The sequence below is a fragment of the Panicum virgatum genome, chromosome 2K (genome assembly GCF_016808335.1).
Source record: "Panicum virgatum strain AP13 chromosome 2K, P.virgatum_v5, whole genome shotgun sequence".
NCBI classification, from domain to species: Eukaryota; Viridiplantae; Streptophyta; class Magnoliopsida; order Poales; family Poaceae; genus Panicum; species Panicum virgatum.
Window position 1 is genome coordinate 44,896,295 of NC_053137.1, and position 71,471 is coordinate 44,967,765.

Consider the following 71,471-nt stretch of genomic DNA (forward strand, 5'->3'; position numbering starts at 1 on the left):
CTTTAGAGGCCGTATCACCCACCAAAATTGACATCCGACACCTTCCGTAAATTTCATGATAATTCGAACTCGATTTCCAAATCCTTCTGCAAATATATCACAATAAATCTTCGGACGCTGGAGGAATTTTATGCAATTCAATAGGCTTTGTTGGCCAAACACAGAATCCTGTCGCCCCCCCCCCCCACGGGCGACAGGAGCTTGTCGCCCGTTGGGGGGGCGACAGGCCCCCCTCTTTTTTTTCCAGGGACTTCGTTGCAAATTTGAAGAAAAAAAATTACATTTGAGCCCTGTCGCCCCCCCATAGGGCGACCGAGGTATATTTTTGAAATTTTCCAAAACCGACATATATTTTTGAAATTTTAATTTTTTTAAATATATAAAAAAGAAAAAATCCCGTGATATCCAGCCGCACCCTTGCACTACTCTCCTAGCCAGGCTTGGGCTAGCCCAACTTACCGATGATCCAGCTCCCGCCGTCAAGCGGGGGTTTCTATATAATTTGTGGAAGACGGATAAGTTAAGTATTTATAAAGCTCATTAAGTCCAATTAGATTTAATATTTTTTTAAAAAAAATTAGTTCAACATTTAAAAATAACAAATTCAACATGTCAAGAGAATACATTCAACATTTGCCAATACCTAATCCAACATTTTCTTATAAATCAATCTTTCACAATTTCTTCTCCGGCACCGGCGGCGGCGGGTGGCGGCAACGCGCGGCGGGTGCGGCGGCAGGCAGCCTAGCAGCAGCACGCGGCAAGGGCAGCTGGGCAGCAGCGCGCGGGGTCAGCTAGACAGCAGCTCACGACGGGGGCGGCTTGGCGCAGCCTAAGCAGCAGGCTCACGGCGGGGGTTGCTGGGCAGTGCGGCGGGGGCAGCTAGCTAGGGGGCACGCAGTCGCAGAAAAGCAGCGCATGGGGGCACGAGCTCCGGCGACGGCATGCGGCCAGCAGCTCGCGGCGGCGGCTTTGGAACTGAGCACCAACAGTAGCAATGGCGGCGGCGGGCGTGAGGCTGGTGGAATTGGACGACGGAGGTAACAAATCGAATGGAGGGAAATCATCTGCACGAATCTCTAACATTGGAAGATCCGTAATAAAAAAAATTTGTGAAAGATATATATAGGATCCACCCCGTCAAGCGGGCCGGCCGCATTATTTGATGCGTGCAGCGTTGCAGCGTTGCCAAAGGCTGGCATTCTGGCACGCAAATCAAATTGCAAGCGGGGCGGGAATGGGAAGATGTTGGGCCGAGCCACAGGGCCGGCAGGAGTTGGGCCACGCAAAGAAAAATGTGTTGATCTTGCGCTGGGCCAATAGATCTGCCAAGAGGCCAGGTGGATCGTCTCGAGTGCACATTGGGCCTCCAGCCCCGCGCTCTCGTCGCGCTGTGCAATTGCCTTGTGACTTGTGAGTTGTGAACGCCGCGGAGGAGCAGTAGTAGACTCTTTTTTTTTTTGAAACAAAACAGTAGTACTGTAGTAGTATGGTAGACTTGGGTAGTTGGGGGGTGGCGCTGACTTGTGAGGTTGCCAGACTCGCGTCCGGCGAGTCCGAGGATTTTCCGTCGGGACGGGTCACATCGTCGCGAGGCCGCGGCTGCTGCTTCCCACCGCTCGCTCCAAACGCACCATCGCCTCGCGCCCGCGTCCGCGTGGATCCCGCACGACCCGAGACAAGCCACGACTCTCGGCGCTTGGATGGAGGACGCCAGGCCGCCGGCCTCCTCTGGCTCGACGTCAACACGGCGCGGAGCTCTGCTTCGGGACAGCGGCCGCGCACCTGCAGCAGGTGGCTAGCTAGGACGGGCGGTGCACGGGAGAGTAGGAGACGGTGGACGGTGGTGGCCGGCGTTTCTGGCGGTGTCGTCGCCGCCACACGCTCGGCTCAGGTGGCGGGGGTCACTTCCCGCGACCGCCGAGGACTGAAAAGTTTTCCTGGGCGGCGCGGACGGGAAGCACAAGTCCAGGACGTGTAGAGCGGTGCGGACCATAAACGCGGGGGCTAGTACGACGACAGCGGCACGAGCAAACGGGCATGTATGTGCAGACCTGCGCAGTGGCGGATCTAGCCAAGAGACATAGGGGGGCTGATGTCTTCTTTCACTTCTTCCCCACCCTCTCCTCTCTATTTTCTTCTTCTGTCATCTTCTTCTTACCTAGTCCCCCCTTATTCTAATGGAGGCTCCAACCAATGGTGGGGGGGGGGGGGGTGGAGCCCCCTCAGCCCCCCTACTGGATTCGCCCCACCTGCGCGCGTCCGATCACAAATTCCAGGTAGCGCGTTCGTCGCGCTGCGTCCAATCCGTTCATTTCAAGTCTATTATTTTTGTCCTGCCTCGCTCTAACCAGCATGTCATGCGTGGTGTGGTCATATCTCTCGATCGATCTCTTTAATTATAGTGAATGGTTATATTTGTTATGTTATTCGAGCCTCTGTTTAGGGCATGCATGCACTCGATTGTCTGTTACTACAGTTTCATCAGCTCATATGGCGGTGGTAGAGATACAAGCAAAACAACTAAAATAATGCCAACAAATAAACAGAGAGCTATGTTCCGAGCAACTATAGGCGAAGCGGAGGCCCGTCGTCGAAGGCTTGGGCCGATTAGGCGTGTAAACACACACCTGATATAACGAAGATTTACTGGCTGGCGCTCATAGTTTTTCCCTTCCGCATTGGGAGGGTTTTCCACATTAAATTCTCGTGTCTTCTGCGGTTTGGTCTTGTTGTTCTTCATCATTTATTCGCCGTTGCTTCTAACAGGCTGGGTTAATTCTTTATCTAAAAAATATTTCCGACATTAGCAAACAAATAGAGGTTACAGGCTACAGAGCAAATAGCCAATGCTATTCAGATAGGCGAAAAGAAATCACAGCCGGTGGCCTGCACACTGTTCGTCCTGCATACGCATGCGGTGCATATTGCGGGCTGACTGGACTCGCTTTGGCATGGAGCTAGGGTTCCTAGCCCTAGTGCATGCCGAGCCATAGCTACGGCTAAGAAATTGCCTAATTGGTCGGGCTATACTAGTAGCTAACTACTAGGTTTGACATTGACTGTCATATCATCTCCTAAACAAATCTAGTTCCAAATAAACAAGCCATGCCGGCCAAATAAAGTTGGACGCACAAGATTACAATCCAAGTCAAGATTGACTTCGCTTGTTATGCAATAATTAAATGAGTAATCGAGCAGCCGGCCGGCCGGTCGGTCGTCGATGCTGATGTTAGGTTGATCTCACGCATCTTTCCCCAATTAATCTGATCGATCTCCAGCCGAGCGCCCACAGGGAGCAGAAAATAAAACCACTGTGTGAAAACCCAAACCACTGGCCCCATCTCACCAACCTCGTGCAGCTCGCTCTCGCCCTGCTGCTGAAGTGCCTGAGTGGTGAGTGCCACTCGTGGTTCAGGTGTTGGCACGCCGGCGCCGCGGCAGATCTCTCGCGCGTGATCGAGAGAGAGATTCGGCGTGGCGGGGTAGGAAAAGGATTAGCCCAACGGGGGCAGAAATGGGGGCTAGCTGATGAGCTGAGAGAGCCTGCTGAAAGCTGTCGCACAGACAGCTAGAGAAGACGTCGTCCTCGCCGGCCGTCGCCATCATCATTTCATTTCTCGCGGCCGAAAAAGCCTTTCGCAGGCCTGCACCTGCGACTGCGATCGCGCCGGTAGCGACGGCGACCAAAGCTGATCCGATCCGATCCATCACTCCCGCCCCGGCTGCATTATTAGGCTATCAATCGCGGCCGGTCGCCGTCCTCGCTTGTTGATCTCCCGGATCGGTGAAAACATTTTGTTTAACGGCTGATTAGAATAAGATAGATCAGCAAATGCATGCGCATTACCGGCGGCGAATCGATCTGGTAATTATCTGGTTGACTCCGGCCGGGCACTCGAGATCTTTTGGTCCCCGCGCCGGCTGGGTCCTCCCTGCTGTCTTGCTCTTGCTTGCATCATCGGCGAAGCTTTAATTGGAAATTACTAGTAGAACAGAAATGCACGTCGACGTCACTGTCCGCGAGTTAACACTTGCCTAGTACTTGCTTGGTTGGGTACACAACACACTCCGTGGGTCTGCGATTAGGACGGAAGATCTAGCGGAGTTAATCCCGGCACTAATCAATCGTTTTCTGGCGTTTGTCGCGCGAGATTAAGGTGCACTAATACAGTATGGAGCATCATCGACAGCGTGCTGAGGCTGAGCAGCACGAGTTACGCAAACCCCACTATCTAGCGGAGCCGACTGACGACTGACTTTCTCCGCACTCCATATACATGGTGTCATATGATTGCAGCCTTTGACAACGGCGGCAGCCTTGGCCGGTGATCTTCTGTGGTTGCTTCTAAATGGGTTGGTCAAATTTCTTCAAAAAAAAAAGGGTTGGTCAACGGCCGGGGACAGCCGGACAAGGGGCACTCCAAACTGAGAGAACTTCGCGGCGGGGAGAAGGGGACTTCTCCTTGTCGACGGGGAAAATATCTAGTAGTGCTCGGTGCTTCCATGCTTTTTTTAGAGTATGGAAAAAGTTCTGACCTTGATCATTTCCTTGCTTCCATGCTGTAGCTCACTGTACAAAACTACAAAAGTGGATGTACAAATTTTCTTTTGCTGAAGTAGATATGTTACCATCAAGAATTCTATGAAAAAACACCGTTAGTGTGTTCTGGTGAAGTCGTAAGTAGTGCATGCATGATTCCACCCACTAGGAGTTTAATGGCCGTTTACTCTCTGGTTGGTGCGTGCGAAGCCTGCAAGTAACACTCCACTCTACTCATTACGTTACCAAAAGAAGAGATCAAGCATTCTACAAAATTTCAATCCGAACAGCGACTTGAGCATGAAAAGAAGGAGAGAAGAGGCATTTGAGGAAATCTCAACAGCGACTTGACGATGATGCTGCACAGGAAGAACATAGGATTTCTAAGACACAAAAGAGAAAAATGTGAGGTTGGACCTCATTGCTTATATATTTTCCTCCAAAACTCACATCGGAATTTCAAAGGAATTCACAATATTCAGTCATTTGTTCCAAAGATTCTCAAAGAGAAAATTCTCTACAGTATCTACACTCCAGAATTCCTAAATTTTTTCTCCGTTCCAAAGGACGCCATGGTTTGGAGTGGGGATCGCAATACTGCAAAAATGAATTCTCTGAATCCTTGCCTTCTTTCCCACATCGCACCCGGTCGACGCACACCGAAATGGGACGTACGTGCAGGCGTGGCATTCATGTAGTTATTGGCTCTCCGGCGCAGCGGAGCGATCGACCACACGTCCCAGTCGGTAGCTTTTATCAGCTGCCTGTACTAGCCGTGCGTTAGTGCGCTGATGGTGTCGTGTGAGCCTTCAACCACGTAGAAAGCTGGCGGATCGGAGCATGTGAATCTAGCTCCTCCCCGAGGTCAACGTGCCGGATATTGTTTAATTTGCCGGGGACAAAAACGTCAACGGATTAAGTTCGTGCTGCAATCTCGTCAACACTAATCATGCGCCGATCTAGGTAGCGTGATATCTATGGTTTCTCGTCAGGACACGTGATGCTGCATCTGACCTTGAAAATGATCCGGGGTGGATCGAGGAGCGTGCTGAGCATTTGGGTTCGGCCACTTTCTCGCGGTCGGGCCACTTTCTCCTGCGTATCCAAAGAAAGTTTTAGCTATATATGAGTGTGTATGTACGCATCATTTATAGAAACTAAAGTTGTATTCTCGAATGATATATGTAACTGTAAGTTGTCATGGATAGGACGGAAGAGATGTTTCGTGAATTAGTCCCGCTAACTGTAATGCGTTAATAACCTTTGGGGAATTTTGATCGCCATGTTCCCACTTGAATCCAAAGACGCCAATAGCAACTAAGTATAATGCGCTATTAATCTTTTTTTTATTGAATCAGTAACGACACCATCACCAACTAAAAGGTTCGAAGTATACAGTATTAGGGTTGCAAAGAAAACAGAAATAAAAAAAAGAAAAAACATAAATGGTAAATTATGGTGATAATGACGAGTGAAAGGGTAATCGGCAGAAATATTCCCCTCTGCTATCTTTAAGGCTACTACTCCCCCACCTGGATTGAAAACAGCATCAAGAGTACATCACTTATTTTGGAGGAAGGAGATAGAATTTGAATTTCTTGATCGAGCAAGTGGTTGAGTGGTTCAAGCCATTTTTTTTTCTTGAATACCCAGAAGAGATGCTTACCTTTTATATTAATAGGTATTAAAAAGAATTTTCACAATGCACAGTGCCGAGTCACGTGCAGCCTGGTTGTGCCGCTTCTATTACATGAAGGCTAGTGGTTCAGGCCGTAGTAGGTAGGCGAACTATAAGTCACCACTGGTGTGCGACTTTGAGTCGGCAAATATCTCAGCAGTCAGTAGTTGCAAAATCCTCTCTCCCGGCCGGTTCATCGATTCCTTGCTGCCCTTTCCAGAACGTTCCGAGTCCAGCTGACTTTTTGGGATTAAGCAAACAATTAACGATCACTTAAACAAACAATTAATCCCCAACCAAAGATTCCAAGCATCGCTCTTGATACATCCATCCACCCATCCAAGTCCCTACCAGGCTAGAACACCAGCATATTTTGTTCTTCGCTGGTGGGGCCAGAGAACTACCCCGAGATGGAAGCCGTGTTTAGTTCCAACGCAAAAAAAATTTTGCGATGAAATTTTACTAATTTAAAGTACTAAATGAAGTCTATTTATAAATTTTTTTGCATAGATGGATTGTAAATCGCGAGACGAATCTAATGATGATAATTAATCCATGATTAATTCATAATTAGCGGATGGTTACTGTAGCATCACTGTTGCGAATCGTGGATTAAGTAGGCTCATTAAATTCGTCTCGCGATTTACAGCCCATCCATGCAAATTTTTTTGTAAATAGACTTCATTTAGTACTTCATGCATGTGTCAAAATATTTGATGTGATGTTTTTTTTTGCGTTTATGAGGTTTATGAGTAAAGATCTAAACAGGACCGGAGTAGTACAGAGAAAATATATCAAGATACACTTGTGAGAATAGAAAAAAACGCAAAAAAATTCGGAAAAGAATGGGTTTAGTAGCCAAAGCTGGGAGACCAAATTCCCCGTCCAATCGCAAAGGACAAACTTGTGCGTAAATTAAACAGAGAGTGGGGCCACGCAAAGCTAGGGCAGGAAACAGAAAAGGAGGGGGGCGAAAGTTGATGCGGATGGCGGGAAAGGAAAGGGGTAAAGCTGGCGCAAAGCCAGCAGCAGGAGAACCAGCCCTGGATTAATTAATTACTGATATTTACTGGAAAAAAAACAGCAGCATACAGGGATTAATATTAAACAGAAAAGAAAATAATGGTGAGGCTAGGGAGAAATTAAAAGAAAAAGGAAAAGAAAAGAAAAGAAAAAGAAAAAGAAAAAGAAAAAGGTGACTGAGTCTGGGGGCTGCTGCGCTGCGCGGCTGTGCCGTGCTGAGAGCCCGTGGGCCCGCAGGGGTGCAGATGGGCCCGTCAGGGAGCCCACGGTTCCCAGCCGAGCGAGACCCGCGGCGGATAGGGGGGCAGTCTCGTAACTGGAGGGCGACGCCGTCAGGTCAGGAGTGTCAGGGTCTCGCCGCTAGCGAAACGGCGGCCGTTGTCTTGTCGAGGCCGGGATCACGGCTTGGACACGGACGCGGCGTCCTTGGGCGGCGGCTGCTGCTGCTGCTGCTGGTGGTGGTGCGAGTGCGAGCCCTCGCCATCGGCCCCGCCGGCGCCGTTGGCCCCGCCGGCGCCGTTGGCCATGGCCGACTGCGCCGTGAGCACGGACATGCTCGGGGAGGCCGGCACGGCCGCCGCCGCGTCGGCGGCGCCGCCGTTGATGCCGGGCGGCGGCAGGCGCATGGCGGCCATGTGGTGCGCGGCGGCGGCGACCCCGAGCCCGCCCACCGGCGGGCGCATGTGGCACGTCGCGGAGGAGATGGCGGAGGCGAGGGAGACGGGCATGAGGCAGAGGCCCTTCCCCTGCAGGTACTGCATGGCCGTGCCTATGTCCTCCTCCATGAGCTTGGCCACCTGCTGCTCCGTCACCGCCAGGCCGTCGCTCCCCGCCGCGGCCGGCGGCGCGCCGCCGCCGCCTCGACCCTGCACGCACAACACATGGCCCCGGGCATTCAGGCACGCCTGTACGACGAAAATACGGAGCGGTGGGTGGTGCTCGCCGTTCGCTCGCGCCTCGATCGCGCGGGGCCGGGGCAGGCGCGTCATTTCGCGCGGCGGCACGCGAGGCACTGTGGCGATGGCAGCAGCCATCAGCCGTGGCGCTGAAAAGTTTGTTCACATCCCGCTGATTCTTTCGAGTGCGGGAAAAGTTAGAGAGAGAGGGAGGCGAAGCTAGGCAGCAGCAGGAGAAAGCTAGAGAGAGAAGCTGCACGCCACTCGACTGGACTCGACTCGACTGCAAGTGGGAGAGAGAAAGCTAGAGAGAGAGAGAGAGAGTCACCTCCGAGGACATGTCGGCCACGAGCGGCGCGACGGCAGCGGCGCCACCTAGCCGGCTCATGCTCAGCACCTGCGTGCAGTGGGTTGGTAAACGCGGATTGCATTGCATACATGTCATCAGCACCTCCATCAACGGCATCATTGTATTGGTGCTACACCTACTGCTAGTAGTAGTACAGTAATTCATGCTTGCCTTGACTTGGAGCTGCAGGAACTTGACGTAGTCGATGATCTCGTCCAGCATCGACGCCTTGTCCGTCTGCACGCACGCAGGGTAGACATCCACAACATTTTCAGAAGAGAAAACTCGCAAGCGGCGGTGAGTATGCAAGCCAAGCGCAAAGAACAAAAAGGCGGGTGGACAGACAGCTGAAAAGAGCGCGCGCGCGCTAAAGCTAGAGCAGCCAGCCTCTCCCCCTCCCCTCTTCGGAAGCGGCGCCGCGCGCGACATGGGCAGGAATTCTAGGCGGGGAAAAAGCCATTGCCTTCGTCCCCGGCCGCGTGGTCGCCGAGGGAGCACGGTGCTGGTAAGTGTGCCCCGCACGCGCGCCGACCACCGCCCACGCCTCCGCTCCGCACAGGCACAGCAGCCGCTGCTGGCTGACGACTCCGTCCGGCCAACAGGCAACAGCTATCCACCGCGCCCGGGCATGCGGCGTTGAACTCTAGCAAAGCTAGCTGCTGTCCTCTCCGTTGTTTCGTCCCCCCGTTTTCCTCGGCACAAAAACCCGCCACGAGTGAGTGATTGGGGGGAGCCTTTTATTGCCAGCATCATCTCATCTCCCAACAACCAAAACCCTAGGCCTCTCTCTCGGCTGATCGTCTCTCAAAGCGTGTACAGTATATGCAATTGGGTTTTCTGTTCACCGTACCTTGTTGGCGTTGGGCACCAGCTCCTGCAGGGCCTTCATCCTCTCCGCGATCCTCTCCCTCCGGAGCTGCAAAATGAATTTGAGAACATGTGTTCAGCATGGCCAAGACGAATACGAGAACGAGGAAAGGGACAAAGGAGTGGCAGCGGTTGGGTTCGGCAGCCGGAGCGGAGGGAGCAACAGTCCAAACCCAGGAAGCAACAACAGACAGCCGGGCACGGGGGCTGATTAGCAACCGCCGCCGCGGATTTATTCGCCCAATTGAGGATTAAATACTGCCTGGCCGACGTGATTATTGGGAAACGCAGAGCGGCAATTAGGGAGGGGGGCAGGGAGGAGGAGGAGCGTCGTCGCGTAGCTCACCCGCTCCGCGATGCTGTGGGGGTCGGTGGCCTGGCCGCGCCGCGCCCGCACGCGCTGCCTGGGCGGAGCCGCCGCCGCGGCCCCGCCTGAAGCCCCGGCCTGGGGCTGCGACGCGCCGCCGCCACCACCGAAGCCCTGGCCTGGCAACGGCGCCGTTTGCTGGGACTGCGAGCAAGAATCAAAGAACCGTGAGGTCAAGTAGGTGACCATGTGTTGCTTCAAGCATTAAGCCATGTACGCATGTGGCTCGTTGATCTTGCGAACCTGTGGATGCGGCTGGAAATGTTGCTGCTGCTGCTGCTGCTGCTGGAGCGATCCGGCGAAGGCGCCGCCGAAGACGCCGGCGGCCTCTCCTCCCTGGAACGAGCACCGAATAAAAACGCGAACTTTTTGCAAAAGATTCTAGTTTCTTGACGGGGCGAAAAAAAGGCAGCAAGTGGATTTGAGGGGAGCGATGGATGAGTACGGCGGAATTGGCGGCGGCTTTGAGTAGCGCCTGCACGTCGCCGGCCGATCCGCCGCTGCCGAGGGAGAGCGGGAGGAGCATGCCGCCGGCGCCGCCGCCCGTCGAGCGGCCCATGCCCTGGAGCAGCATGTGGTGGCCGTGCCTCAGATCGGCCAGCTGCTGCAGCACCATCTGCTTCGTCGCCGCCTCTGCGGACTCCGCGCCGCCGCCGCTGATCTGGTGCTGCCGGAGCCGCGACGCCAGCAGCGCGGACTCGTCGTACAAGCCCCCACCGAACTGTTGCTGCTGATGGTGATGGTGATGGTGCTGGTGCATCCCCTCCGCCTCCGCTCCGCCACCCGGCGCCTTCGCTCCCGCCGCGGATGCCAGTTCCGGCGGCCAGGCCGACGGCTGCAGGCCTCCCAGCATCTGGTCGAGGAAGTCGTCGTGCACGCCGCCGGCCGCGCGGAGGTCATCGAGGGAGATCTGGCCGGCGGCGGCCATGGCCTGCATTTCCCGCGTCGTGGGCTGCATCCCTTGCTGGTCGATAGAGTTTACGAGCCGGGCGGGCGGCTAGGGTTACAGGGAAGCTGCGGCTGGCCAAGCGGAGGAAAGGTTGGTGGCTCCAAGCAAGGGAGAAGAGAAAGAGAACCAGGAGCACGCGGGGTTGGTGTCGCCGGCTATTTATAACGGGGGCGGCGGCTATTTGTTTTACGACTCCACTGGATGGATGGAACAGAATGGAATGGAATGGATGATGATCAGCTGCTCCAGGCTGCGAGACGGCTATGACTAATTGACTAGTGTGCGACACTGTGACTAATCATCTTCAATTCTTTTAGAAGAATGCTAATCAAGTGTCTGATTCAGCGGGTTGTGTGAGTAAAATGATTGCAACTTGTGCCGTGTCATGTGGTTGACGGTAGTCTACTCCTGGTGGATCTTCTGTGCAGACTAGCTAATTGCAACCCTGTTAAAACCAAGCCAAAGTTTCAAGCAGATCAAGAGAACCAGGCTCAGGCCCGGGCCCGGGCCCAGCCAAGATTCCGCCTACCCAAATGGCTGCTAATTGCAGTAGATGGGACTTGACAGCATATTTTGGGTTGAATGAAATGAATCCAGTGCCTCGCAACTTGAAATATATGTAAATGTATAAATAGAGGTGATGGACCGACTTTTGGCTCAAATATTTTTAGTATGGAGGGAAAGTATTTTGCAAGATGAGGTTATAAGGGTCTAGTGTTGGTAGCTGAGGCATGGGCTTGCTCATGCCCAAGCCAAATTGGGGCATCATTAAATGCCATCTAAGATGGAAACTTGGAATAGAGTATAATGATTCGATTTAGAAAATTTCAAATTGTATATGGAAATTTTCAAGTTGATTATAGAAAACTTGGTTTCAAGAGAGTTTGAACTTGATTTCAGGATTTTATACAAAAGACGTGGATGTGGTTATGACAGAGGAAGCATGAGGAAAGAGATTAATTATTAGTGTTTTTCATGGGTTCAGATATTGGAGTGGGTAGATCAGTGCTGCCTACTAATTTTCTATTTTTCACTTCAAGACTCCTATAGTGATGAGTTCGAAGTCCATTTTTGTGAGCCGGAATGCATACAGTGCTATGGCGACCCAACGAATTATTATATTCCTATACTATTGTGGTGCATGTTCAGGCCTTGGGCACTAGGGTTTTAGGGGTACGACACAACAGCTTCTCTTGATACTAATGGTTGGCTATTTTACAGGCTGATTATGCAAGGAAACATAAGAAGAGAGGCAAAGGAAAAGTACTAAAAGATATGATGGCTTATTCCCATATTTTTGTAACTAGCTAAGCTAACTAAAGTTAATTACCCTATAACACTCTGAAGCACAACCCCTGTGTTTAATAGTACAATCGTCTTTGTAGTCCTAATTACATACAAATAAGCTACACAAACTACACTAACATCTAACACCATCATACTAGTGTCAAAAATCCGATGTGGATAGATATATGTCTTCACAATTTTGTTACTTAGCATTCTTAATGTTAATATATTTTCTATAAACTTAATCAAAGTTGGAGATGTTTATCTTGGGACAAAACAAAACATGCTTGGAATGGAGGAAGTATATCTCTTTATTCTATATAGAAGAATAATATATGGCGAGGTGACCAAGACAACATTTGAATAAATTGAATTAAAGTACATATATATGTTGAAGATATAATCTAGCTTATGGTCCAATAACAATGTGATAAAATGCCACTTTGGACTGCAAAAATAATTTGAAATAAGTTACACAATTTATTTCACCTTTTTTATGGTCGGGAGTGTGCATTTACCGCTTTGACCATGACAAAAGATCATTCTAGATTATTAAAATAATCTAAAATAAGCTAATCCGAGTCAGATTTTTTTTGAATATTAGATAACATTTTACCATTTTATTCTTGGAGCTAAAGCTAGATTACATAACGAGGCTAGAGAGCAACCGGTTGAAAAGCTGCTTCTCTCACCCCTAGCTACGCCAATGTTGCAATGTCCCTCTTTACGCTGTCAGCTTCGGCGCAGGCAGCTGGTGGTACGTCTGTTTCTTCAGTCTTGTGAACGAGGGGCCTCCCCCCCCCCCCCCCCCCCCCCGCTCTTTTGATTGATTGAAAATTTAAAAGAAGCTGAGTCCTCGTCTTCTTTACTTAGAGATCCTGTTTGGATCCATCCAGCTAATTAAATAATTATTATTTAGCTAGTGACAAAGGCTTTAGCTACGTGTATAAATTAGCTGGCCCCGTTTGGATCTGTCCTGGCTAAAATGAGCTACTCCCTCCATCCGATAATATAAGCATTTCTAAATTTGATCAAAGTCAAATTTATTCAATTTTAACTGTAAATAATAATAATTTATCTATAAGATAAAAATAATATTACTAGATTCATTATGAAAGTAATTATCATAATATATAAGTGTTTATATTAATATAATTCATTTATAAGAATATTGATGATCAAAGTTGAATAAATTTGACTTTGACAAAATCTAGAAATTCTTATATTTTTGGACAGAGGTAGTACCTACCAATTAGTTGGTGGATCCAAACAGATTCTTACTATATAGTTAAGCACAATCATGATGCATGATATCGACGAGAGACCTGGTCAGCGTTGACCGTCCGTCGAGGTTTGCCCGGAAAGAAGCCCCACCCCCCCACACACACCCCCACACCCACGCACACCAAGGTCCAGCTCTCGATGGGGTTGCAGCCAGACATTTTCATGCGGTATTGATGCTTAATACAGTTTAAGTTTCAGAGCATCAGGCCCGGCTCTGGGCCTAGGCGGGAGGGGCGACCGCCTAGGGCCCACAACCGAGGGGGACCCAGGATCAAATATGTATATACTAGTACACATACACATCAGAAGAGGCCCAACAGGCTACAGGGGGCTCGATCGCTCGGCTTCGGCAGTCGAAACGTCGCGGCGTCCATCCATTCGCATTGCAGACCTCGCTGCCTTTTGTGGCCGCGGCCTCTCGGCCGCCCGCTCGGCGTCCGGCGGCCGCCGTCTGGTGATCGGCTGATTGTCTTCTACTGACCTGCCTCTGCACTCGTGACTCGTCCCCTCTACGGTAGCAAGCCAGCAACGTTTTGCAATCAGCTAAGCAAATCGGTGAGTAACTATTAACTTCTACTAGTAATCTGCTACTTCATGACTACGTTGGATACTTAGATTTCTAGGTTTAAACTTCTAATTTCTCTATTTATTTTCCTTCATAATTTAGGTGTTAGAATGTTACCTAAGAAGCATTTGTCGGGATCTCAGAAAAGGAAAAAAAAGAAGAAAACAAGATGAACGGCTCGTTGAATCACAAAGGGGTGCTTTGCACAAGTTCTTTCAACCGTAAGTAATGCTGATTTAAATGAAGATCAAGAGCAAGAGCAAGAGCAAGAACCTGATGAAATGTAGGAAAATGATCACAATTTAAATGCAGAAGTTCAGGCTAATGCAGAACCTAATGAAAATGTTGGAGGAAAAAAATATTTAGTCTAAGGGGGCCCATAGCATCCGGTTCGCTCTAGGCCCTCGAAATTATAGAGCCGGCCCTGAGAGCATGTATGCCAATGCAGTTAGGCTGATAGATGGGTCGACCCTGTCAAATTATATTGCCCAACATGGTAGTGGTAGGGCCGACCCGAGCAGGCCGGTACAAACAAAGGCCGGCATCGATCATCTTTCTTCTCAATTCGTTCGTTCCTGCGGTCGACATCCTCTCGTACTACCAACGTGGAAAAATATGCGCGGCCGCGCGCAACTAGGTTTGACCGTGTCTTGCCACCGCGCACTGCATCTCAGCATCTGTATCATCATTGGCTGACTTGAGCTACTCTTAGGCTGCTGTGCTGAGTGACAGGTCAACGGTGCAGCTTTTGGCAGGGAGCGAGAGGAGAACATGTCAACTTGCCAGCATGGTCGGTCGCCGAATGCATGGATGCAACAACGGAAATACAGCAAGAAACAGAGAGCGAAGAAGGTCGGCCTTGTCCTCTTATGATTTGTCCCCAGCACGGCACTAATTAAACACAGGATGCTTATATAGTCCATCTCGTGACCTATAGCTATAGATTAGAGCGAGGAGCATCTGACTGTATGAAGGATCCGCTGACGAACCCCTCCCGAGGACTGAGCGCCCTGTACCTGCGCCGAACTTGGCCGGGTATCGATCGAGCTGCTGCGGTGCGCAGTCGTCCGAGCGGACAGCGGACCGAGTTTGGATGTGTTTAGATTCTCTAAAAATTTAGATGAAATTCACTATAGTAATTTTCAATTGAAGATTAGATGGACTAAACATGATCTAATTATAAAACTAATTACACGAATGGATAGAAAATCACGAAACGAATCTATTAAGTCTAATTAATCCATCATTATAAGTTGTTTATTGTAGAACGATATTATCTAATTTTGATCCAATTAGACTTAAAAGGTTCGTCTCGCAATTACACCCGAAGGTTGTCGAATGACTTTTGTCAGTTATCCACATTTAATACTTCTAATTAGTGGTCAAACGTTCGAAGTTACTGTAGTACTGATTTTTTAAAAAATCTAAATACAAATTAGGCGTAAAAGGGGAGGGGAAATAAAGTGAGCAAGTGGTAGATGGTACGTGATCGAGCGAGCCCGTCCAATCCGAATCCAACGCACACAAAACTAAAGGCCTGGTTTAGATGCAAAATTCAAAATTTCAAAACTATCACATCGAATGTGTGCGGTACCTGCATAGAGTATTAAATCTAGACGAAATAGAAAGACTAATTGCATAGTTTGTTTGTAAAATTACGAGATGAATTTAATGAGGCTAATTATGCCATGATTAGACAATAAATTGCTACAGTAAACTACAGTAACATGTGATAATGATGAATTAATTAGTTTTAATAAATTCATCTTGTAGTTTGTAGACGAGTTATGTAATTAGTTTTGTGATTAATTTATATTTAATATTTTAAATATACAAAAGTTCTATTTAAAAATTTTGCGTGGTGCATCTAAACAAACAAGACCTAAAGGTGGAAACGCGCTGGCGAGCAGACTTGATGCCGACAGGCACCGTGCCAAGATAGGCGTACGCTAGGGGGGCCGTAGGGTTGGCGGGTATTTCTGTTTGCAGCAGATGGGATGGCCGGATGCAGCAGGACGACGGGACGGGAAAGCAAGCGATCGATATGCTTCTTGTCCGGGCGTGGGGTGGTATCTCCACACCCACACTGCATGTGTACGTGCTGCATGCTCGAGTGTGCGTACAGCTCTGCATGCATGCCTCACCCCCTACTGGGCGCAAGCAAGCCCAACATTGGACACCACACCACGCTCAAGTGCGCGTACAGCCCAACGACTGATGATCAGAGAGTTCCTTTTTCTTGCGTGCAGACGTCGCGCTGCGAATTCCAGCTCATCTGATCTTGCAACGCCTCCCTCTGTTGGCGTTTGCCGTGTAGCACCAGCACCTTCGCAGCAAATGGGCCGCTGAAGTGGGCCCGATTGACGAAATTAACTTACCGTGTGGGCTGGGTTGAGTCTGGGCCTCATTACGTGGGCTGCATCGACCACATAAAGAACAAAACAAACTTTAGGAACCGCTTCCAGCGTTGGAGATGCGTGCAATAAAGTCGGAGCGGGAAAGCTGGTTCACCGTGCACCGGTTCGAGGAGAGGAGCTGGACACGTGTCAACATGTGGTTCTTCATGATGGATGACAAGTTGGATGGATTTCTTTTATTTGAAACTTGTATTTCAACTTTTTTTTCAGACCGTAAATGTTATTTGAACCTTCGTGCTACTTAGAATTTATGCAAAAAAAGATCCAATATAAATATATTTTTTTCAATTTTATTTAGAAAAATGAACATTGGAAATATAGCGTTTCAACATCTTGAATATACATGTTCAGCAATTTCGATTTACAACTGCAACATTTATAACTGTTTAATTAATTTATTTGAATTGTTGCACTAAGTTTGAATAAATATCGACTCTAGTAGTTTAAAATGTTGACTATACCAGTTTGATACCTTTAACATATTTGTTCACAAATATTTACCAAAAAATAATCATAAATACATACTAGGAAAATAAAAAGAGAAAGAAACCTAACACCGGCCAGTATGTTGGGTGTTCTATTTGAGATCAAGTATGCTTAGTTTATAAGCAGAAAAAGCAAATTAATCTGCCAAACTAGTCGCGTTGCACGCGCGTCGGCGGACCGCCCGCAATAGTAAAATTCCGAAAATGAACTAGGCGCTGCAAAATCACAGAAGCGATCTTGGAGCTGTGTTGTGCTTATACACCACGCGATTTTTTTAGCTCGCGGCCCCAAACATGCCCTATGTCTTGGCCTTTCATTTTAATAATGCAGTCATTTGCAGGCGTGCAGTTACTCTGTTTTGTAACTAGCAGCAGTATTTTCTCTCACATGAAATCAATACTAGTCACTAGCCAGCTAAACAGTACTTTTCTCTCATAGTAAATCAGCATTAGCCACCAGGCACAGCCATCCGAACGGAATAGCTAGTATCATCCGCTACGGCTGCATGCGATTGTGTGCTGGGCCTGGGGCAGTGTCGTTGATGAGCTATTGGTGGGCTGTGCGATTCTAGTGCTTCCCACGGAAGATATATAGGAGCCTCTACGCTAATTCTATACAATATCTAGTTTTAAATTTGGATTAAAAGAACGGAGTAAGTTTTGAGAAAAAAATAAGACCCGTGTGAGCTAACAGACTTGTCACACTAAGCCTCCCCTACTCTAAATTTTATGTTTTGGATCTCAACTAGTTCAACAAATCGGCTCACATGTGTAATCCAGTCCAATTTATTCTGAAATATTTTTTTCTGGAACAATTTTATAATTATTCCAGCAATACAAAAAAATTATTCTGGAAAAAAAAATTCATGAATAAAAAATAAATTATTAAACTTTGTGTTATAATTTAACTGCTAGTTACACGTGTAACTCTTGATATTTGCACTAGTTTCTCCGGTCCATCCCACTCGATGGGGAGGCCTAAAATCCATTGCCGGATTTATAGGAAAATTGGGCCTTAACAAGGCTGACTATGTCTGGGCTAACAAGTTGATGGGGATTGTCCCGAGGGACTAATAATATGTCTTTGATGTTTGGGGTAACAGGGTTGACAGTCACGTGCAGCCCAATTCCCCCTTTGTAGGCTGTAGCACACAGAAACCTCAGATATCATTTTTCAGTAGTTACCACTTACTAGTCCAAGGCAGGTAATAATTTTGAAATTCCTCGAGAAATTTCAACTCAAAAGATGGACAGTACTACTGAGACAGGTCAAATTCAGATAAACAACAAAAACAACAGCTAGAGGAAACTCTCAACTCTCAGCTGTCCTGGGAGGACGGTCCTTATTTTAAATTCATGATCAAACAATGGGCTTGTAAAATGCACAATATTATTTGGGATTGAAATTGAAACTGATACACTACTGCTACCAATTTTTTTTTCTGAAAGAATAGCTGTTGCAGTCTCGCAGACGGAAACTCTGAGCTACGACACCGGACACCGGACTCTAGTAATCCGGCAGCTGCTTCAGGATCGCGGCGGCGAGCGCGTCGGTGAACTTGGAATCCCTTGTCAGCGAGCTCGCCATCTGCTCCACCAGCGCCGTCCGGAACTCCACCGACGCGACCTCCTGGCACAGCTTCTTGAGGTCGGGCGCCCCGGTGGCGTCGAGCACCCGCACGCCGTCCGCCCCGTTCTTGGTGAGGTCCAGCGTGATGGTCGGGCCGGAGGAGTTGATGGAGATGGAGCACGGCACGGGCCCGCCCCGCGCCGCGCAGCTCGGGAGCTCGCCGGCGCGCGTAGGGCACTGGTGGTTGTGCTCGCCCTCGTACGTGGCCACCAGCACCGAGCTGTCCTCCGCGCTCCTCTGCACCTGCTCCGAAGAAACAGAGTAGCCATTAGCCACGGATCAAACGAGGCGATCCAACTTTTCAAAAAAAAAAAAAACGAGGCGATCCGCCGTGATCAGGTGATTAAAATGCGCGAAATTTACCTTCTTCTTGACGGGGCAGGAGGGCGCGAAGGCGCAGCGGAAGTAGGCTCTCGGAGAGGGGTTGTCGCGGGTGACCTTCTGCCCGTACTTGCGCCATTGGTAGCCGTCCTTGACGGTGAGGGAGGTGTCGGAGGGGTCGATCCGGGTGCAGACCCTGCTGACCTTGATGCGCCTGCACGAGCCCTCGAACTCGAAGGCGTCGCTGGGGCGGGGGCTCTCGACGGCCTCGGCCCTGCCGCTGGCGTCGGCGTCGGCGTCGGCGTCGCCCGAACTCGGCGGGTCGTCCACGCTGTCCCTGTTCCTCTTCCTGCTCTCAGCCAGCTGCCAGCGGCGGCGGCGACGCTGCTTGCGAGGCGCGCGTCGAGTCCGCGGAGTCCGGACTCGTCCTGGCGATCTGGCTGGCGTACAGGTGGGCGATCCTCTCGCTGAGCCGCCGGTTCTCCTCGCTGACCTGGGTGAACTTGGCCTCCAGGGTCCTGGCCTGCGTCACACAGCAGAGCATGCTCAGCGGCGTCGTTCCAGGCGGCGCAGACCGCAGAGGAAGCAGCGAGGGAGTGATGGATGGATCGATCGGTTACCTGCTCATCTGTCATGGACGACGCCATCCTGCAGCCGCCGGCGGGAGGGTCGGCTGCCATTCCCGCGCCCGTCTTCGGTGGCGACGGCGAGAGGCCGACGCTGAGGTCCAGGCAGACTGGGGAGCAGCCGGCGCGGCGCGCCGAGTCCATGAGCAGCATCGTTGCCTGCGCGCGTCCTTCTCCGCGAACTAAACGATCGTGCAGCCGCCGCCGGTCGCCGCCGAGGTGTCAGTACTCGCGTTGGAGGAACAGGACGCTTGGATGTTCGCCGCCTGGAGGGCGTCGTGGTACATATAGAGGGGGAGGGGGGGATCAGCGGATCGACCGGGCCGGGGCGGGGCGGGCGCGGCGCCGTGAAAATTGTGACGCAGCTGAGTGGAAAAAAGCGGAGCGCGCCGAGCACGACGCCGCTGACCGGTCGGGATCTGAGAGGCCAGGCCACGGACGGACGCGCGCGTGCGGTCGTAGAGGCCGTCGCGTCGCGTCCCGGTCATCCAGAGGGGGCGGCCCCGACGTCACGGGCAGGGCGTCACCCCCTCCGCCGTCACTGCGCGCGTCATCCTCCTCCGTCGTGCCCCGAGGCTGACCTCGTCGCGGAGCGGAGGGGCGCGTGCGCGTCCGGGCCAATCGGTGTGTAAGCACGCGCACGGTTGCGTTCGCATTTTGCTCGTGTCAGAGGGGAGCGGCTTTGGCTTCGCATCCCTTTGCCACGTGGGCTGGGATAGGTCTTTAACGTTTGGGGTAATCTTCGCTAAAAAGCAGAGCAACATATCAGTTGCAAACTAATCTATTCGTGCAAACCATAGAAATTTCAATATAACCATCAAATTAACATCCAAGGAGAATAGAAGGATTGAGTAATTTTACAATTAATCGCCCATCTCTAATCACACTTTTGCAAATCTCCTCCCACTCCCTCTATGTACCCTCTTGGATGTTGATTCGGTGGTCCAGATTAAAGTTTGCATGGTTTGCACAAAAAGACTGGTTTGCACATGATATGTTCCCAAAAGCAATGAGTATTTTGGTCCTTTTACAATCCACAAGCTGGTAAAAACATGGGGGACTTGTAAGTCGTTACATTCTGGATTGGTGAATTGTAAAAATGTAAACTATAGCCGTGGTGTTTGGATGGATCCAGTTCCTCTGAAGTTGTTCCATCTACCTCAGAGGCACGTCGAAGCTGTGGCACCATTCAACCAGCATCCAACGGCAGCACAGTGGAAGGAGCGCTGTGCTGGTTTGGCCCAGAAGCATGACGTCCCGCCTGTTTGCTTTGGACCATTTCTTGATCAATCCGGCGGGTAAAAATTGTGAGACCGATGGAAAACGCGGCAAGCCGATCAAACCGCCGAGAGACTGCCGGAAAAGGGCGGGAAGAGCGCCTGGCTATCGCCTCACCGGACGCCTCACTGGACAACAGAAATTTCTCTGCACTGCAACCTTTGTTGCAGTTCTCGTTAATGTCACGGAGCAAGAAGATTCACGACCTCATCACGAACAAGGAATCACACGAGGCAGCCCGGAGAGACACAGGAGGGGAGCCAGAAGAAGATGTCGGGGAGATCAGAGAGAAGGAAATGGAAATGGTGCTGGAGGAGGATGAGGAGGCGGACGTGCACCGCATCCACCTCCTGGAGTTCCCCGGCCGTGCGGAGGCGTTCGAGCTGGCGGCCAAGTTCTGCTACTGCATCAAGCTTGGCCTCACGCCGGCCACCACCACGCCGCTACGCTGCACGGCCGAGCGTACGAGCTTCTCGGCGGCAGCGGCGGCAGCAACAGCAGCTTATACAGTTTCTAACCATTTCGCGATGGCGGACGGCAGGATCAGACAATAAGAGCGAGAGCTGCAGCGTTGGGTGCCGGTGAACTGCAGAGAGCAGGTGCGACGGTGGCGTCACTCCGCAACGGTGGACGGCGGCAAGAGAGCTGCGACACCGGCATTGTGGCGGCGGCGAGAAAACACCCAGCATCATCATCGCCGAATAGTAGTCTTGGCTATTTCTTTATGGGCCGATAACCAACATGGGCTCGGTGCTTGGACCAAGTCCCTTGATTCCCATAGATGCCGTCGGATGCTGAACGAATGGCCAGCAGCCATTTACATCACTCTTAGGTAGCTGTGTCGACTTCAGAGGAACCGGATCCGTTTGGATTATCTTGTCTAGAGATTATAAAAACTAGATTTTGCCATGTTATCGATTAACAATCACCCTCTCCACCCCCCACCCCCACACCCCACACCCCCCCCAAAAAAAAGAAAAAGTAAATTCATCTGCTCCAATCAAGTCTAGTGTGAACCACAAATCCGTGTGTGTTATGGATAGAATACACCAAGTAAGTTCTGAAAAATAATAATAAGGAAGTAGCGCCAACTCTTTAGCAAGATTGCGGTGGCCTTAGTTTCTCCTATTCCTGTAGTTGTTTTTAATTTTATAATCAGATGTTTTCCTGGCAGAATAACTCACCTGACTAGACTGCCCTGGCAAAAAAAAAAAACATTTCTAATTTCACCAAGGAAGTTGTACGAAACAGCTCCATTGAGCACTCGTTAGTCTCCCTGTCTCTGCAGGACACCTTGCTGTGGATCATTAGCTCCTGAGTTCTTCCTCACTTTTTACTTTCTTGTCATCTCATGCCTGGCATGACCTGATGCGCGACCGCCCACAAGAACTCAAGAGGAGAGCTGTCGGTGGTGGGCCAGACGATGGGATGCGACGCAGCGAGAGCCTCTCGTCAATTCTCCGTGGAGTCTTTTGTGAACGCGGTTGACTTTACCGAAGTCATCGTCTTTGGGTTTTGCTTTTGCGTGCCTTCTCGGGCGTGTCTGTGGCTTGCCTGCAAAAACCGGTGGCCGGCTGGCCGCTTCTGGCCTTGCTGGGTGAATTGTACTTTGCCAGGCAATTTTCCCACGTGAGATGAGAATACCAAGTCGGAAAAGAGTTACTTTTTTTTATCTCTCTGGTTGATTGAAACTTCAGACCCATGCAGAGAGCGTGGCATTCTACAAATGACCGTTTATTTTATATTTCTGTAAGACTTGCCATATTCTGCTCAAATATTTTACGCACAAAGCTTTTGCGTGTTTAGAAACAAAAAGGGATAAAGCCCGCGCGACCCTTCACTAGCAGAAAGAGTCATCCTTGTGTAGTGGTATAGCACAAGTCAAGGAACCAAGTCATATGAAATCCATTTCTTTGTCCCATATATTTTTTTGGATTTTTCTTCGTTGCAGAACTTTTACGCATTCATAATATGGGGAAAGGGGAAGGCAAGATAAACCATCACTCGTCGACGACATAGAGGGTCATCTTTTTGAAAAACCAAGTCAAGAAACAAAGTCATTTCGTATTCAGAATTTCAGGTGGCAAGCATCATCAGGTGACCATTGTTAGAGCCCCTTGCATTTTAAATATATTTTTGTCTTGTGTTTCCCCGGAATTTTGTTTCCTTGTAGTTATATACTCAACACATGGAGCTTTTGCCTGCTCACGTGGGAAATGGGAAGGACAAAATAACCACCTCACTTCGGAAACGTAGATAGCTGTCTTTAGCACCAACTCAAGAATCGAAGTCATCTAGTATTAATAAAATGCCAAGCACTGCCATGTGGCCATGTAACCATTGTTGGAGCAAGTTCCATTGGAGTACAACCTTGTTGCCACTTTTCAACAATGCATTATTGAGTTTAACAGATCCCATACGTCCTAGTAGATTTTTCTCCACCTTTCCCTGGATTCGATATTAATTACATGGTCTTGACGTTTTGGCTTTGTTTTTCCTGGAGGAGCTTTCGTGCTGACCAATCATCATGACATCAAGTAGGTGGCGTGATCCCCCCCTACCCCCCACAAAAAAGTAGGTGGCGTGATGCATCATACGTTTTAATACTGAGTAAAACCTTAGAAAGCAATAAAATTTCCTTTATAAAAAAGAAAAGTCAATATCGAGTATGTAGAATTGAGTGCCAACTACGGGATGCAAGTTGTTTGCCATGTGTCAGAGGCACACGGCAAAGACCCAAATACCCACGGCAAAGAGTTTGCCGTGTGTTGCACACGGCAAACAACACATGGTAGACAGCAGCCGGCAAAGATAGCTTTGTCGTGAGCCATTTCGCGGGCACACGGCAAAGAGTTCGCCGTGTGCTAGGTTAACTCATGGAAAAAAATGAACGAGAAATAAAAAAAACACCCGCCGCCGCTGCTCTGGGCCGGCACCACCACCACGCTGCCGATGCCGCCGCCGCCACCAGCCCCTCCCCTTAACAGCCGCCGCCACCACGCCGCCGCTGCCACCACCACGCCGCCGCCGCCAGCCCGGAGCTCCGTGCGCCGCGGCCACCGGAGCAGGGGGGCCGGGCTCCGCGCCACGGCCACCGGAGCAAGGGGTCCAGGCTCCGCACGCCGCCGCCATCGGAGGAGGGGGCTGGGCCCCGTGCGCCGCGGCCACCGAAGGAAGGGGGCCGCGCCCCGAGCGCCGCCGCCACCGGAGGAGGGGGGCCGGTCCCCGTGCGCCGCGGCCACCAGAGGACGGGGGCAGCGCCCCGTGCGCCGCCGCCGCCGGAAGGGTGTCGAGCCCCGAGCGCCGCCACCATCGGAGGAGGGGGCCGAGCCCGCGCGCCGCCGGGATCCGCCATCGGGAGGGAGGGGCCGCTCCGCCAGGAGGGAGGTGCCCGTGCCGCCGGGATGCACCACTGGGAGGGAGGTGGTCGCGCCGTCGGGATGCGCCGCCAGGAGGGAGGGGCTGCGCCGCCGGGATGCGCCGCGCCGGGAGGGAGGTGGGCGCGCCGCCGGGATGCAATGCCTCATCTGTTGCGTGTGGGCGTGTGTGGTGTGTATGTTGTGTGCGTGTGTGCGTGTGTATGCTGAGTTTAAGTGTGGGGGGGGGGGTGGGGACGACGGTTTGCCGAGTACCGCAGATCGGGCACCCGGCATAGTCATAGTTTGCCGAGTGCTTCGGATCTGGCACCCGGCATAGTCATAGTTTGCCGAGTGCTTCGGATCTGGCACTCGGCAAACTCGCTTGTTTTCCGAGTGCTAAAAAAAACACTCGGCAAATAAGCTATTTGCCGAGTGTCTATTTTTTGTCGAGTGTATATTTTTTGACACTCGGCAAATGGTTTGTTTGCCGAGTGCCCGATGAAAAGCACTCAGCAAACCTTTAGGCACTCGGCAAATGCATGTAACTAACTATATTCTGGGCAGCTTAAATTTTTGGGGAGCATATATTAAGTATTGCATACAAAACTAAAAGTTGGGGCTGTAGCGCGTGGACGTCCGATCTAGCAGCTAGCGTCGGACCGTACGAATTCCCTCTGTAACATTGACTTTGTTGCATGCAATATGGTTAGGATTTCCTTTCACTGTTTACTTATTTGCTTGAGAAAAACCTGTTCCTTGTTTACTTGAGGTTCTCAGATTAGACACAGTAATTTCTACTCTACAAGGAGATTCCATTGATGAAATAAGCATACTACCAACATCTTGTATTGACATAAAAATTCTCAAATAACGGCTGGAACATCACAAAATTCCAGTTGCAGCATTACTTGAAAACCACACTAGCAACATCTCATATGAATTCAAAAATCTCAAACTAACGGATAAAACCCATCTCATATGTTACAAAAATTCCACAAACACAGTTGTAACCTCACAAAATTGCAACTGCAATATAAAAAAAAAATCACAGTTGCGACAGCTCATATTAATTAAAAATCCTAAATCATGGTTGCAACATCACGAAGTCGTAATTGCCACATAGCAAAATCACAATTGAAACATCACAATTCATCTCACTGGCAAGCTAGGATGTAGCATTATTGATCAACGATTCATGGTCGTATCCGGCCACTGGAACAGAAATGAGAGGTCGATCTACTTCATAGTGAATGAATCGATGTCCAGAGTAGATCTCATTCCCCATTTAAATCTGCAGATGTGTCACCGCTGTCGGAGTGCCCAACAGCTATTGGCAGTCACCTTCTACAGGATCTCCAGCCACATCGCGTGTCCATCCTCTCCATCACCACATCATCAACCATTGAGCACATAGTCCCCCTCACCGTCATCAAGCCATCTGCCTAATTTCTCACTGCTTGGGGCTTCACCTGCTGGAGCCCTTGTCATGCTCTCCGACGGCTACCGATGTTAAGCACGAGCGCGAAAGGCGACTCATTGCGCCTCCGCGCCGCTAGATGAGTCGTTGTCGGTAGCCTCTACTGCCAATCTTGCTGGCTCCAGCGGTCGCATTGGTGGGGGTGCAGCAAAGGAGAGGAGGTTATGCTTGCAAATGAATGGTTATGGCGCGTGGACAAAAGCGGTGTGCAGATAAGGATGGTTCACGATTTTTTTTATTTCAGGATGCTTTTGACGGTCGGTGTGCCGTCCGATTCTGGCTGGTGCATCGGGCGTCCTGAGCATAGCATTTCCGAAACTAAAAACATGCATAAGAATATAAAGCCATCTATCTATTATATTAATAAGAGAAAGTTAAAAGAAGTCGAAAGAATCCACCACGTTCGTCGAGAGAGTTGAGAAATTCCCATATTAATCTAAAAAAAAGAAGATTTGCACTGTTGGATTTTATGAAGATCTAACGGTCTAGATCAACTCAAAAATCCATATCAAATACAATTAGAAAATAGCTATTTTTGGATTTAAAAAAAATTAGAATATGACCAAAGAGTTCATGCTGAATACGATAACATGGACATGGATTCTATGTTTTCCTTCCCTAATCACACACGTACAACACCCCATGCATCCTGTCCTCTACGTCGCTCACATTATTAAATTTATTATATTAATAAGAGAAGGTTAAAAGAAGTCGAAAGAAGCCACCACGTTCGTCGAGAGAGTCTAGAAATTCCCACGTTAATTTAAAAAAGAGAAGATTTGCACCGTTGGATTTTATGAAGATCTAACAGTCTAGATCAACTCAAGAGTCCATATCAAATACAATTAGAAAATAGCTATTTTTGGATTTAAAAAAAATAGGATATGACCAAAGAGTTCATGCCGAATACTATAACATGAACATGGATTCTATGTTTTCCTTCCCTAATCACACACGTACATCACCCCCATGCATCATGTCCTCTACGTCGCTCACATTATTAAATAGATGCAAGTTCAATTTTAGATAATGAGACACCCGGTCTAGATAGATGCAAGCTAATAAATCCAAGAATTAGCAACATAATTATTGATGAATTATCTTATTATTTTACCAACAAAAGGAGTTTCCATGTTCACTCTCAAGGCCTAGAAATTCTCACATTAATCGAAAAAAATAAAAAAGAATAATTACACATTACTGCCATTATGATAAAAATTGGTCTAAAATACCCCTATGTCTAATTAAAAAAATATCCACCATTACCATTATTGAATAATTAAAATAAAAATACCCACTTTAGCTAGGAGAAATTACCCACTACTGCCATTACGATAAAAAATAATCGAAAATACCCCTATGTCTAATTAAAAATATCCATCATTACCATTATTGAATAATTAAAATAAAAATACCCACTGTAGCTAGGAGATATTGTATTGATTGCGTGAGTCACCTAGCTAGGAGACAACATTCACTCTGTTCGGCTGGCTGTGGCTGGTGGCTAGTGCTGATTTGTTGTGAGAGAAAAGTACTGCTGGCTGGTAGCTGGTCTGCTCATCGTGAAATTCGTATACCAATTAGCCACCTTTAAGCTTAGATTTTTGCAGTGACGTGTCATAGTGCTGGTGTTTCAACATAATAAAGAAAATTTAATTAGAGCGTAAAAGATAGTGCATACCAGTGCATCCTGATATGTCTGACTAGCTACCTTGGAGCTTGTCTGGTATGGACAGTCAAAGTAATGTCATTCAAAATCGCAAAAAAAAGTTGCAAAGAAACTTATTCGACGAAAAAGGGAAAAAAGAAAAACTTTGATGGAGAATGTATTTTAACAAATATAACTTTCATCTTGCATTTTTGAATTGCTACCTCTACAGTATTTAGAATTTTGCTACTACATGACAGCCGATGACAAAAAATAGTGTAACATTATATTTTTAAAAAAACTAGCAGCTATCAAAACTAATAAATACAAAAAAATAATTACAAATGCAACATTAGAGATGGTAAGATCTAACCATGCAAATGCACTGGTAACACAACTTCATTTTGGTTGACAAAAAAATTGCTACTATATGACAGCCAATGACAAAAAAGTGTAACCTTATATATCAAAAAATAATAATTACAAATGCAACATTAGAGATGGTAAGATCTAGCCACGCAAATGCACTGGTAACACAACTTCATTTTGGTTGACAAAAAAATTGCGACTATATGACAGCCAATGATAAAAAAGTGTAACCTTATATATAAAAAAAGTAGCAGCACAAGTAACAAATAAAAAAAATAAAAAATTACAAATATAACATTAGAGATGGTAACATCTAGCCGCGCAAATGCGCGGGTGGCCTTCCTAGTTGTTTATATGTAAATGGAACCACAATGAAATTTACCAAAGTATCCATATTGAAAACAATCTAGCTATTGGCAACATTATTTAGTGTTGCCAAATTTTGTAGTGCCAAATTCTAGTGTTATCAATGTTTTCATTTGGTTTGTGAGTGCTAAGAAACTGAAATTCGAAATATATATATTTCTCAAAAGATGGTGCAATCTAATTCTATACTATTGTAAAAGATAGACTCCTCGAGCAGTACGGCTTGGAAAGTAGAGGGAAAGTACTGGCCAAACAAGCTGATAGAGAATATGGATCTTTCTTTATGTCCTGTTACACGATATGGGCTCTTGCCAAGCTTATTCTTAGTTAATGACCATATACCCAAGGCAAGCATCCCATTGTAATTCACTGATTTCAGGTATATATAAAAAAAAATCTATGTCGTGTTCCTTGCGTGTGATTATAACCTGGGACGCGAGGAAGGATCCAATTATTGATGATGTGTTTCTCAACAAATATGTCTATGGAAAGATATACTTCAACTATAAAATTGTCTGGTCCAACATCCAATTGCAAACATTTAAACAATTGTATTTAATACTATATCCATTGATCCTCTGCATGTTAGTAAGTGTTATCTAAGCTTCCATTTGAACTGCCGCATGTTTAACTTGTCTTGTGAAGTTAGCGTTCAAATCTATAGCTTGATTGTTCAGGTCTAAGGATAAGCGATAGATATCTAACTTAGTGGTTTGTTCTAGTAACCTAGCTAGTTGATGGGATTGGAATAGAAGCAACATTAATAAAGAAGACCAACTCGGTCCTCGAAGACTCATGACCAAGGTTCATGATTATAAGGATAAGCTCATGATCTCATGAATATGATTATATGGAAAACGCGCAGAAATAGCTTGTTCATTCATTGTGGATTGGAATCACCTAGGTCCACAACGAAAAAGCTAACATGCACAGTTGCTTGGGGTTCTAAAAGATGCAAGAACAAGCTATATAGATCTTAATACTTGGCAACATATATATAGTTAAGCATTAACCATCCTTCTAGCGCGTTCCCTGTTCATGTATATTTGGTGTTGCTAGTGAAGAAACTACTATGATGAATGAATTCGTGCTAGTTTTTGACAATCACCTAAAAAAAGACACAACTAGCAAGCACGTTTAGTAGGAAAGTTAGTTCCTAGTTTCTTATAACAGCTCCACCACCCTCCCGTTAACAAAAGAATTTTGTGTCGATAATAAGGTATAGTATCTATTCTCTTGATAATTTATCTCATATGACCAATGAAGTATTTGTCATGAATATAGGATTGTTTTTACAGTAAGCATCTTAGTTTAATTCTGAATGAAACCTGGCAAAATCCATTACAAAAGGTCTTCTTTTTGCGAAACATAGTTAGATGCTGGGGCATGCTCACATACACTCACTCCTATGAATACGTAGAAAAAGCTTTACTTAAGTAATTATGGTGTGAACATTTCTCCACACGACCTTTTACGCTTATCCACCTTTTCTACTCTCGCATAAGCTAGAGGAACAACTAAAAGGCACCTTCAAAATATGTCTTTTCATAAGTGCCCAGTCAGTGTTTATTGCGAGAATTGGTCATGGTGTGTTCTTTGGCCTTCCCATGTGTTTCTAGCTCGACATGTTATTTTCTTGTTGTGGAAGTAGAAAGCAGGAAATTGATTTTCAGTCATAATGTTGTTTTGTTGTTGTGGAAGTAGAAAGCAGGAAATTGATGTTCAGTCATAACTTTAAGAGAAATGACAAAAAGGAAACAATGGTTGAAGAAGCAATTCCCAATTATTTAAGGACCATTTTAAAATTGCTTATGTGTAACAAGTTTGTATTACCCGTAAGTAAAGATTTTAACAGTTAATATTTTTTTGAGAACTTATGTGAGCAAGCATTTTCATTAGAAGGAAGAGAAATTTGTTACAACCTAATGGCTCAGCCCGGAGCAAAAAAAAAGTCAATTGATTGGCTTCCACTGTGTAGAAATTGTTATTCTTAATTCCCTAAAGTTAAACCCCATGAAGCTAAATTAGTGCTTGCAATTTCAGCCACCAAATTAAAGACGCATGCCTAAACTCTGCACGTTTTGTTTTTGAATTCCTTTTCAGTATTCTGATTTTCGAGATAGTACTTATGGTGAGGCTAAACAATATACTTTTTCTTATCATGATAATTGAATCTATTCTCTCATCAGTGTTCACACGTAACCCTGACTAGATAATTGGTACTAGCAGATGTTCAGGATTTAAGAAAGGATTAAAGGGTTGTCAAGTCAGTCAAGTCTTCAAATTATATGGCCAAGTGCTCTATCCAGCTAACGAGTCAAGCACATGGTAACTCCAAGTCATATTATCGGCACGTCGTACGGGAAGATCCCGTCTGTCCAGCTGTATGACGTTGTCTGTTGGCAGTCCTGCAACGTTTGTTTGTTGACGACGACACCGAACCTTTGTTCTGAGCTCTCAGCAGCTTCGCAAGTGCTGGTTAAGGGGCTGCTGGGTTTCTTTGCTGCTTGGTTAGCGAAAAGGAATCCGCAGCTAGCCAGCAACACGCAAGAGCGATAGGGTAATTTTGAAGCAATTCTCGCGGTGGATGAGCACATGAGACTGGACCGGCCCTTAAACCTGTGCTTTGAAGTAGAACGAGGGTTATCTAGCTTCTACCTTAATCACAATGACGCGGAGACGTCTTACCTCGGGTCGAGTTTTAGGATGTCACGGCAGTATCCCACATGAGCGATTGATGGTGAGGACTTGAGAATAAGCAGGTCAAGTCTCAACATGTTTATGGTTCCAGGACATCCTTTTCACCCGATCGAGCTATGCTCCACTTGGCATGGCACGACGTACATATGACGCCTATAATCTGACGCATGCGTGTCGTTTTCACGATGGTGTCATACTGTCATGATTACAAGAAATTGAGATGCATGGAACAGGGGTTGGTGCAGACGTAATCCTAACTGTTAGAACGTGTTTGGATCTAGGGGCTAAAGTTTAACTCTGTCATATCGGATGTTTCGATGCCAATTAGGAGGACTAACTATGAGCAATCAATTATTGAATAATTAGGCTTAATAGATTCGTCTCACGAACTAACTTATAGGTTATGCAGTTGGTTTAGCATTAGTCTACATTTAATACTTCTAACTAGCAACTAAACATCCCATGTGACAGGGCTAAAGTTTATCCATAGCAGATCCAAATAGGACCTTAGTCTCAACTCTCAACAACTAAACAAGGTGCTTGGTCCAAGAAAAAAACAAGAAAAATCTATCTATACTATAAAAGTTGAAATAATTAAAAATCTTTCTCACCAAGATTAGGCCCATCATACCCCTCACGGAGGTTCCATTTGTCAGATCCAAAGATTTGACGAAAGGGGGTGGAGTCCCTCTTTTTTGCGAGAAGGAAAATGTTTCCACCCAAAAAACTTATTTTTTTACCAAAAGTTTTACCCACTTGTTCTACCCGCAATTTACTTTCCTTTGATATGACACGCCCGCAGCATGCATGGCAAAAATTTCGTCCGAACCACCCTGCATGACCGGCCATTCAATTTATATAATTCACATAAATGAGAGGAAGGAAAAAGTACGTTTGGAAGGAAAATATTCTTTTGTTTCTTTCCTTTGCTTATTTCCTTATGCACACGCACACGGTTTATTTTTTCTTTCCTTATGCACACGCACATGGTTTGTATTTGGAAGGAAAATATATTATTTTCTTTCATTTCTTATGCACAGACACACGATTTAGCTTTTTTTTTGGAACAATACATTGTCTCCTGCCTCTATTTTCCATTCCACCGGCGTCCATTGTCCATGCCACCAGCGTCCAGGCCACCGGCGCCCATATCCACCACCGGCGCACACGTCTTCCTGTCTCCGCTGTCCCTGCCACCTACGCCTGTTTTTGTTCTAACCACCAACGTCCCTGTCCACCGGCGCCTGTTGATATGCTGACCACCGGTGTCGCATATCGTTTTGTTGCTATTAAAGATAATGTTCTTCATTCCATTCGAACGTTGTGTTTCCCTGGTCACCGGCATCCCGACGTTCTCCCAGCCTGTCCTAACATCGCACGTTACATAGTCATCGTCATCAGGGCCCTTTATGTCCATGGAGGGGTCACCCTATGCGCCCCTAACGTGCTTCTCACTACCGTATCAATGGAAGGTCGAGCTCTTTGCTGAAATTGCTAGAGGTAAAATATTTTTCTCATTCAACTTTTGATATTTTTTTTAGCAAAGCATGCGAAGATATTGAAAGCTAATGAATGCCAGAAGGAACAAAAATACACAACCAAGGTATTATAATCTATAATTCAGTATGAAAGTAACTGTAATATTTGTTATATGTGGACTATAATATTTGGCCAATGATTTTAGGTGAACAGATACATACACTTGTTACTGGGACCTTACAATCTTTATTACGCAACAACAGTCTGGTCGATTAACTAGGGCGCGCACTAGAAATATTGATCGAGAAGACCAGTTTGACTCGGGTTTATGGGAACTAGATGATCCGATGTATGGAGTTGAAGGTATATTTTTTTTCAAACTAGCTTATGAAAATGTATTCTTATATGATATACATGGTAAATAATTAATAATGATATGATTTGTTATTTAAATTTATATTAGATGAGATTGGATTGCTACGATATTAATAAATAAATTTAAATTTAATAGTCGTTCGGTGCAATCCAATTATTTTTAAATATTATTGTTCTTTCAACATGTGCTTGTGGCACGTGCATCTCCACTAGTACTTCCAAAAAATTATAGATTAGAACAGAGTGAATTTGAGCTTCATCATCGCTCGGTATGAGTTCACTCACCAGATTTCAAATTTTATTAAGAACGAATTATGCACACAACTTTATTTACCATTACACATTACGCGGTCATGCTCAACGGTTTATTTATAGACAAGTGATAGGAGACACACTCGCAAGTGTGTTAGTTTTATGTGTTAGTATGTTTCTACACAGTTGAGTGTTGAGAGAAGTGTCTGGTTTCCAAAGTAGCCCATAGTTGAGAGGCTGTAAATTGAACTTAGAAGTGAAAAAGTTGAGGCACGATGTTTTGCAAATAGAATCACCAAGCGGCCGGTACGGTTCAGTCTTAACTCGATCTGCATATAGTCTTGGTTTAGATTCCTTTTCTATGGTTTTCTGGCAAACCTTTTGTACCTCTAGTGACAGTAACATAAAGCTTGTAGCCTTGTACTACTCTTGGTGATACAAAGTCATAAAAAATATAGCCTCGTCATTATCGGCACTACATCTTGTTTTTTTTAATTTCTTGATGAATACTCCTACTTTGGTACTTCGTCTTCAGTTAATAGAATGTCCAGTCAGTCAAGTGCCACTTAAGTTGTGTGTAGAGGTTATCGCGGTGTTATCAAGCGACTAAGCATGGCGTTTAGTAATTAACTGCTTGGAAGTCAAGCACATGCCGTCAACTCCAGGTCATATATGCTACATCCGTTCCAAATTATAAGACATTTCACCAATCCGATGCTCAAACCAGTCAGACTGGTCGGGTATACCGGTTAGACCGGTTGTCGCCGGGCAGGCCGGTGGCGAAACCAACGAATGTCGCCCGGGAAGGACCCGTCGAGGCAGGCGCACGCAAGATTGTTCTAGGGTCGGCAGGCCACCTAGAACACTCTCAATCGATGTAGAGACAAAGGAGGAATAACATATAGTAGATGGGAAAAAACTAGGGCAAGAAAAAGTAAAAAGATAAAAAAAAATTATATTTGATCGATTGGATACCCTCAATCCGTAGTGATCCTTTATATTTATAGGGTGCGGTGGACTTATCCCACAAGTAATCCTTTTTACAGATAAAAATCTATGAAATAATCTAATTACACTCGGACTCCACGAAGACCGGTCAGACCGGTCAGCTGTTGCCGGATCAACTACAGCGTCTGACCGGTCAGACCGCTAGGGCACACCGGTCAGACCGGTCGGTACTGTCTAGTGTCAATTTTGGTCGTCAACATTAGGTCCCTGTTTTTCTCTTTTTTTTTCCTGTTCTTTTTGTGCAGAAGAAGACGTCGCTCGCTTGGACGTCGTCGCACGTGTTTTCCGCATGGGAATAGGAATAAGCAGCAGCTATAATAACATGGCATGGCTCTTTAGATGGTTTTATTTACTGATTCCGTTCTAATTATTCGATGCAAATGGCCTATTCTTACACCGCGCTTTTAATTTGAAGCACATGAATTTGACAGAAGTTCGGCGCAGAGAAAGCTAGTTAACACCTAGTACATACTACTCGATTAACTTCTGCTCCTACACAAGCCATCAATTTTTTTTAAAAAAATATATGTGTTTTAGAAGAGGCAAAAGTACTACTCTCTTTTTTTTAAAAAAAAATATGTGACGTTAACAAAACTAATTAATTTTTTATTTGCTTAGCTTGTTCTTCATATATCACTAAAAACAGGGAGAGCAGAAGTAAGTGGGTAAATTATGGTCAACATTTAAATATTGTTTATCTTTGCACTTCTCTAGTTTGTCCTTTTTCTTGGCGCAACTGTAATCTTTACTATTTGGTTGTGATAGACTCCATTTACTATTTACTATCTGTATATTTTTTCCATCCCCATTTTTTTCCATTTTGTACAGTACATTCATTTGTGTCGGCAACAGGTATGCCATCTCTTGTTTTCTGCCCATCTGCCTAACATTGAGAATCCAATTTTGGCTTCCCAAACTCTGACCTTAACTACTATTATTTGTAAGGAAAGCTTTATCCATGGCATATTAATTAAGCAGATATTTTAGGTTGCACTGGAGTGTCCGGAATTTCTCTATCTATGTGCGAACTTGTAGCCATACTTTTTTTTTAGAAAAAGTGAAATGGTTACAATTAAAGCTATCAAATGTAGATATATTGTAGTAATAGTTAGTTCAATCGGTATGTATGCAATAAATATATATAAAGCATCAACTTATCCTTTTCTTACATGACTCGTGAGTCGTGAGAGATCATCTTTCATGGTTATCAATCTTAGAAATTGACACGATTGATCATTACAAGCATGTTCAGCTGGCTTTAGTCTCTAGCTTAGCATGCTGGTCATATTTATGATTAATCATTAGTGAGAACCTCGCAGTGACTTCATCAACTTCAAGATTGACATCTCGTGGACGCATTCATAGAGGTATGGTGTGCACGTGTACGTTTATAGGGTGAGTGTTTGTGCAGGTATATGACGTTTACATTTGTACTATGTTTAGGGGGAAAAAAGAATTAGATGAAGAGAAATTGCTTGTGTCAAGAAATACATGCAAAGGAATACAGACTAATAAGCATTCTTTCTCATACTCTGTTTTCGTACTTGCTTTTGAAACATTGATATTTAGCCTGTGGGTTTCAATTATTCAAACGGTGAGAAACACTCTAAACAACAGGTGAATTGAGGGTTTTTCTATGGTGAATAATACAAAGATTCTTGAAGTAATGTTGTCCCTGTTCTTTCGGGTACCAGAACTTTGCTTTTTGCAGGAGCGAATCCACAAGATCCCAAGCACATTTATAACCACGAAAACTGCACGTGTGTACGAATATATTCACATTTGCATCCACGGACATCCTACACATGACACATCCTCCTCGTGCATCAGAATATCTGCCCTGGTATTCTCTCCAGCACCCTCGCAGCCACGGCGCTTGTCAGAGACTCCATGAACTCCGGATCGTTCTTGAGCAGATCCACGAGCTCGTCCACCAGGACCTTTCGAAACTCCGGCGTCATGACCTCCGCGGCGGCGGCCGCCTCGGCGTTCGACCCCGGCCGTTGGTCCGCCAGACCAAGCGTGATCGTCCGGCCCGACGAGTTGATGGAGATCGAGCACGGCAGCGACCCCGCCTCCTGCTGCTGCTGCAGCAGCTGGATCGCCGGTGCGTCGCTGACATACTCGCTCAGGGCGCGGTGCTCGTGGTTGTGTTCGCCCTCGTACGTCGCCACCAGCATCGACTTGTCCTCCGCGCTCCTCTGCACCTGCGTTTTACAAGAAAAAAGTTCAGCCAAGAAACTTTGTAAGAAAAATCAGCAAAAACACAGGATTATTTACAAAAGGTGAAAAACTGAGCAAATCGGCATGGTTTTGCAGGACTAAAAATCCAGCAGAAGAATGAAGGATATGAGGGGCAAATTTGCAGGTCTTTTAGTTACCTTCTTCTTGACGGGGCAGGAGGGAGCGTACGCGCAGCGGAAGTAGGCCCTCGGGTACGGGTTGTCGCGCGTCACCTTCTGGCCGTACTTGCGCCACTGGTAGCCGTCCTTGAGGTGGTTGGCGTCGGCGTCCGACGGCTCGGCGCGCGCGCACACCGTCCTGACCTTGGACCTCGGCTCGGCCGTCACCATGCCGCCGCCGCCGCCGGCGGCCACTTCTGCCGGCGCCGCATTGCCGTGCGCGTGGCAGCTCGGCGTCGGCGACGCGGCGAGGGCGCGGCGGTCGGCGAGGATGGCGTCCAGCGCGCCGGACAGCCTCCGGTTCTCCTCGCTGACCCGCCTCAGCTTGTCCTCGAGGCTCTCCGCCTGCCCACGCACGCACGGGCACCAATGGAACATAGGATGTCAGAGAAAGTGCAGAGACTTGCAAAATGCGTTGAAATGCGTCGAAGCGAACTGATGGTGACCGAGGTGAAGATGGAGACTCACCGCCGGTGATGACGGGCCGAAGAGGGGCAGGAGCCCCGGTGCTCTGCCGGTGGGGGACGAGCACTCGCCGTCGCCGTCCATGGCGATCCGGAGCAGCAGCTGCAGCGGGTGGTCTCGGAACGGGAGGAAACGTGAACTTTGTGCGAGGACGCAGCGGGCCATGCTATGTAGGGATCGTCTGGCCTCCGGGCTCCGGCAACGACTTGACCGGCGGCCATCCCGATCCCGATCCCGCCGCCGTCAGCATGCCGCGTCACGCCTGACGTCCCTCCGCCACCGTCACAGCCTATCAAATCTCTCCCGATCGGTTTCGGACGAGGAGTATGAGCTGCTCTGCTGACGACGCGATCGGCCGGCTCGCTGACGGCAGCCGCTGGCGCGTCACCGGTAGCTGTGCTCGTGGATAGGACAGGACAAGTGGCCGAAGACGAGTCACCATTCACCAACCGAACCAAGTGGTCGAAGACGAGTCTCCCTCCCTCTTGCTTCGGTTCCCTTTTGCCAATCCGACGGGTCTTCCTCCTCTTCTCCCCGCGTCGTCGCGTCGACTGTTTCCTGTGCGGTTTCCTCGCGTCCTCGGCGTCGGGAGATTGAGCGCTCCAGTTCGTAGGTCGTGTGCCCCCTGCAGCTGCAGCACGGGGCCGGGCTTGATTAACGAGCGGCTAGTCGCTACTACTTTGAGAATACTTTTGGTTGACCGCTAATCGTGTCGCTGTTAATGTCAGCTTAATCAACTGCAGAGGTCAACGGGAGAAGAGTTTTTTTTGGTAGCGGCATTATTTTTGAACGAAAAGCATTGGCGGCTGTATTTTATTTTTGAAAAGAAAATTGCTAAGGCGGTGGTAAAGGAGGGAACGAAGTGAAGATTTCAGATTTGGCGGTGCCGTGGTGATAAGGTAAGATCGGTTCACGCGGCTGCTTTTTTATTATGTTGGAGATAAACACTCTGTTCGCTGTAATGGTGCTGGAGTGGTGTGAGAGAAAAATACTGCTGGCTGGTCGCTGTAATGGTGCTGGAGTGGTGTGAGAGAAAAATACTGCTGGCTGGTGGCTGTAGGTTGGTGCTAGAGCTATATAAGAGAAAAATACTGTTGGCTGGCTGGAGGAACCAAACAACAAACAGAGTGAAAGTAAATAATATTATCTCTTCACCGCTGCCCTGCCACAGCAATTTCTCGAGCTGCCACTTTTGGACCAAAGGCAACCCGGAGTCATCGAAGGATAAACGAACAGATTGACTAATTGACTTCGTGTTGTTTTCTGCGTACGATATCCTGTTTCTTTGAAGAAAAAATAAACTTTTTTGACATGTTTTGGTATGATTTTGAGACGATAAAAAAGAAAATGGTGAATCACATTTCCGCAATCTGAACTTGGGCCAGAAACGGACCGCGATCCGAGTCTATGGTGGGATGGGCCTGAAGAGAGGGCGTCTTATCAGATCAACAACTCTACGGGCTTTTCTGGACGACAGGTTGCAACAACGCAGACTAGGCCACATCTGGATTCGGGTCCGTTTCTGCTGCTAGGTGGTTCGTTTGTTTTCTATTTTTTTTTGGTTCGTTTCATGCTGTTCCGAAAATAGATTAGGCCAGACTCAATGAATTTTATGGAGAATTTCACAAATTCTATGCCACATCTCAATTTTGCTAATGTAGCCAGAAGAGAGAATGAGGATGTTTCATACTCATGAAATAGTTGTCTAGTTCTCAGTTCTAATAGTTATGCCATGAAACTATACAATGAGTGGCTTTAGGAGACCTCGAGGACTGGAGGAGCATTATTTGCACTAGTCCATCAACCCATGCTACCGCACGGGTTATTTAGTCCATCAACCCGTGCTACCGCACGGGTTATTTGTTAAAAAATTTATCAAGATAAAGAATCGATTGAATTTACCGTGGTTGTTGTACGTGTTATTTTTTTATGGCATCATAAGATGGTTTATTTACCTTCCTCAATTAGTGGTTTAAACTTTCCATATAGACCTTATTGATAACTCCGTGCATCATGGTTCCCTGATTTATCATCATCATTAATAATTTGTATAAACTAAAAAACTTAAAATTTGCAATAATAGTGAAATACTATTATACCTGCTGATCAATAAGGATCATGTCAAGACTTAATTGTTCGCCACTACCCAGCAATATTACATTCCATACTCTGGTTACCCTTCCCTTGATTTTCCAAAGTTCTTTTCCTGTTCTAATTTCACTTAATGTTTTGCTCACCATTGCAACTTGTTCAACTGCATCAGCAAGGTGGTGATGGATCAAATTCAGCTATTTTTCCTATACAAAAGTAATCATATACACAAATATGGGACTACAACCATTAGAAAAGAACAACGATCTTGCGAGATATATTCAAAAGGAATGTAAAATTGAACTATTTTCTATATAAAGAGTAATACCATTGCGAGATGATGAAACGAATCTAGAACTACAAGCGACATTAGTTGACACTAAACTAATTGCATGTGTCTTTCGTTCAGTATTGATTCAACATGATTACCTATGTGTTGATCGAAGCGACGTTAGAACGGCCAGCGTACCTATGTGTTGATTGAAGCGACGTTAGAACAGCCGGCGTATGTTCCTGCTGGTGGGGAGTCGATGAACAGCGCCAACGTATGTTCCTGCCGGTGGACGGCCAGTGGTGTTCTTGTACGTGATTACGTGATCTGGTTTTGGAAATCTCCTTTTTATGTTTGTTAGTTGGAGGTAGAGATTAGCCTTGGAGATAGAGACTCGCACATGATTACATGATTACGTGATTTGGTTTTCGAGCTATCCTTTTATGTTTGTTAGTTGGAGATAGAGATTAGCCTTGGAGATATAGATTCTCTATGATTCAAATAACGATGAGATATAAGAAAATCAGTCAATATTAAACTACATCCGTTACTTGGGGAGCTTTGCTTCCGTCCGATCAGCTTTCAGCTAGGTGCCGTACGGGTGGATGTGTTTAGATCCAAAGGCTATTATAATTATATTATATAGATTAATGGCTAGATATTTTTTTAAAGAATTTTATTGATTTCTCTTATTTTCTAGGATGTCCACCTAGGATCCTAGGTGGCTTCACGTAAGAATTTCTTTGATTTCTCTTATTTTCTAGGATGTCCACATAGGATCCTAGGTGGCTTTATGTGGAGGCTTCAAAAGGAACCTCTAATTAGTAATAGTAAGATTTTTTTTTCAGTCCTGACACTACTCCACGTCAGTTGAGGTGGCCCCCCCCTGAAACTAAGAAGATAATTTCTTATTTGACACTGTTTTTATGGATCCTACAAAGTTCAGTCATTTCTATTTGACAATAGATGTAAAATCGGATCCTAATTTAACAGCACCATCTATTTCAGACAGTGTTATTCTAAAATGTTGAACGGTAAACAGTCTGTCGCCTACCATTTAGCCCATTATTCGGGCAAAAGCGGATATTTAAATGGAAAAAGGACCGTTCATCGATCAAAGCAACCGATTAAACGGAAAACAATATTCCACTGTGAGTGTTAGCCATCATTTCAATCAAGGGTTTGGGCGAGAGGAACAGATGGGGAGCATATGGTGAGACATAACAAACGGCTAAAAATCAGTCATTTTGCATTGCAGGCTTCAAAAGGGAGCAAATGATATTTTCACGCTCAACTTAACGTTAACGGAGAAGCAATCTTCGTCTTGTTCTGCTCCCCATTTTTTGTGTGGCTATACCCGATCTCAGTAGGCCGTCACCCTGGGTTAATATAACCGAGAACTGAAGACCGAAACAAAAAAACAGTGAACCAGAGCCGAACCGAACCGAAATCGAGAACTTCAGTTCTCTTAGGTTCCTGATTTGATTTTTATTAGTTTAGTCTGGTGACTAAAAATTAGTGACTTATAAGTTACGCCTATTTGGTTGTAGGTGATTTATAAGCTCATTAAAATTCTTGTTTTATCCCATATCTCCTCCTTTCCTTATGGCTTTAAGTGTGGGTTCCACAAAGAAATGGGGAAAAGAGGATGACTTATAAGTTCTAAACAGGGGTATACCTATTTATGACTTATAAGTCTCATGACTTAATAAACTAATACTATTTGACAAAATAAATCACTTATTTCACTTTTCAACTTACAAATAGGTGACTTGACAGGGTCGAGACGGGGGCGCTATTTGGCGATCGTGCGCTGCGATGACAAAGCGGCGAACGAGCATTGCAACCAACAAGCAGCGCACGTGCAGTGCCAGTAATAGTAGCAAATAAGCATTTGACTTGCTAGTTCCATGCTGTACTATGCTTTTTACTCTTTTTTTTTCTTTTTTTTGGACAGCGGGTGTGTGGGTGAGTGAATGGGCGGGGGGTTTCACACCCATATCCATGTAGAAGTAGTTAAAAATTTGAGAAAATAGAAACAAAAAGGGATAAAATATTTGATAAAGAAATGTAGAACAAATCTCCAGCATCTCATGTTTAGCCATATAGGAGGATTAAAAAAATAATAAAAAAGAAAATTGATTGGTCGTTATTCTCCAACATAGAATAAACAACGCGTCCATATTCTTCATCCAATAACGTTGTCTTTTTTAATCATAAACTGCATCATCTTCACTTATAGAAGTCAATGGTAATGCTCTAAAAAAATATTTTTTTTGGAAAAATTAGAGATTTGTAACTGTGCAACAGTTAAAATAAGTTTAAAAAAATGAGCTAAAGAGATATCTACAGATGAACTTACATGCATGTTTAGTATTTTTTTGATCTCCACAAGGGTGTCGTACTTTTCATTGCATGGGTGTGTCAGCAAGTAGTAGCATATGCATTCATAAAGTAGTTTTGCATCTTTGGGAAGAAAATATAAATTCTATTTAAAATATTTTTTACATCAAAAAATAATAGAAATATAAAAAAGAAAATGCAATCTGGTTTGTAGTTCTAAGAAAACTTTGAAGTGTGAAGCTATAAACTTTGTACTACAGTAATAATTTTTTATTAGTTTGAAACTTTTGAACGTGAAGCCATGAACTTCTTACTACCACATGAACAAATTTTATTAGCTTCCCAAAAACTTTGAAATATGTAGTACCACTGCAATTAAAGTTTGCAGATCCAAGAAAAACTTTCAAATACGAAATTGTGAACTTTATAGTACCACAATAATAAAGTTTGAGGCCATAAAAACTTTGAGAGCAAAAAACTATGAACTTTGTACTAGAATACTATGAGCTTTGTACTAGCACACTATGAGCTTTGTACTAGCACATAATAAGTTTTGTAGACCCCAAAAACTTTGAAATCTGAAACTATAAATTTTGTACTAGCACACTAATAAACTTTGTAGTCCAAAAATTTTAGAATATGAAACTATGATATTTAAATAAGTAAATATATTTTGACTACTCATGAACCATGAAAATAAAATAGGAATGGGTAAAAGAAAAAGTGCACTCACAAGTTTGAACAAGTGTTGCTTCTCACCATCGCGGCTTTGCATGAGTTTCATAACAAATATACCGGTTGAAGGTCCTCAACTGGTAGCAAAAAGATCTTGTATTGCAAAAAAAAGGGTAATTTGTTATCCTAAATTTATGGCGCTTGAAGGTCCTGATGACATGTATGCATTTGCATTTATGAACATTTGCGTAATCAGTAACGTTGATAGCAAAGTGGCTGCAATGCAATTGTTTGCACTCTGTTGCACCAAGTAAAATACAGAATTGTGTTCTATGTTAGTGAAGGCAGGTACTTGAGAATACTTGTAGATATATTGGAAGTTTCTATTACTAGATATGAAACTTTACATTGTAAAAAGCCAAACCAACTGAATACTTGCAGATTTTACACGCAGAAATCCAAATTTTATACTTTGATTTCAAAAACCTGGCCCATTCTAAATTTCTACTCCCAAATACAACACTTTAATTCAAACATTGCACTCTATATTTAGAAACTTTCTACTAACATATTTTCAAACTTTTTACACCTGAGTTCACAACTTTGTAATTTCAAAACTTTGTACACTAAATTCAAGAACTTTATATAATTAAATTTAAAAATCTATACAACTACATAACAAAACTTTATACATGGATATTTGAAAATGTTTTACTAAAATAGATATAGAAATTTTTAAATAAAAACTTTCTACTGAAATAAAAAATTAACAATAAATTCAGTAACTTCTCACTTTCACTCAGAATCTTTGAAATCGCTTGTCAAATTTTTTTTAGTAAAATAAACTATGAACTTTGCAGTCAAAATTAGAAACTTTCTACTAGCATGCTATAAGCTTTGTACTCTCGTGAATTCCAACTTTACTCTTAAAAATTCTAGAACTTTGTGATAGCATATTTAAAACTTTGTCCTTTTAGGTCTAATGCTTCGTAATAAAAAAAACTTTATATTCACGTATTGGGAACTTTGACCTAGGCTATCGTGAAGTTTGTACCTCTCAGTTCTAAAATTTTATCTGAAGAAATGTTACAATCCTGGATATATGAACTTTGAATATGACATTACTAACTTTGTACTCCAAACTGTAAAACTTTGTAATTCCAACAGTTTTAGCATCTAAATTTAAGAACTTCATAAAAATGTATTTTAAAACACATTACACTCTAAGGTATATATATTTGGCCAATATCAATCAAAGATACCAAAGAAAAGTAGAAAGCTACGTATTCAACAGGCAAACTGACCCCAAAGTCAACCAAAATAAAATCCTCAATTCGTTGAGGGCATAGTAGTCAATAACTAAAGCTTCAAAAATAATAAACTCAGGAAGAATTAAGTTAAGTTGAGCAAATACCGCAATACATGTTAGGATGATTCTGAGACACCATACAAAAGAGAGGATATGATGAGGTTACTTTCTCTACTATAACATATACTGGTGACTCTAGTATAAGGGCATGAGTATATACATATATTATAAATTTATAAACCTAGAAATTGTGTATATATTTTTTTTTACAGTAATCAATGTGTCTTGGTCTCACCTGTGCTTGAGAAGTGATGTGCTCCAAAGTCTTGTTTCAGAGCTATCAATGAGCAGGGGCGGGCCCAGGATTTGAAATTTGGGTATTCCAAATTTTCAATGGGCGAATTTTTTTTAGCAGTCTAAAGTATATATACATATCACATAATCAAGTATCAAAATCACAGCATTTATCATAGCATATTTGAAATTGTTTGGCAAACATGTAAAATAAATAAAGGATAAAACAACAAATGATAAGAAAGCTTACAAATTTCAGCCTACAGTTTAACTTTTAGATCCATAATAGCTTGAAAATAAGAGATGATGTTCTGAATGCAGATTAGTAACAGCACCACTACCCATCTTCTTCTTCATATTTGAACCTAAAAATTGCAGTCAGTCGAGTCACTACATTGCTCTACGATTGTCACAAATTAACAAGTAAATGGTAATCCCAAGTCATAATGGAAGGGATAAGCAAAAAGCGAGAATCACTCATCGGTGCTTTTTCAGAACATGTGCCGCTCGCATGCTCCAGTTCTCCACCCTGCCTCAGTGCCTCTGCCTGCAGCCGCAGCAAGGCCCAGGCTTCCTGCCCGCCGCGCCAAACGCCGCCGCTGCCTGCTGGGCGCTCCACGCCAAGCGCCGCTGCTGGGCGCTGGCCCCTGCCTGCCCGCCGTGCCTAGGGCCTGGCCGTCATAGCTAGCATGGGCGATGGCCCCTGCCTGCCCGCCGTGCCCAGGGCCTGGCCGTCAGGCCTGCTAGCCATGCCCGGCCGCCCGGCCACCGTGCCCGTGTGCGCGGCGCGCTAGGCCGCCGCTGCCGCCCCTGCTGGTGCCGGCCGCCGGTGCCGCGCCGCTGCCGGCCTAGATGGGGGGTCGGGGGCTCTGCTAGGTTACCAGGGAATGGAGGATTGGAGGTGGAGGAAGCAGGTCGGGTCGGGCTGGGCTGAGGCCTGAGGTGAGGGGAGGTGGGAGTGGGAGGAGTTTGGGCCGGCCCAGAAGGGTTGGACAGTGGGCTAATTGAGCCCAAGTTGTGAAGTAGAGTTGAAAAGCCTATTTTAAGTTGTATTTTTTTCATTTTATGATTGTCGGTACCACAAATAGGGATACCCTAATTGGGGTACTCAGACCGCTTCAAAACACAAACACATGTTAAGGCAACTGGGCCCACGAAGGCCCACGGCCTCCATCCAAATCTGGAAGAAAGGGAAGGACTCAAAGAAGTCCAGCATGTGGACCATTCGCACCCCTCTCAGGCCCGCCTCACTCGAAGGTAGCGGATCTACCCTCGAGCGGGTCACTCATCTCCGCCTCGCTCGAGGGCTCCCCTCGGAACCCTCGACCGCGCAACGCATCTCCACCTCGCTCGAGGGTAGCGAATCTACCCTCGAGCGGGTAAGTCATCTCCGCCTTGCTCGAGGCCACCCCTCGGCACAGGGACGAAAGGCCCCGTTGCCCAACCGCTTGTCGTACGGAGGCATTGAATGCCCATCACTCTTCCACAATGCTCAGGATAGGCGGCGTCAGGCCGCCATTCCCACAGTAGCTGTGACAGGAGTCCCATCCATCACCTCCGGTCACTGCTCCGCCATCCCGGACGCTGTGGCGGCACTGTGGAACCTGCGACGCGGGACAAGACGGGCTCGTCACTGCTCCCGTTACTATTCCACCTACTTCGGCTGACCGGACTCCGCCTCACCATAGGTACGACGCCGGACCCACCCCCTGTTCGGGAAGGGGTCCGGTGTCGCCACGCGCCCCTCGAAGAGGAATGCCCATCACCCGCAGCCGGAGCCCCGGACCCCCCCTCGAGGGGTCCGGGACCCCACGTGTCCTCCGGACCTCCGAGTGTGCGCGACGGCACTCCGACTAAGGGGTCCAGGACCGTCGCGTGCCCCGCCGCCGCTGGTGCACGCAAGACTTTGACCTGCGGGGCCCGCAGAATGCCACCGCTGGAGTACGCTGGACCCTAACCTGCAGGGCCCACGAAACGCCGTCATGCCACTTGCAGGGGCTGGCAGGACACCGGCGCGATCTCCGCGGGACGAAGGACGATATCCAGGACGACCGCCTCGCCAGTCGCCATGCCCCAGTGTACTTTCTACAGTATCCGACCACTGTACCCCCACGATTCGGGGGAAAACGACGACTTCCATGCTCCCCTACTCATGCACGCCGCCCCTCTTGTGACTATAAAAGGAGGAGGCGGGCTTCCTTTAGACGAGACACTTTCGGACATGATCCATCATCACCTACGCTCCGGCATCCCTATTCGCCACGTTCAACCCCTCTTCTAGCATAGTCTTGGGAGCCTTCCTCCCTCTCTCACCTCGCTTGTACCCCCTACTACAAGCCCTCCGGGTGCAAGATAATACAGTGCCCTCGCACACCCCCTTTGCTGGACGTACGGCCCCGCGGCCGGAACCAGGATAAATCGTGCGTTACTGTGTTGCCTCTTGCATCATCATCTGGGACGAGGAAACACGCAGCATTTACTAGTTGGGATCCGGGTCCCCGGGTCAGGACACCGACAGTTGGCGCGCCAGGTAGGGGATGCTGCGTGACATTTTCTCTCTTGTTCCCACTTGATTTCTAGGGATGGCGGGCAGATCCAACCCATACCCTATGGGTGTTTCGGATCTGCTCCCAGCGGGGCACATGATCCGGTTCGGGAGCCTCGAGTTTAGAGTAACCGGCAACGGTTACCTCATGCAGCTCCTCTCGCCCAGACGCAACCCCGTCACCCCGACTTCACCAGCCCGGCGCAACAGGCGCTCGGGTCAGCGTTCGCGACAAGCACGCGCGGAGCGGCATCGTGCGGCACGCCACAGCTCCCCCACGAGGGTTGAGGCTGGCATGTCGCAACTCAGCATCACGGCCGATGGGGCCACCGCTTCGTCATCACGTGCCTCGGCGTCATCTGCGCCGGCACCGTCACCTGCTATAGCACTGGAGTCTCCCAGGGGGGCTCGACCTCGCCATCGCCCTTCCTCTTCGGGATGCTCAATGCTGCCACCCACGCATCGTTAACCAGCGCTAACTTCACCAAGTATGAGGACCTGCCGGGTCATCATCTCCTGTCGATCCGCAGCCTCATCGCGTCATCTCCTGACGAATCCTACCCCGAGACGGCGAGCTCAAGCGCCGATGACATCAACTTCTTCATGAACAACTTCACGGCCGAAGGGGCCGAGGACTACTCCGGGGTCCGCGACCCCGACGCTCTCCGCTCGTTCCAGCTGGTGATGGCTTACTGCCTCACCTGCTCCGAAGACTCCAGCGAGGGGGATTACGATCCTGCTCGGGAGTGCTTCATGGCCCAGCTCGGGGATGGGCAAGGCGACAACGCCCCGGGTGATGACGAAAATGGCGGGGTAGACGCGCAGGCGAACCCACCGGTGGTGCCGCCTGCAACCCCTTCTTCTTCGTCAAGCTCGGCGGCGCGGCAAGCTCAGCTGGCGCAGCTCAAGGAGCTTCAGGCCAAGCTCAACGAGCAACGTCAGCAAACCCAGGAGCTGCGCACCGCACTCGAGCAGCAACGTACCGCGCGTGGTGCACATGCCCAGGCAGCGGGACGCGTCGCTCGAGAGCGGATCCTAGCCGACGACAATGTCGATAAACCTCCGGAACTGAAGACGGCCGACGAAAAACTCGTCGCTGCGGCCTATCTACTCCAAGCTATGCCCGAGCCATCGACGCCTTCGGGCCGCAACCTGCGCCGAGAGGCACAGGAGCTCATCGAGCAAGCTGCCGTGCAGCAGGCCGAGAGTTCTGCGTCTCGTATGCGCTCGAGAGCCCCGGAGCAGCCTGGTGGGATTGCGCACCAGGACTGCGAGGTTTCTGTGCACACACCACCAGCAGGGAAGGGCAAGGCAGCCGTAGCGCCCGGTGCGAAGGCACCCTCGGTGCACGAGCGCATCGGGAGAGTTCCCATAAGGGAGCAAATCCGTGATATGCGCGGGCATGCCGGCAACGGTGACGCCCGCTGCATCATCGACGGCAGGAGGTACACCCCTCGACGGGGTGGACACTTCGACCCCGAGCACGACAGGGGTGAGTCACCGGAGCCTCCGGGCACCCGTGTGTTCAGCCGGAAGATCCGAACTGCATCTTTTCCCCCCGCACTTTCGACAACCCAACACCCTCGTGAAGTACCCGGGCGAGACTGATCCTGCAGTTTGGCTCAATGACTACCGCCTAGCGTGCCAGCTAGGCGGCGCGACGGAGGACGCGGTCATCATCCGCAACCTTCCTCTTCACCTTGCCGACGCCACACGAACGTGGCTCGGGCATCTGCCTGCGGATCAGATCCACAACTTGGCCGACTTGGTCCAGATCTTCGTGGGCAATTTCCAGGGCACGTACGTACATCCTGGGAACTCCTGGGACCTCAAAGGGTGTCGCCAGAAGCCCCGCGAGTCCCTGCGTGACTACGTGCGACGCTTCTCCAAGCAATGCACCGAGCTCCCCAGCGTCACCCACGTCGAGGTCATCAACACTTTCCTCGAGGGTACGACGTGCAGGAACCTGGTGCACGAGCTTGCGAGAAGCCGACCCGTCAACACCAATGAGTTGTTCGACGCCGCAACCAACTACGCCGCCGACGCGGAGGCTGTTGGAGCCATCTTCGATGACAAGTCGAGCAAGCGCAAGGACGATGCGCCCGCGGAGGGCAGCAACGTCAAGCCCAACGCCCCCACCAAGAAACAGAAGCGGGGGAGGAAGGGAAAGAAGCCGGTCCCACCGAACCAGCGCATGTCGAGGCAGGCAGAGGACTCCGAGGAGGCCTTCGCTACCGCCCCGGACCGCCAAGGACCTCGAGGCCCCCCTCGAGGCGGTGGTGGCCAGTTCGACGACATGCTTAAGAAGACGTGCCCTTACCACAAGGGCCCGGTCAATCATACTCTCGAGCAGTGCGAAATGCTCAAGAAATACTACAACCGCGTCGCACGTCGCGACGAAGACAAGAAGAAGGTTGCTGGCGACAAAGGTGGAGATGACGAGTTCCCCCCAGTGGAGAACGCCTTCTTCATCTTTGGAGGAGCAACGACGAACATGACTTCTCGGCAACGCAAGCGTGAGCGCCGGGAAGTCTTCTCCGTCACCAGGGCCATGCCATCCTACCTCGATTGGTCGAAGGATACCATCTCCTTTGGCCGTGAGGACCACCCCGACTACGTCCCGCATCCGGGATGGTATCCGCTCGTTGTCGATCCCATCATCGGCAATACTCGCTTCTCCAAGGTGCTTATGGACGGAGGCAGCAGCCTCAACATCATGTACGCCCACACCCTGGAGCTCATGGGGATCGGACTGGACAAGCTTCGCCCCAGCAAGTCGCCATTCCACGGTGTTGCGCCGGGGAAGCGAGTCCAACCCCTTGGCCAGATCGATCTGCCTGTCTGCTTCGGCACGACAGCTAACTTCCGCAAGGAGGTACTCACTTTTGAGGTGGTGGGGTTTCAAGGATCCTATCATGCCATCCTTGGTCGTCCTTGCTACGCCAAGTTCATGGCCGTCCCCAACTACACCTACCTCAAGCTGAAGATGCCGGGTCCAAAGGGCATCATCACCATCGGCTCTTCGTTCGAGCACGCCTATGAGTGCGACGTTGAGTGCATTGAGCGCGCGGAGGCTCAAGCGGAGGACGAGGCCCTCGCAGCCACCCTCGACAAAATGTCAAGTGAGGCCTTGGACTCTACGCACCGACGCGCCGGGAGCTTCGAACCCGCCGAGGGTATCAAGAAGGTGCCCCTTGACCCGAGCCACCACGACGACAAGGCGTTGCAGATCAGCACCACACTCGACAGCAAATAGGAAGTGGTGCTCGTCGATTTTCTCCGCGCCAACGCTTACATCTTCGCGTGGAGCCCCTCGGATATGCCTGGCATACTGAGGGAGGTCGCCGAGCACTCCCTTGATGTCCGACCCAACTCCAAGCCGGTGAAGCAGCGCCTACGACGCTTCGACGAGCTCAAGCGCCGGGCAATCGGCGAGGAGTTGCAGAAACTTCTGGCGGCCGGATTCATCAAGGAGGTATTCCATCCCGAGTGGCTAGCTAATCCAGTGTTAGTGAAGAAAAAGAGCGGGAACTGGAGGATGTGTGTAGATTACACTAGTTTAAATAAGACATGTCCGAAGGTTCCCTTTCCTTTGCCACGAATTGATCAGATTGTAGATTCTACTGCGGGGTGTGAACTTTTATCCTTCCTTGATGCTTACTCCGGTTACCACCAAATCAAGATGAAAGAGTCCGACTAGCTCGCGACTTCTTTTATCACGCCTTTCGGCATGTACTGCTACGTTCAACGGTGCATGCTCCATATTTTCGGAGACCATCTCGGGCGCAGCGTAGAGGCATATGTCGACGATATCATTGTAAAATCCAGGAAGACGGACGACCTGGTTGCCGATCTCAGGATCGCATTTGATTGCCTACGGGCCAAAGGGGTAAAACTCAACCCCGAGAAGTGCGTGTTCGGGGTGCCTCGAGGCATGCTCTTGGGCTTCATTGTCTCCCAGCGGGGCATCGAACCCAACCCTGACAAAGTCTCGGCCATCACTCGGATGGGACCAATCCGAGACCTAAAGGGGGTACAGAGGGTCATGGGATGCCTAGCGCCCCTTAGCCGGTTCATCTCGCGTCTCGGCGAGAAAGGCTTACCCCTGTATCGACTCTTGAGGAAAACCGAGCGCTTCACGTGGACCCCTGAAGCTCAAGAAGCCCTCGAAAGGCTGAAGGCATCGCTCACTCACGCTCCCATTCTCACACCACCCACGGACGGCGAGCCCCTCAACCTGTACGTAGCTGCGATGACCCAAGTGGTTAGCGCGGTGATCGTGGTCGAAAGACAAGAGGAGGGCCATGCTTTGCCCGTCCAGCGGCCGGTGTACTACATCAGCGAGGTGTTGTCTGAAACTAAGACGTGCTATCCGCAGATTCAGAAGCTACTCTACGCAGTGGTTCTGGCTCGGCGCAAGCTGCGCCACTACTTTGAGGCCCATCCCGTCACCGTGGTCTCATCTTTCCCTTTGGGAGAGATAGCCCGCAACCGGGAAGCCGAGGGTAGAATTGCCAAATGATCTGTGGAGCTGATGGGAGAGACACTCACCTACGCCCCCCGCAAAGCGATCAAGTCCCAAATATTGGCCGACTTCGTGGCTGAATGGACAGACATTCAGCTGCCCCCACCGCAAATCCAGGGCGAATGCTGGACTATGTACTTCGACGGGTCGGTGATGAAAACCGGCGCCGGTGCCGGCCTCCTTTTCATCTCACCCCTCGGAGAACATATGCGATACGTGATATGCCTACACTTCCCTGCGTTTAACAACATGGCAGAGTATGAGGCCCTCCTCAGTGGCCTCCGCATTGCCATCGAGCTCGGCGTCAAATGCCTCGACGTGCACGGTGACTCTCAACTCGTCGTCGACCAAGTAATGAAGGAGTCTAGCTGTCACGACCCGAAGATGGAGGCGTACTGCAATGCAGTGCGCCGCCTCGAAGACAAGTTCGACGGCCTAGAGCTCAATCATGTCCCGCGCAAGTATAACGAGGATGCCGACGAATTAGCCAAGATCGCGTCGGGGCGGACCACCGTCCCCCCGAACATCTTCACTCGCGACATCACAAAGCCCTCCGTCGAAGCCAGGCCCCTCGTCCGCTGGGCCCTCCGGCGGGAACCCCCCGGCGGACGAGGTCGAGCCCATGGACATTGACTTCGGGACCACCTCCGCGGACGAGGCCGAGGCAATGGAAGTTGACGAGGCCCCCACTTCGTAAGATTGGCGCGTCCAGTACCTCGACTGGATGATTCGAGGGATCCTGCCCTCGAACCGCCCTCAGGCGCGGCGCCTCGCTAGGCGGGCCAAGTCCTTCGTTCTAATCGACAACGTGCTATACAAGCGCAGTCCCTCGGGTGTCCTGCAACGATGCATCCCCATCCCCGAGGGCAAAGAGCTGATCCGCGACATCCACGCTGGCATCTGCGGCCATCACGCTGCGCCGCGCACCCTCGTGGGTAACGCGTTTCGGCAAGGTTTCTACTGGCCCACCGCGGTCGCCGACGCTACCGACGTCGTGCGGACCTGTGAAGGTTGCCAGTTCTACGCTCGAAAGATACACCTCCCGACGCACGTTCTGCAGACCATCCCCATCACGTGGCCGTTTGCCATGTGGGGACTGGACCTCGTCGGTCCGCTGCAGAAGGCGCCCGGGGGCTTCACCCACTTGCTGGTGGCGGTCGACAAATTCTCCAAGTGGATCGAGGCTCGACCCATCGGCAAGATCAAATCCGAGCAAGCAGTTCTATTCTTCACCGACATCGTCTTCAGGTTCGGGGTCCCGAACTCGATCATCACCGACAATGGCACCCAGTTCTCAGGCAAGAATTTCTTGGTGTTCTGCGATAGTTTCCACATACGTGTGGACTGGTCGGCTGTGGCGCACCCACAGACGAACGGGCAAGTGGAGTGTGCCAATGGCATGATCCTCCAAGGACTGAAGCCGAGAATCTTCAACAAGCTGAACAAATTTGGCCGAAGATGGCTCACGAAGCTACCCTCGGTCATCTGGAGCCTGAGGACGACCCCAAGTAGAGCCATGGGCTTTACCCCATTCTTCCTCGTCTATGGCACCGAGGCCATACTCCCCACTGACTTGGAGTACATATCGCCAAGGCTCAAGGCATACCAAGAGCAACAAAACCAGCGAGCCCATGAGGACTCGCTGGACCAAGTAGACGAGGCTCGAGACGTGGCGCTCCTCCACTCTGCGCGCTACCAGCAGTCCTTATGAAGGTATCAAGCGCAGAGGGTCCAGTGCCGAGACCTCAATGAAGGGGACTTGGTGCTGAGGCTTCGACAGGACAACAGGGGCTGCCACAAGCTCTCACCACCATGGGAAGGACCGTACATAATCGCCGAGGTGCTCAAACCCGGCACGTACAAGCTGGCGAACGACAAAGGCGAAGTCCTCACCAACGCTTGGAACATACAACAGCTATGTCGCTTCTATCCTTAGAATTTCAAGCTATTTGTAAATCGCTTGTACTCGCATTTTCAATTCCCCGAAACAATAAAGAAGTATGCTTTACTTGTTTATTTTTTGGGAACCTTCCGGACCCTCGAAGGCTCGGATGCGCACAAACACTGAGGTACGCCTGGCTTTACCCTTGGCAAAGCCAAGCCTCCCTCGGGGGCTACTACGGGGGGAACCCCCGAACGTCCCCAAAAATCGCCAATGTTTTTTTGAAATATTTCCGTCTCGCCCCTAAGCTTCACGTATCCTTGGAAAAAAAGAACACGAGGCGTAAGCAACTACGGTACGGGGCCGGCCGAGTCACGGGGCCGCCTACGCCTCCGGGATACGGCACCCCCCTCACCACCCCACGCCTACGTTGCTTACGAAACATAGGCTCGAACGCACAAGGCCTCGATGGGCCACGCAGTCGATTCAACGAAAATAAATCTCTTATATTCATAAGGTATGATTACAAAGTGTGATTATGATAAACACTAATCCATTACATGGGCTTCGAGGCCCAATTTTCCTACAGGCTACCATCCCCCCCTTGCGGGTCTTCAGTGGCGTCGAATTCAGCAATGGGAGGGATGTCGGTTTCGAGCTTCTCGGCAAGGATTGTGGCGAACTCCTCCGCGGCTGTGTCCACTTCATCCATGATGGCCGACATAGTGTCTGCATCAGCATCATCGGGAACGATGTACCCCGATGACACCCTCTCGAGATCCATGAGGTAATGCGTCGAGGCCACGGCGAGAGCCCGCAGGACACCGAGGCGGAAGGTGCTCTTGGCGTGTTCGGCAATCCGACTGCCTAGCGCGCGCAGGCGGCTGATCACCGAACTGCCTGAGATGGCACCCTCTCCCAAGAGCCCTTGGCACACGCTCACGGCGGTTTGCTCCAGCTCAGCAAATTCCGCTTGTGCCGCCGTGAGCGCGGTGTGGACTGCCTCCTTTGCCGCGGATTCGTCCGCCACTTTCTGCCTCAGCTCTGGGCAAAGGAAACAAATGTAAGCTACGAAAAGAAACAAATCGACGAAAACTCGAAGGTACTCACCCGTGATGTTCCTTTGCGCCTCCTCCATTTGGGCTCGGGCGGCCTCCTCGAGCGAGGACAAGGAGGCTTCCTTCTCCTTAAGGGCGGCCCCCACGTTCTGGAGGGCCACCTCCTTCTCCTCGAAGGCCTCGCCCTTTTCCCGGAGGGTCCCGGTGAGCGCAACTATGGCCACCTCCTTGTGGAGGAGCTCGATCTTTTGCTACTCGAGCGATGTCCCGAGCCGCTGTAGCTCGGCGCTCTGCGCCTCGGCTTCCCGAGTCTTATCCTCGAGCGCCGTCCGGAGGCGTTGCAGCTCGGCAGCTTGCGCCTCGGCCTCCCGGGCCTTTTGCTCCGCTGCCGCCTTCTGGACGTCCCGCTCATCAGTAACCCGCGCCAGCTCCTCCTCCAGCGCCTGCTGACGCGCTCCCAGGTCCGCCATTTTCGTGTTGGATTCGATGTTCTTGAGCACCAGCTCGGCATTGTGCTGCCCAAGCTGGCTCATCTGGGAGTACATCCGGGACATCTCGGCGCTCTTTTCGCGCGAGATTTCTCTCAGCCGCTGCAAGTAAGTGGGCGTGGGTAAAAACATGTTAAAGATAGATCGAATCCGAGCAATTTTCAGGGGAAAGCATTTACCTGGCTGACCTAGTAATCCGCCCCCTGATGGAGCTTGAACGCGCGGTCGAGCGCTTGTAGGATCTCGCGGACGACGCCGAGCTGCGTGTTCCAGGCCTCCTCCTCCTCTTGCTCCTTGCGGAGGAACTCCGAGGGGAGCCTGGATGGGACGATTTCCCCGAGATGACGCCCCTAGGACGTCCCCGCCTCGAGCACGTCCGCGCTGGCCGACGCGAACTCGGCGATGTGCGCGGCGGCGCTTGCCGCAGCAGCGGGGTCGATGTCCATCGAGTCCCCGTATTCCTCGCTGCTGTCCGGCAGCTCCACCACCGCCACCATGCTCCCTTGCGCCATTGGCGCGGAGACCACCGCGATGATACCCTCATCCCGGGCCTCGATGGGCTCCGAGACGGGGGCTCCTTCCACCACTGGCGCCCCTAGCGCCGTCTCCTCTGCGACGCCCTCGACCTCAGCCCTTGGGGGCTCGAGGACGAGGGTCTCCTCCTCCACATGATCGGCAGGGTGCTCCTGCGCGCCCCTGCCAGTTTCTCCTCTTGTATCCGGTCGGGCGGCGCTGGCCGCGTCGCCCTGACCGGCCTCAACTTCGACGACCGGCCGGGCGGCGCCATCCCCGCCGCCCCAGCCGGTCTCCTCGGCGTCGTCAGCCTGAGCGGCTGCTTCGGTGACGCTTCGGCTGACATCGCCCTCCTCCTCCTGCGCCAGGGCTTGCTGGGCCGCCTGGGCCCCTCGAGCCACGGCCTCCCGCAGCTTCGCGGCCTCCGCCACGAGGTCCACGGCAGGCAGGGGCTGCAGCGCCGTGTGCGGCGTGCTGCGTGCCCCGGTCTTGAGGGCCTTAGCCGGGGCAAGCTGCACTGCATCCTTGGCGATAGCTCCGGCGCTGAAAATTGAGGAACACAAGTTGAGGACAACAGGATCGAGAAATCGACCAAACACGCAACAAAAACGAAACCCAAGTTTACTTACCCGGATCGAGCACTCATGCTCTGCTTCCTCGTGGCGCTTCTTCGGGCCCGCGGCACCATGCCGCCCCTCGAAGATTGCCCCGAGGGCGCCCCCCTTGTGTCGGCCTGGTGACTCGAGGCTGCCAGCACAGACGACTCCGTGCCCGTCGCAGACTCGTCGCCACGGACAAGCACCTGGGGTGCGGGCGTCTCCTCACCCGCCGTCGGAGGGGATGACTCCCGCACTGCACCCTCAAGGGACAGACCCACTGATGATTCCGCCACGACCCTTGTCTCTTCTGCCGCTGCCGGCGCCCCCTCGTCGGCATCCCACTCATAGGTGGGCAGGGGGCTCGCGCCCGAAGCTGCCCCGTCGCCCCTCAGAGCGTGGTCCTCGGCATCCGAGGCCTCCTCCTCGTCCTCCTCCGAGGACTCGGGCGTGGCGGGCCGCGGTTTCCCCTCTGCGCGAGCAATCTTGCATGCTTTGTCGTGCTTCGTCTTCCTTTTCCTCTTCATCTTCCTCTCGGCCTTTGCCTCCGCCGCGTCCTTCCGCCTTTTCATCTTCTCTGCGTGGAGGCTGTTGATCTGGCGTTCTTCCGGGATCGGGGGCTTCGAGGTGCCGCACCTCAACCCCTGCAAAGCATGCTCGAGTTGGAGTCAGGAAAAGGGGCTTCACAAGACACGGCAGATTCGGAATCAAAACTTACGAGAGAGATGTACCCTGTCTCGGGGCGCATCTTGATCCTCCAGAGATCCTCGGGATTGTGGGGGAACTCCGCCACTGCGTACTTTGCCCTCCGGGCGGCGGTGGTGCGGGAGAGCAGCTTGAACGACGTCCTCGAGCCCTCCGCCTGGCTCCCGGGGGTGAGCTGGAAGATCGGCAGGGCCCTTTCCACGAGAGGGATCACCCTCTGCCGGTGGAAGTTTGCGATTACGGCCGCCGCCAAAACCCCTTCCTCGCCAGATGCGCCAGCGCGTCGGTGAGGACTTCGAGCTTGTCTTGTTGTGCTAGGGGCGACACCCCCCAGTCCCACTTCGGTGGTCGCTCCCAGAGCACCCTGTTGGTGAATGCCGGGAGCGTGCCGCTGTAGTTCCGAAGGTAGAACCACCCTCTGCTCCACCCGGCGTTGTTCGTCATCATCTTGCTCGGAATGTAGAAGTTCTTCCGGGAGTGACGCACGTGGAACATCAGGCCACCAACGCCCGCGAACTGCCTCGGTTGGCCCCGCCCGCTCTCGATGAAGAGTTCACCACGGAACAGGTGGATCCAGAGATCCCAGTGCACTTCTATCCCGAGGTACCCCTCGCAGACGGCGACGAAGACCGCCGCCTGCGAGATGGAGTTGGGGCTGAAGTTGTGCAGCTCCGCCCCGTAATAGTCGCACAACGCCCGCATAAACCTGCAGACGGGGACGCCGAAGCCTCGCTCGTGAAGGCGCACGAAGCTCACAACGCAGCCCTGCGGGGGCTTCGGCTCGGTCTCGTCCGGATGCGGGGAAATCCACGCCGGCGCCCCCGAGTCGGGGTTCCGCGGCAGCAGCCGGTCGGCGACCAACTGCTCCAGGACTGCTACGGTGGCGGAGGACTTCCCCCACGGCAAGGGCTCCTGGATATCCGACATTTCTTCGATTCGAGGGGGAATGTGGGAGCGAAGGCTCTGGGATGGCTCGGGTGCGCTTTCTCTCTCTTTCTCCTTCCTCTTCCTCCTTTCGCTCTTGGCTGCGGGCTTAGGATGCAGGGGAGGCGGAGAAGGCAAAGTGAGATGGAGACAAACAGCCAGGTGAACCCAAACATCCCCCTTCTCTTCGTTTTTATTCACCACGATGGGCGGGTCCGCCACCTCAGCCCGAATCTGCCGCATTGAATGCGGTAGATTTCGCTGTCGCTAACGGCTGGGCCCCGCGACCGCGGAGTCTCCCACGCGCACATGCAACAATAACTGCGGCATGGTAACCGGCGGGCACGGCATGACTGTTGCACTATCCCATCCGTCAGCCGCCGCCCACGCCGCTTCATCTACCCGAGGCTGCCGCCTGAAAAGGCGCGCCCCGCATCGCACCACACGAATCGGGCCACGTCGCCTACCACCAGCGGAATACCCGCACCCGTGACTCGCGACTCTGCGTTGTTTTCGAATCAAGACGGAATATTCCTTCGGGGGTCTCTTTACCCTCGAAGGAATCGCATTCCGAGGCCTTACTGATCAGGGGTTCGAAGCTTGGCCCTTCGGGGGGTTCGACAGGCGCCCCAGATCGCCAGAGTCAGGGACTGCAGGGATGTGCCATACAAGCTACCCTCAAACGCGGAGTTCGAGACATCCTACACAGTGTTCAAGGCCAGTCGAGGGTGCCTAGGAGGAGAGCATCGAGCCCTCGGACCCTATCGAACGGGTCCGAGCCCCGCCTAGCGAACCCTCGCAAGTGCTTTATGTGACGTGTCCATGGACCACGAGCCAACCCTTATCGAACGGGGCACGGACGTCCGCTTGAACAACCCGCTAACAGCTCACCGAAGCAGCCATAGCTCGAGGCCCGAGCATGGGTAGCATGGAGCGCTTCACCCCTCCTCCGTGCGGAAGGACGAGGAGGGTCGTAATCAAAGTCAAGGGTTCCCCTGAACGCCTTCACACGGGCCTAGGCTCGGGGGCTCCTCGCGCACCACGGTTCAGACCGTATCCTCGAATAAGTCGACGACCGTCAATTGTGAAGCTCCACGTGTCTAACCAAACCCCCCGCTATTAACGTGCACTCTTATGACGGTTAAGCTGAATGCCGGGTCGCTATACCAGCACGGAGAATGCTGAGGGCGGCTGAAAGAGTGCCGTAGCCGGCTGAAAAAAGATGCTGGATGGCCACCCCATTGAGGCAACCTAGCGGTGCAACGTTTATAGCCCTTGGACGAGTACAAACACTCCTCCAAGGCCTCGGGGGCTACACCCGCGGGTGCGCTGAAGCGCCCCCGCGAAGGAAACTTCACACATATTCGAGGGTCGTAACTCTCTGTAAATCCCTATACCCTCGGTCATCCTCCCAGCAGAGGAAAAAGGGGAATTTATTGCTCAATGCAAATAAAGACTACAAAGGGTTACCGGCGCGAAGCCGTCGAAAGATACAAACGCATTGCCACCTACGTGGCAATTTTCCCTGTCTTGGGGAGGGGCGAGTGACGAAGAAAGGCACCGAGCCCCTGGCTGACGCAACGGCCAGGCTGCTAGGGATGCGAGGAGCAGCCCCCAGGCCACACGGGTCCAGCGGGATGCTCTCCTCGCAAGCTTTCTTCTAGCGTCTCCTCCACCAAAGACCACGCGGGGGGTCGAGCTGGCGGACAGCGCCCTCCGTACCGTCTCCCCAAGAGCAACCTTGTTGCCGGGGGGGGACGATGCGAAGAACAGCCGCCAGACCTGGCGCCAGCGCCATGGTCAGGCGTCTCCCTCCCCCTTTAGGCTAGGGAACATCGCAGGAGCAGGACCCCACGGGCCCAATGCTCTTCTGCTGATCCCACTTAAGCTGAGGGATGGTACGCACGCCCACTCCGGTCTTCCCCCACCGCTCGCAAGCATTCTTCTAGCGTCAAGGCCTAAAAAAGCCAGGCCACCCTATCTGGGGGCCGGTCACGAAAGGCAAAGGAAAACATTACAAGATTTAGACGATGCTGGAAGAAAGAGCTGGGAGGTTGGAGAGGAAAGGGAACCCCACGACCCCTATTTATAACTGCGCCGGGCACCAAGCTTCAAGCCTGTCGAAGGGCGGGGGCTTGGATCGCCCGTGACGGCGCGGCACTCCACGAGCAAAGGATGCCCTCGGTCACCGCGCGCGAGACGCGACTGAACAAAATAAAGCAAGCTGAGCCCCTGGACGCTAGGCGGCACAGCATCGGCTCAGGCCAACCACCCTCGAACGACGCGCCGCAAGGCAACCAGGGAAGGTGGGGCCAAGGCCCTGAGCGCGGGACAGCGCAACGAAAGCGCCAGCTGCCGAGCAGCAGGCGCCATCGTCGCCCTGGCCCCTCAGCACGCGGACACGCCTTGTCCCCAGAACGAACAAACAAATAGGCACGCGCCTCGAAGTATCCTCCCCGCAGGCGCACTACTCCGGCCGACGAGTTGTCACATCCGCCGGGCCCGCGCTCAGGCGCGCCTAGCAGGAGCACAACTTCGACCGATCACGTCAAGGGAGAAATCGCCGAATTACTCTTTGGCCGAATCCCTTGACTCGACCAAAGCCTCGGGGGCTACTGTCGGGTACCACAAATAGGGATACCCTAATTGGGGTACTCAGACCGCTTCAAAACACAAACACATGTTAAGGCAACTGGGCCCACAAAGGCCCACGACCTCCTTCCAAATCTGGAAGAAAGGGAAGGACTCAAAGAAGTCCAGCATGTGGACCATTCGCACCCCTCTCAGGCCCGCCTCGCTCGAAGGTAGTGGATCTACCCTCGAGCGGGTCACTCATCTCCGCCTCGCTCGAGGGCTCCCCTCGGGACCCTCGACCGCGCAACGCATCTCCGCCTCACTCGAGGGTAGCGAATCTACCCTCGAGCGGGTAAGTCATCTCCGCCTCGCTCGAGGCCACCCCTCGGCACAGGGGGCGAACGGCCCCGCTGCCCAACCGCTCGCTGTACGGAGGCATTGAATGCCCATCACTCTTCCACAATGCTCAGGACAGGCGGCGTCAGGCCGCCATTCCCACAGTAGTTGTGACAGGAGTCCCATCCATCACCTCCGGTCACTGCTCCGCCATCCCGGACGCTGTGGTGGCACTGTGGAACCTGTGACGCGGGACAAGACGGGCTCGTCACTGCTCCCGTTACTATTCCACCTACTTCGGCTGACCGGACTCCGCCTCACCATATGTACGACGCCAGACCCACCCCCTGTTTGGGAAGGGGTCCGGTGTCGCCACGCGCCCCTCGAAGAGGAATGCCCATCACCCACAGCCAGAGCCCCGGACCCCCCTCGAGGGATCCGGGACCCCCACGTGTCCCCCGGACATCCGAGTGTGCACGACGGCACTCCGACTAAGGGGTCCAGACCGTCACGTGCCCCGCCGACGCTGGTGCACGCAAGACTTTGACCTGCGGGGCCCGCAGAATGCCACCGCTGGAGTACGCCGGACCCTGACCTGCAGGGCCCACGAAACGCCGTCACGCCACTTGCAGGGGCTGGCAGGACACCGGCGCGATCTCCGCGGGACGAAGGACGATATCCAGGACGACCGCCTCGCCAGCCGCCATGCCCCACAGTGTACTTTCTACAGTATCCGACCACTGTACCCCCGCGATTTAGGGGAAAACGACGACTTCCACGCTCCCCTACTCATGCACGCCGCCCCTCCTTGTGACTATAAAAGGTGGAGGCGGGCTTCCTTTAGACGAGACTCTTCCGGACGTGATCCATCATCACTTACGCTCCGGCATCCCCATTCGCCACGTTCAACCCCTCTTCTAGCAGAGACTTGGGAGCCTTCTTCCCTCTCTCGCCTCGCTTGTACCCCCTACTACAAGCCCTCCGGGTGCAAGATAATACAGTGCCCTCGCACACCCCCTTTGCTGGACGTACGGCCCCGCGGCCGGAACTAGGATAAATGGTGTGTTACTGTGTTGCCTCTTGCATCATCATCTGGGATGAGGAAACACGCAGCATTTACTAGTTGGGATCCGGGCCCCGGGTCGGGACACCGACAATGATACATATATATAGTATATACTATATGTATAAAAAATTTTGCCAAAAATTTTGGGTATTCAGCTGAATACCCATGAATACACATGGGGCCCGCCCCTGTCAATTAGCCTTGGTCTCACCTGTACGAAATGGAAGTTTAGTACACATCACGGTCACAACTCACAAAATGAATTCACCATGGTTTAGTCAAAACAAAGGCCCTACTATGCAAATGCCTTGGCAAATTGCCAAAAATACTAGCAACTCAAAACACTAGTTTATTTTCTGATGGAGAGTGCTAGGCACAGCAAGGTAGTATCTTAAAAAATAATAGTATTCATAGACTTTGCGTTGGCACAGATTCAAAATATTTACCCCTAGATACATAACTTTATGCTAAAAAATTAGGAACCTTTTAATTAAAAACTTTGCATTCTAAAGATGGGGAATTTGTACTAGCCTTTTATAAACTTTCTACTCTTATATATAAAGATTTTAACCAATATACAAAATATTTTCTATACCTAAACTCTAATATCCCAGATCAAAACCTTTCAACTAGAATGTTGCAAACTTACAAATTATAAATATAGAACTTTGGTCTAGCATTAAAATTATGGATGTAAAACTAAAGAATTTTTGGGATAGTCATTCTCTATTATATTTTCATGCAGTGGCAGAATGAGAACAATAGTACTGTACATAATTGGGTGACATAGCTAAATAGGTATTCCACTAGTAAAATGCAAGAAAAAGCAATGGCAGATTTAAGGAAATTACTTTAATTGCAGGTAAATTGAAGTAGCACGCACCCAATGTGATAGTTGATTTAGAAACATTTGGCAAAATATTTTTACAATTAGAACTCCAAAATCTTCCATTATGAATTCATAAGCTTGCAAGCAGCCCACTTTCAACTTTCTACTCCCAAATCCAAAACTTCAGTTCAAACATTGCACTTCAAATTCAGGAACTTTCTACTAGCACATTTTTAAAGTTTGTATTCTCAAGTCCAATATTTTGCACACTGAATTGAAGAACTTTCTACAAGCGCAACTAAAAATTTGTAGTCCTAGACACAAAGTTTATAGTCCTACTAGATAAGAAATTTATAGTTCTAGATACGAAAGTTCATATTCAAAAATTTCCTTTGTCTCAATCTTTAAATACACATGCTAAAACTTTGAACTCATTACTTAAAAACTTTGAATGCAGATACTCAGTAGCTTTCAAATCATGTATAGAAACTTTTGACAAAGAAGTGGGATTTAACCTGCGATGTGGCGGTGGCAATGAGAGAGGGCTTGAGGCCGCTGTACAGCCCACCCCACCCTTCCATTTGGATAAGCTGTTACTTGATTCCACACTTGGTCATTAGTGGGCATTAGCTGCTACTGCAATAAGTAAACGACAAGCTAAGCCCGCGATGAATCACCTGGAGCAATTGGAAGAGGGTAGAGGTGTTGTGGTGCCGCTCCCGGGCTTCCTCTTCTTCGCCGACCGCTCTGTTCACCTGATCGAATCATCATCGAGCACCAGAAGTTTAACCAAATTGGAATAGGATATTAGGACTAACTGAAGCGATTCGGCGCAGGAAGAGAATAGGATGGTACTGTCTGGAGAGGGTAGGTGATGATATGCGCAATGATGCCACCACCGGCACCGGCCATCTCGTTCACCGAAGCACTCGACATGCTCCCCCACCCGGCACGATGATTGAAAATATTGTAACTGTTGTGATTCACAATTCTATACATCGTTGAGTCTCAATTTCTATGCATAAGACTTTACAATACAATATAATAAAAATTTTGATTGTACTATACAAAACTTTATGCAAACCAAAGCAGTTCTGATATATGATTCCTATGGAGACATAAACACATAAAATCTTTATGCATTCACTGCCACTGGCTCCCGGTGCTCGCATGCCCGATAAGAATTTTAGTTTGAACAATATAGATAATGGTATGATGAAATTCTATCTCTATGTTGATATTTTCAAAACCTGAAAGCTTATAATGTTGTGATTTATAATGTCCGGTGGGGACTTCTGCCTTGGTCATCTCCATGTTACTTGGGTTGGTGTTTTAGACTGCAACCTTTCTCGTAAGACACGAGCTTGCATAGCTAACAGCTCCTCCTTATCGAACGCTGGCAGACCAGTTGGGACTTGATTATTACAGTTATCAGGGTTGTGGCTCCTAGAAAATGAGGCTTGCTTTGTAACATGCTGTTGGATGTTGACCCTGATTGAAACCATCGCTTGTGCTCCTTGAATTTGTGCTGAAATGTTGAGGTCTTATTTATTGGCTCTATCTTCTCGATTTCTATTGGGACTTGCCATCTGGAGGTAACAGAAAGGAAAAGAGGTCATTCTTGGCTTCAACTTACTTCATCTGTTAACCGCTTTAGATGCTTGGAGGTTTCTACTATTGCTGTTAGCGTTGCCTTAAACTTCCATCTTGATATCCAAGGGATTAGGTAGAAAGGCAGAGGATAACAAGGAGGAAGAGGTATAAAAGAAGAACCCATCTAGGCAATTGATGTCATTGTAGGTAGAAGACCCACAATACACCAACAATCATTACAAAGAAACGAATCAGACAAGATCACAAAGACAAAATATCATCATGCAAACACAAAATTCCACCAGTCAACACGATGCTAACGTTGTTAATAGGGCTAGAAGGGGTACTCCTAAGCATGGTTATATCTTCCATCTTCATCATTGATGACACGTGTCTCCTTCAACTTGTCTAGCGTTGACTTCACCATCGTGATTGCAGTAGTAGTGATAGTGTCACCATGTGGCTCAAGCTTGATTCTTTGGTAGTGCTTTGAATTTTCCATCTAACATGAGCAGGAAGGTGAGCAGGTGGTATTATTTCCAATTCAACTCGACTCCTTATGATGAACTAGCAGCTCTATTCTTCAGATGACTTGGAACTCAGATGACTTGGACAGGCATTAGTATACATGGCACAGATAATCTAATTATTATTTTTGAATCCAAAGAGATACTTTGGAATCCAAGCCAAGGGATGAATCCAAAACAATATTTATTTGGAAAGAAGAGGAGAGGCTCAACGGAGAAAGCTAGATAAAATAAAGAAAAGAAAGACATATCAACAAAGATAAATTTTTAAGAAAATCAAGGAGTATTCAGGAGAGAGAAGAATAAACAGAAGGACTGAGAGTGTTGAGAAACAACAAAGGGTAATTGACCAAGGATTGAGTATCAAAAAGGAAATTCATCAAGGGGACAGTAGGTCAATATAGAAAGTTTAAGGTTTTACATTTGCAAATGTGCAAGTGCAAATGATAAGAGGATCAGGTGAAAAAATGAGTTATCAAGGCTTATTGAGGGAAGAAAATAATTAAGGAGTGAGAATATTCAATGGAGGGGTTCAAGGAATAAATAGAAATAGATTTTGTATCAAAGAAACCTTAGAAAACGACCATGGCTAACTAGGCTTACGTCCTACAGTCGATACAGCTCTGATACCACTTCTGTCACACCTGGTTTTAAGGACAAAACCGAATGCATAACTATATGTATGCCAGGATCAAATTTCATACATATAGAGACATCATAAGTGAATAATCAGTAACAGTATCACGAAAAAGATGACTAAAACAAATAAAAGACTATTAGAGTTATACAGCTTATCCTGGAAACGAAGGCTTCAAACTTCACAAGCAATCGACTGGGGGTTGCGTACGCCTAGAACTCAGCATCATCTTCAAAATTCTTCACATCAACTTTCTCTTCTGAGCAGCAGTAAGCAAGGGTGAATACTCTTATGGTTGGTACTCAGCAAGGCCACAAAAAATAACCAAAAAATGATTTAAATCCATCTTTAAGTTTATTAATCATGTGAGGGTCCGAGCCGCTCTTGACCGTGAGCACGGCTAACCGGTTAGTTTTAACTCTGCAGAGGTTGTACACTTTCACCATAATTCGCGTAAAAGTTCCGAAGAACTTTGAACCCAACCACGCATATGTGCTGATCAGGCACAATACCACACTTCCGAGGTGTGATTGCATAGGGACGCTACGAGGCCTTTACAAAGAATCCCTATATGTATGTGTTGGTCCCTGCCGTTGCGGTCCCTCAGAAGACGCAGCTTCCTTCTCCCGCTCCACAACACAAACTTATAACCACTAAGCAAACAACCCCAACACAACATATAGTTCATCTAATTACTTAGCCAAGACCAGAGCCATATAGTATTGTGGTTGTACGGTTTTCTTGGGTGGTTCTCCATGTTCCAATTAAATCAAGTACTCTTGTATATAAATATAGATAGAAAGATGGTTAGGGTCACTTGCCTTTCTCCAATGAAAAGCTACTCTTACTGCTCTTCAGCTTTTGCTCACTTGGAATTCTTGATCTTCAAACTTCGAACAATGATCCTTCTACTCGGAACAATCATCGGGCAAACATACAAAGCAAACAAGAAGATATATCTAAGAACAATACATCAAAACAAAAGAAAGACTTTAAAAGAGCGTACTAAAGGATAAGGCTCACTGCTACGGTTACGAAAACGTAAGAAACACGGAAAACAGAGCTACGGTTGAAAAGATACGGCAACCAAAAGATTTGTACTAACGAAGAAACTATAAGCTTCATTTATTTTATTTAAGAAAAATACATGTAAAGGATATTTGAAACAAATATCCAAATTATAAATATTTCATATGAATTTATATCAGAAAGATGAAGTTGAACTTAAATCAAGTTTTATTTATAAAATTTATGCATAACTTATACCAATTAATTATTTAACTAACAAATAAAAAGATAAGTGAGAACATCTAGGTGAAAAACTTTATGATATGTGGTTTCGAACTAAACAAATTATATAAAATATGTATTTAAGTTGATATTTAATCAAATTAACCTTCACTAATGAAAACCGATGTAGAGCTCTAATTTACTTTTAATTAGAAAAGCTAGTTTCAAAAGTTATTAATCAGATTATTTCTAAATTTATTTTAATTATAAACCACATGTAAAATTATTTAAAATAATTACACTAACTCATAATATATTTTTATTTGCAAAGACGAAGTAGAACTTAGTCCAATTTTATTTAACTATCTATGTAAAAATTACTAATTAAACAATTATTTTGAATGAAACATGTGAAAACATCTAAACTCACAACTTTATATAATTCGTGTGGAACTAACAAATTATATTATATACACATTTGAGTTGATATTAATCAAGTTAACACCAATTACGAAAATTGGAGTAAAAACTTAATTGGATTTTATTTGAAAACACTAGATAAAGAAAATTAATCGAATTAATTCTATATTTATTTTTAAAACAAGAACTATGATATAAAAGCACTACTAAACGATAGCTTACGCTTAAACAAAACTATCGCAACAAGAACGAATAAAAACGGATCTAAAACGGTGACATCGAGGAGAAACCGTTTTACCGCTAACCCAAGGTAGAGATGAATCGTAGCGCTGGGAATTGAAACCGGAAGGAAGAGATGTCGATCTGTTCCTGACTGGAAGCAGATGGAGCGCACGCAACAGGAAGGAACGGCGCGTCTGCAGAGGAGCCTACGCACGGCAGGGTAGGTGGCAGGGCGCCTGGCACGCATGGGGGGCAGCAAAGCAGGCAGCAGGCAGGGGGGGCAGGTGGCAGGCAGCATGCATGGCAGGGAGCGGCAGGACAGGGGCTGCACAGCATGGCGCATGCAAGGGGATGGAGGAACAGAGCAGGCAGGGCACAGGGAGGGGAGCAAGCGGCGTAGGTCAGGAGGAAAAAGAAAAGGGAGGCGCAGGAGATCAGGAGGGGTTCGGGTGTTTATATAGGGGTGGTCAAGAGTTCTTAGCTTGCGCGTCAAGGGAAGAGTTCGGGTCGGACTTCAGGTGGGAGACGCGGGACAGGGCCTGCGCGGATCGGACTGTGGAGAAAAGAAAAAGAGAAACGGGCCGGACTGCTGGTTTGGGCCGAAAAAGTTTTTCTTATTTTCCTTTTTACAAAAAAATTCTACAAATTCGATTTGAATTTAAACTCCATGAATCCAAATTCAAATCAAACCACAAGCAATAAAACAATGCAAAGCTGCATGAATGCAAACAAACAGCCTCATTTAGATTTAGAAAAACAACAAATTTATTATTAATTTTTACTAAATTCCCTGTGAAGAAAAATAAATGTTGCGAAAATTTTAAAATTATGAGAAAATTGTTGTTTTATTTTTATTTTTAATCACATCCTGAAATCCAAAAATTTCAGGGCGTGACACTTGGTGGGGCTTCCCTTTGATGTCGGGGACCGAAAGCCGCGGCGTTGCTCGGCACGGCGAAATGGATGCAGGGGACCGGAGGCGTGGTGGAGATCGGCATGGCGAAGAGGAGGCGCGGCAAGCTCGTCGCAGCTTCCGCCCTTCTCGTGCGTACCCCTCGGAGCGGATGAATTGCTCGGCAAGTGCGGCGGGCGACGGCGAGATCAACACAGTTGTGCTCTTCGTCTGCGTCGATCCGCCGCCCTCGAATCTGGCAATCCCCTTCTCCTGCACCTCGAGGCCAAAGGAAGAGGAAAGGGCGGAAAGGAATAAAAAAATGTATGGAAATTTTGAAAATGACATTGGAATATGAAGCAATATGTGAGCCGATGCATGCCGAATGTGTAACAAACATGGCACCATTTATGCCATTTCGAATGATTTTGGTGATCGAATGACAACGCAATCAATGGGACTAATGGTATTATTAAGTGAACATTTCTAGATCCCAGGGATAAAGTAAAAAGACCATGCAAAGCAAAACACGAAGAAAGAACTCAAAGAAACGCAGAATTGGACGAGTTCTACTGAAATCAGTAGCACCGGAAGAACCGATGCTATAGGCATCGGTGCATCCGATGGTTGTCGGATGATCCGACGGTCTGGCTATTGACACAAGTCTGTGCGCCTCTGGAGATCATGTGAAGATCAAGTGAAGCATCGGTTGAATCGACGGCTTCAAGATAGGCATCGGTGCATTCAACGTACCATGTTCCAGAGACGATGTCAAGCGCGCAGGAGCCAAGTCTTCAGCACCGGTTGTACCGGCGAGGCATCGGAGCATAGCATCGGTGCATTGACGTCAGCAGAAGAGGGAGGCCCAACGGCTAGTCCTGTTGCTGTGTGTGACCGGTTGAACCGACGTCCTATGCATTGGTCTAACCGATGGTCCCTGAAGTCGCTGCAACTGTGTCAGTGAAGCCAACGGCTACTTCAGTTGTTTAGAGTGACCGGATGAACCGACGCCATCCCTGGCAGAAGCACCGGTTCATCCGATGGTACACAGATTTCTGCTGACCGTTGGAGCAACGACTCCACAACTTGGAGGCCTATATATATGGCATCCCCCGGCCATTTGAAGTTTGCTGGAGTTGCTAGAAGTCACACACACACACCCAAGATCATCTCCAAGCCATACAAGAGCCCATTGATCATATCCTTAGCCTTTAGCACTAGCCTTGTGAAGTGTGAGTGCTAGATTAGCTCTTAGTAAGTGAGATTGCAAGGCCTTGAGCCTTTGTGCTGTGGTTCTTTAGTGAACCAAAAGAAGAGCTTGGTGCGCCGGCCCCTTGGAGCTGTGAAGCTTGCCGGCAACGTCATCGACCCTCCGACTTGGTGTGAAGCGGCGACGACACTTTGTGCGGGGGACGTGGAGACCCCCATCCTTTGTGGAGAAGTTACTTAGTGGAACCCGGGGCCAAGGTGACCGTGATTGTGTTCACGGAAGAGACTTGGTGGCCGTGTAGCGATACTCTTAGTGAGTGCTACAATAACGTGGATGTAGGTGTGCCTTTTTGGCTAACCGAACCACGGGATAAACACCCACGTTAAGAGTTTGCTATCTCCTATCCCGCTCATTAAGCTTTCGCATTTCATACTAGCAATTTGTATGCCTTTACTTTCATAGAGTAGTTTCTTGATAGTAAAGGCTATATATTGCTAAACTCTTTTAGGATAGGGGTTTCACACTAGAACAACTATAGTTACACATCTAGATAGATTGTTTTAGTTTAAGTTTTATGTAAACTAGTTGTAGCCATAAGTCTAAGTTTTTTAGAGTGCCTAATTCACCCCCTCCCCCTCTTAGGCTAGAGCACCCGATTGTTTCAGAATGCGAAACAGGAAATTGGGAAGCGGTATTCACGGGGCCACCGTTCGCTGCAATCGAGTAGAGGCGCGAGTGAGCTCTATAAGAAATTCGAGGGGATTCCGGCAACAGGTAGGCACCCAAAGAAAGCCTGGGCAGAGGCCCACCCACGCGAGATTACAAAGAGGATTAAGCAAGGGAAATGGAATCCCACCGCGCGAACGAAAACGAGGGCCCAACCATCCCCGACCGATCGATGGATGATTCCTCCTCTCCTCTCTCCTCTTCTTCTCTGAAAAAGAAGAAGAAAAGGCCATTTCCACTAATCATCCACGCGCATTATTATTCTTGCGCCCCCGTCTGTCAGGACCCCGCTGGCGTCAGCGCTGAGCTTCGGCCAACATCGCCTCCCCGCCCCGTCCCAGATATTTTTTCGCGGTAGGTGTTGTAGGCGAGGCTTGTGGTGGCCACCGGGTGGACTTTCCCATCAATCAATCAGCATTAAGCGAGCAATTGCCATTTGCGTACTATGCAGCGTCAACCTCTGATAATAATAATAACGACCTGTGGGCCTTCTTTTTCAGGCAAACCAAAACATCTCGCGACGAGGTAGCCGCATACGTACATCGCAGGTCTGCCAGTTGAAACTGCACATGCAGCTCTCGCTCTCTCCGGTCCGGCGACAAAAAACAGCTACAGCGTCGGGTTACTTCTTTGTAGAGCCAAACACTAGGTGGATTTCTGATTTATCAGAAACTTGGGGCGCCCATTCCTTTTTCAAATGAACTCTTTCAAATTGGTTTTTAAAACTCATCTTAATTAAAATATCATATATGTTTGCTATACTTTGCGCATGTTTCGTTTCGTGCTATTAACCAAATTTGTGTCCTCGCGGTCATTTTGCTGCCTTGGACGGCAGTAGTTATTCCGTAGCTTACTCATGACCGGATTTGGGCGGGATGCATGCTATGATGCTAGTGCTCGCTCACCCGAAGATAGGGTTCTCCGACTGCATGCCGGGCTTATCTCCATGGCGATGGCGTCGTTTTACTTGTAAATGGGCAATTCTATAGTGGCGGAGGTTAGCTTAACGCATTAAAAATGTGCCGAATCCGGGCTTATGGGCGCAAGAGTTGAGGATAACGGGATAAGGCCCCGCGGACAAAACCTTATCTATCCTTTTCCCCCCTAAAAAACAAAAACGACCACGCCGATCGGACCCACGCAAGCAAGGAAAGAGCAAATCCTGCCAAGCCCAAGCCCAAGCCCATCAGATCAGATTCAGACACACCCAGTTGTTGATCATACCGGATCCCCGCCAAAGATCGCCTGTCTTTTAAATCTTCAAAAGAAAAAAAAAAGATCGCCTGTCTTTTGTGCCACGTCCCGAGATGGATGCAGCGGCGTAGCATTCAGTCCGTGCTCTTCCGATCCTCACTCACATGGTCTTGAATTCTTGATCGCCTGAATGCCCTGCCTGATCCATACAGTAGCAGCAGCTGTTGCTGTACATGTTCATGAACCCACACTGCAGTAGAGCAGGAGCTAGAGCTAGTGCGTATTAGAAAGACGTCCAGATCGGCGGTGATGACCTGCGCGCCTGCACTGGCATGTCCTCCCGCTTAAGAACCGCAAGGTTAGACGTCACAGCGTCATGTTGGCCAATCTCGGCTGCCTGTTTTGGTTAGCGCTTATCCAGACCGGATGGAAACGGAAGCGTTCAGTGGCTAACCATACGCTGAACTTGAAGGCTCTCTGAAGCCTATCGAATTGACGACGAGCTCGGAGGAAGAGTCTGTCATCAGTGTGTCCACATCACGCAAATGACAGCGACATGACCGGAAACTTCAGGAGCTGGAACAGCGCATCATTACAAGTGCAGCTGCGTCCACTTAAGAGCCGGGATCTGATCGCGAAAGAGCCCTATCCGTTTATCCCCTTTTGTCTCCTCTGCTCGCGTGATCCTTGACACCTGCAGCTGCAGGGAGCTCCGTGGGAAATTCTCCAATGGCACGCAAGGTATCACCGGGGGTCAGCCGTCCCTGTTTCCGCGAGGGGGAAAATGAGCAGAAGGTCTCTCTGCATCCACGATGTGCTATCTGAATGTCGCCATCGAGAGCGCGGGAGAGTTTCTTGACGCCTCTACCGGAGCCCGGAGGTGGTCACACGCTGACTCGACGACTGTTTACAGTGACTTTACAAGCTCACTGGAATGCAAATATCCAATGCGCCAATACAAGCTGTACAGGGTACGCACTCCAGAAAACTGTCTGGCTATTTACGTAAAAGCATGTGGTACACGGGTTTAGTTTTAAGTTAGCATATTCAATTAATCAATTCTCATGAATTATGATGCTCAATTCAGTCTGAAAGGAAAGAGACAATGGAACAGAAATGGCAAACAATAAAATAAAGGGGATCAGTGGCCTAATCTGCTTTGCCCAGATGAGTGGTTTGGCTCATTGGTTGGCCTTGTTTGGTTAGATTCTTTTTTCCTCATATTACTTTTTTAATGTTCATTATTGGGTACAAACTAAAGAGAGGGAGCCAATTAAATCATATTGTGCTCCTTTTTTTTGAGTAAATTGCACCCATCATACATCAACTTG

At 48.7% G+C, this 71,471-nt stretch overlaps 2 protein-coding genes, 1 long non-coding RNA gene and 1 pseudogene across 3 annotated transcripts; 1 reads left to right on the top strand and 3 right to left on the bottom strand.

Annotated features, from left to right (window-relative positions):
• Positions 1 to 7,233: 7,233 nt before the first annotated feature.
• LOC120695650 (bHLH transcription factor RHL1-like) lies at positions 7,234 to 10,857 on the bottom strand. The gene is made up of 7 exons (XM_039978864.1): positions 10,169 to 10,857; positions 9,967 to 10,059; positions 9,703 to 9,867; positions 9,340 to 9,405; positions 8,661 to 8,726; positions 8,469 to 8,537; positions 7,234 to 8,110 (listed from the first exon to the last, which is right to left on the bottom strand). The coding sequence occupies exons 1-7, from the start codon at positions 10,679 to 10,681 to the stop codon at positions 7,643 to 7,645; spliced, it is 1,440 nt and encodes a 479-aa protein (XP_039834798.1). The 5' UTR covers positions 10,682 to 10,857; the 3' UTR covers positions 7,234 to 7,642.
• A 2,639-nt stretch (positions 10,858 to 13,496) lies between these two features.
• On the top strand, positions 13,497 to 13,965 carry LOC120695652. The gene is made up of 2 exons (XR_005683769.1): positions 13,497 to 13,798; positions 13,911 to 13,965. It is a non-coding gene; the product is annotated as an uncharacterized LOC120695652 (long non-coding RNA).
• Positions 13,966 to 17,919: 3,954 nt separating this feature from the next.
• Positions 17,920 to 19,624, bottom strand: LOC120695651 (annotated as a pseudogene).
• A 15,522-nt stretch (positions 19,625 to 35,146) lies between these two features.
• On the bottom strand, positions 35,147 to 36,645 carry LOC120695653 (WRKY transcription factor WRKY62-like). Its single transcript, XM_039978866.1, has 3 exons — positions 36,469 to 36,645; positions 35,980 to 36,345; positions 35,147 to 35,805 (listed from the first exon to the last, which is right to left on the bottom strand). The coding sequence occupies exons 1-3, from the start codon at positions 36,628 to 36,630 to the stop codon at positions 35,425 to 35,427; spliced, it is 909 nt and encodes a 302-aa protein (XP_039834800.1). The 5' UTR covers positions 36,631 to 36,645; the 3' UTR covers positions 35,147 to 35,424.
• Between the last annotated feature and the right edge of the window lie 34,826 nt (positions 36,646 to 71,471).

What these genes read in the sequence shown, in the direction of transcription:
- LOC120695650 (XM_039978864.1), bottom strand. Translation starts at nt 10,681, where the DNA reads ATGCAGCCCACGACGCGGGAAATGCAGGCCATGGCCGCCGCCGGCCAG. An exon ending in CCCACAGCATCGCGGAGCGG is followed by an intron (nt 9,406 to 9,702) that starts GTGAGCTACGCG and finishes TTCATTTTGCAG; the next exon opens with CTCCGGAGGGAGAGGATCGC. An exon ending in TGGCCGACATGTCCTCGGAG is followed by an intron (nt 8,111 to 8,468) that starts GTGACTCTCTCT and finishes TTGTGCGTGCAG; the next exon opens with GGTCGAGGCGGCGGCGGCGC.
- LOC120695653 (XM_039978866.1), bottom strand. Translation starts at nt 36,630, where the DNA reads ATGGCCCGCTGCGTCCTCGCACAAAGTTCACGTTTCCTCCCGTTCCGA. An exon ending in TCGGCCCGTCATCACCGGCG is followed by an intron (nt 36,346 to 36,468) that starts GTGAGTCTCCAT and finishes GTGCGTGGGCAG; the next exon opens with GCGGAGAGCCTCGAGGACAA. An exon ending in CCTGCCCCGTCAAGAAGAAG is followed by an intron (nt 35,806 to 35,979) that starts GTAACTAAAAGA and finishes TGTAAAACGCAG; the next exon opens with GTGCAGAGGAGCGCGGAGGA.